The sequence below is a fragment of the Lactuca saligna genome, chromosome 5 (assembly GCF_052625555.1).
Source record: "Lactuca saligna cultivar CGN05327 chromosome 5, ASM5262555v1, whole genome shotgun sequence".
Classification (NCBI taxonomy): Eukaryota; Viridiplantae; Streptophyta; class Magnoliopsida; order Asterales; family Asteraceae; genus Lactuca; species Lactuca saligna.
This window is the reverse complement of record NC_136421.1, coordinates 266,315,361-266,387,449: the sequence shown is the minus strand read 5'-3', so window position 1 is coordinate 266,387,449 and position 72,089 is coordinate 266,315,361. Positions and strand designations below refer to the sequence as shown.

Sequence of the window (72,089 nt, the reverse complement as noted above, 5' to 3'; positions counted from 1 at the left end):
AATTTATATTAAATACTTCATATCTATGTGTAAGATGAAAGTAACTATGCACTCACATAGCACGTAATTTGTATTAAATACTTCATATCTATGTGTAAGATGAAAGTAACTATGCACTCACTTGTTAAAGTGATGATTCCAAATTCGGGCAGCGCTTCACTTCTAATGATTCTATTTTCCTTTGACGAAACCTAGAATTATTATCACTAAGTTTTAGTCTAATATTTATTGTGACTAAATATTAATCTGTATTCACCATTAAATCAAAGTCTACTTTCATGATCTATCAAGTAATGAACAACCAGGTAGGATCATATCGGAGGTAGGGTCTGTTTGGTATATGAAGTAGACTGTTTAGAAATCCCACTTTAAACACCTCATTAAATCACAGCCTAAAAATCATCCGCGTATGTAGATCAGTCAGTATAATGACTTGGAATAACTGACAAATCTTGTTTATAGGTTCAAAATAACGATAATGAACTTAAACATAAATTATACTTAAAGTACGGTAAGCATACCTCAACTTACAGAGGGTTTAACGAGGAACCAGGCTCTACGGGGAAGAACTTCTGAGCCGAAAAGACTTTTTTCTCAGAGCCTTTAGGCGCTCCAGGGTTTTCCTTTAGCACCTTGATGTTACTAGGGCTTTGGGAGGCTTTTGGGAGACTTTGAGAGAAGTTAGAGAGAGAATGGGTTGTTGGTGTGAGAAATGAAGGCACTCTCGCATGCTATTTATAGGCTGAATTTTGGACCTACTCATAGAGTTTTGGCCTCCAACTCGTCGAGTTGGCACCACATGTCACCCTCTGGTGGCAAGGCTTGGGGAGAAAGCAATGGTTCGGATTAAGCCACGTCACCCCCTTCGCACAACACCCTTCCGTCTTCTAAATTCCATAACTTCAGCATACGAGCTTCGTTTTCAACGTTCTTTATATCCACACGTAGGTATTGACAAGATCTACAACTCTCCTTTTGTCTCAATTGGCTAGTTCCTGACCAATTTTAAATTTATTGGTAAGCGAAGATTACACTGTTTAAAGCCTGTGTAAAATTCTCAACTTCAACTTACAGACTCCGTTTTTGACTGTCTTTTTATCATTGATCTCCTACTAATAATATCTTCAATTCTCATTTAGGTTTTTTCGGCTAAAAGTCGCTCAATCTGAAATTCAAATTTCAGGTTTTATACTACTATGAGAAATCTTAGAAAAATTATAAGTCAGATTTTCACGTTCTTTTTATGTACGCTCTCGGTTTAAAGTATACCACAAATTTCATTTAGATATCTAAGGCTAAAGAGTTGTTTATCATAAATTCACTTTTTACGATTCCTGGTGTCGTGTCGGTTTTGCCGTAAAACTTCGACAACTCATAACTTCTTCGTTAGAACTCGGATGTCGGTATTCTTTATATGTACGGAACCCTTGTGACATATACTATAACTTGGTTAATATTATTTATTCTAAATAATATTCTATCAGAAAGTCATTTATGACGCTTATTATCTATAAATTGATTGGCTCGAATCTGCAGGCGTTACAATTATACCCCCCCCCCCTTAGGATGATTACGCCCGTTAATCATCAACGAAACAAGGCGTGTATAATGACTCCATACGTTATATCTTTATCCTATGTAATAATCATAACTTCTATGTTCCTTCGAATGAGTGTCTAACTCTTGGACTTCTTGACTACAGGCGGTGGTCAATCTTGCACATACTCTTTATTCTATGTTGGACTTTCAACCGTAACCTTCAAGTTACAAAATCGATCCTTATTGGAGACTCCTACTTCTTCTTAAACATACTTAACTTAAGAGAAGTTATTTAATTTGATTGTCGTGACAGACCGATGGGTCATGTTTTAATGACCTCCCATCGTATGATGCAACGTTTAGACTCAGGTCTCTTGTAGTCACATTCCCGAATGGAATATACCTTCCTTCATGTTCTAATGTGATATAATCACATTCTAGCATGTAGCAGTTCTAGGTATAAGCTTCTTACTTTAACAATGATCGCAATACTTATATTGACCGCTTCGATTATCTTTCACTTCAATCGTCTAGATTAAGTCGTATGTTACATCGATCTTGGTTCTCTGAACCATGTAACACACTCATCTTAGTAGGAATCAATTTGATATGACCACTAGGGTTAGAATAACAATCATCTTGTTAGTCATTTCCGAAACGATGGTAACAACATACTTGAACAAAACATTATCAATTACTAGCTTCTCGGTAACCTTGTGACTTTCCCTGATCCAAGTGTGAGTCTTGTGCTTTTGGTAGTATAGGCCTCTACGACCTTTCACACCTACTCATACTCGTCCCAAGTATTGTCTTCCGGTTCCTAAGTTCTTATTTCCAAAAATCACAAATGGTAGTATAGGCCTCTACTACCTTTCACACTTACTCATACTCGTCAAAAGTATTGTCTTGCAGTACCCAAGTTCTTATTTCCAAAAATCACAAAACAATTTAACACATACGAATGTGTCCAAATAATCATAAAAAATTTCCTAGACTCTACTAGGACTTCTTCCATGCGTATCTTCAATCATCAATTCTGCTTCAACTCGGTTGGTGGTGGAATTTCCAGATGATGGGATAACTTCATGGATTATACCAAAAGTTCTTTCTTTTTGCTAATCAAAAGTGTACTTCCCCCGTACTAGATATATTATTTATTAGATATTTTATAAAGGAAAGATATTGTTCTTATGATATCTTCCGATACGTATCACTCACTATCGTAAGCCTTCTCATTTCCTCCATTTTCTTAGTCTGCTATGAGTGCTTATCATGACATTCTATACACCAAAGTAGACGTTTGGTGTATCGAGACGAGAATACATATAGAGAAGGTTTAGACGTGTAATCCTCCTAATTACTACAAAAATTTATATTCCAGTTCTAATACCATAATTAAACATTTAGAAATATGAACACATAGACTTTCAAGATCCAGTTGGCAACAGACCATAGATCCGATCAAACGATAACATAAACCATCACAAATCATTTAGCACATAAAAGCATTTTAGGCATCTTCCCTAATGAAGTTAGTTCTTGTGTCTATTCAGGTGTACTTCCTAAAATATATTAGACATACTTGTCATGATCATCGCTTAGCATTCTAAGTTTAAGTCCAGGAATAAACCCTTATTACTAGTTCGCTTAAACTAGTGCTCTAACACCAACTGTGACATCCCCAAATTCACGGTTATTATAAAAATTTAATTTATGCTTATTTGAAAATTAGAGTATTCATTTTAAAGAATAATATTGTGGAATTTGTTCCCAGAAAAACATGATAAATATATTATCAGAACATTTTCGAAGAAATGTGTTTTTGTTTATATTAAAATTTTGGGATGTCATCGTTAATACAGAAACATAAGCATAAATAAACCTTATATTTACTTACACTAGTAATCTACATCTCCTTTAATCTCTCAGTGTAATGTAGCTTCGTATTGACACCTGTCATACAAATAAACTGAGTGGGTCAGGTTGGGAAACCTGGTGAGTACATAGGGTTTTCAACCCACAATAATAAAGTTATTATGTTTTATCATCAAGTTATCTTCTTTATTTCTTAAGGATCTACCATAAGAATCATCTAGCATTCATGCACTCATTCCTAAGGATTGTCCTAAGGAATATGGATGAAGTCCATCGTTGCCAATGGCACAGCTGTCAATGTTATCTATTAGGAACAACTGTCAATATTATCATTTACATGCATTTTCCAGGATTATGATGTTCTCTATTAGGCGCAGCTGCCGATATTATCCTTTAGGCGCAACTGCATGCATTATGATGTTCTCTATTTGGTGCAGCTGTCGATATTAACCTTTTGGCGCAATTACCAAGATTATGATATTCTCTATTAGGCACGGTTGTCGATATTATAGGTTGTGGTGCAGCTGCCAATGCTCAACTATAGGACACTAAGTCCATAGCTACCAATGTTCAACTCTATCAACTTTTATCCCTCATCATTCCTCCACACATAACACATAATTTATATTAAATACTTCATATCTATGTGTAAGATGAAAGTAACTATGCACTTACATAACATGTAATTTTTATTAAATACTTCATATCTATGTGTAAGATGAAAGTAACTATGCACTCACTTGTTAAAGTGATGATTCCAAACTCGGGTAGTGCTTCGCTTCTAACGATTCTATTTTCCTTCGACGAAACCTAGCATTATTATCGCCAAGTTTTAGTCTAATATTTATTGCGACTAGTTATTAATATGGATTCATCATTAAATCAAAGTCTACTTTCATGATCTATCAAGTAATGAACAACCAGGTAGGATCATATCAGAGGTAGGGTCCGCTTGTATACGAAGTAGACTGTTTGGAAATCCCACTTTAAACACCTCACTAAATCACAACCTAGACATCGTCCCATAAGTCGATCAATTAGTATAATGACTTGGAATCTCTGATAAATCTTGTTTGTAGGCTCATAATAACGATAATGAACTTAAACATAAGTTATACGTAAAGTACGGTAAGCATAAATCAACTTACAGGGAGTTTAGCGAGGAACCGGGCTTTGCGGGGCAGAACTTCTAAGCCGAAAAGCTCTTTTCTCGGAGCCTTCGGGCGCTCCGGTGCTTTCTTTTAGCACCTTGAGGTTACTAGGGCTTTGGGAGGGTTTTGGGAGGCTTTGAGAGAAGTTAGAGAGAGAGAAAGAGAGAGAGAGAGAGTGAGTGAGTTTTTGGTGTAAGAAATGAAGGCACTCTATCATGCTATTTATAGGCTGAATTTTGGACCTACTCGTCAAGTTTTGGCCTCCAACTAGTCGAGTTGGTGCCACATGTCACCCTCTGGTGGCAAGGCTTGGGGTGAAAGCAATGGTCCAAATTAAGCCACATCATCCCCTTCACATAACTTTCGCATACAAGCTCTATTTTTGACATTCTTTATATCCACACGTAGGTATTGACAAGATCTACAACTCTCCTTTTGACTCCATCGGCTAATTGTCGAACGATTCTTAATTTAACAGTATGGGAATATTACATTGTTTAACGACCTTGTAAAACTCATAACTTCTACATACGGACTCCGTTTTTTACTGTATTTTTATTGTTGAGCTCCTATTAATGACATATTCGATTCTAATTTAGGTTGTGTCGGCTAAAAATCGCTCGATCTGAATTTTGAATTTCGATTGTACACTGCTATGCGAATTCTTAGAAAAATTATAACTTCCTCATACGAAGTCAGATTTTGACGTTCTTTTTATGCACGATCTCAGTTTAATGTATACTACAAATTTCATTTAGATCTCTAAGGCTAAAAAGTAGTTTATCAAAAATTCACTCTTTATGAATCTCGGTGTCGTGTTGGTTTTGCCGTAAAACTTCGACAGGTCATAACTTCTTCGTTATAACCAGGATTTCGGCGTTCTTTATATGTACAGAACCCTTGTAACATATAATATAACTTGGTTGATATTATTTTTTCTAAATAATCTTCTATCATGAACTAATTTTTGACGTTTATTGTCTCTAAATTGATTAGCCCGAATCTACGGGCTTTACAAATATGAAATACACTATTACCTAAGCTATCAACAAAAGTCACAGTTTCATACACACCATTACAAGGTAAAGCTTCAAATATAAAACACCATTTTTATTAACTAAAATTGATCCATTCTAGTCATTAAAAAAGTAGCTAGCGAAAAGCTTGTCTAAATAATGCATGAAATGAAATAATGTTTTGTTTCATTTTTGACAAGTAGCAACAATCAATTAAACTAATCCTAACATCACTACTAAGAACGAGCTAATAAGTCCCAGTCTTGATAACATGAGAAGATCGCCTATTTCCCATGATCAGATTCATCGTTCCATGCTCTACCTCCTCACTTTCTTTTAGCCATGCAAATCAGAATAAATGTGAAATCCACATCCTGTATCAAGGACCCAAGAATAAGTAGATGACGATTTGTTATTTTGATAGTGTATGTACCTACTGACGATGGCTTCACCTTGCCATCCTTGATGTCTTGCAAGTATTTTTGACAACTCCTCTTCTAATGGACCTTGCCATTGCAATAGTAACAAATAGCCTCTTTGGGGTCACTAACAACTGGAATTTATGAGTTGGGCTTCACCTTTGGCTCATTGCATGATGACCGTGCATGGCTGTAACACCCCAAAAATACGATCCAAAAATTTCATTTTTGAAAACATATATTTGGCAGAACATTCGAATTAAAGCGTTTACTGATCATAACATTTTATAAATATAACGCATGTCTGGAAAACATTTCATAAAACATAATAATGTCAGAGTACAAATCACCAGGAAGATCTCATGATGCGGAATACGGAGCATGTGTGTGATGGGCCGCTACCGCGCCAACTCTATCCCCTTCGAAGAAGAGGTACCTAAAACCAAAACTGAAAACTGTAAGCACGAAGCTTAGTGAGTTCCCCCATCATACCGCATACCATACAATCACATATCATACATATTGCCAGGCATTTCTGGGGTGCCCGACCTACCCAGTACAGCCAATCTGGGGTGCCGACCTACCCGTGTCAAGCCATTCTGGGGTACTGACCACCCATGTCAAGCCATTTTGGGGTGCTGACTACCCATCGGTCCTGACGACCGAACCTTAGGGACTATTTCACCCCCTACTGCTACTATCATATATATTATAACATAACATATTATCAGACATACCTGGCGTGCCTGAACTACCCTTCAGTCCTAGCAACCGAACTCGGGGACTAGTCCCCTCCTACTACCTCTATCGCATATAACGTAAAAAGCCATCATGCAAACATATCATCATATACTGTCAGACGTATCTGGGGTGTCTGACTACCCTTCGGTCCTAACAACCGAACTCTACTACTATCACATACAACATATCATGCTAGCATATAACATATCGGTAGTAGCAAACCTAGATGATATCACAAAGACTGAAACAACCGAAAAATCCAACCAATTTAAATTTTTCAAAAACAACCCGATTTCATTAAATTATTACAAAAAGGTTTTCAATACAAATCATTTAGAGTATTCCCAGAATCACATTACTACAAATCATGAGGAGCAGTACGATCACGCCTTTACCTTGCTACGGTCTCCTGAAGAACCTGAAAAACATTAAACCACAACTGTAAGCCCGAAAGCTTAGTAAGATACCCCCAAAATACCAACCACTTATACCATACACATATCATGCTATCTCATAACGAATCACAGAACAACCATGCATATCGGGTCTACAGTGGGACTGGTCCGCCTTGTCGGGCCTTCAGTCCACCTGGTCCACCCTCCGTGTCCAATCATGTCCCTCAAGTCTGCAGTGTGGTTGGTCCCCCTGCACTAGGCCTTCAACTCACCTGGTCCACTCTCTGAGTCTACAGTATGACTGGTTCGCCCGCATCGGGCCTTAAGTTAGCTTGGTCCACTCTCCGAGCCTCGGCACGTCTGGTCCGCCCTCGTGGGGCCTACAACCTATCCGGACCGCTCGTTGGGCCTTCGGAATAACCGGTCCGCCCTAGGTATCTTGGCCTACAGCACGAAGCAGGACCCGCCTCAACCCAACTCCAGTCCAAACAACCATGTGCACATAAACATAAAATCATATAACAATTCATAATCAATCAAACCGATCTAGCAGATCACATAGCATAACATACTCTAAGTAGGATACCGACCTAACCGGTCACTAGCATATCATCATCCTATCTACCAGGATACCGACCTTAACCAGGTCTCTATCGAATACCATCCTTAACTACTCGGATGCAACATATCAAGCAATAACATAACAACAGATACCCGGATCTCAATCCGATAAAGGGTCGGCCTTGGTGCCTTAGACCTTGTTGATATAGTGAGGATAACTCACCTCGTAACTGCCAACTGAAAGGATAAGATCCAGCTGCTCCAAACTCCGACACGAACTCCTCCACTGAACACCAAAACACTCAACTCAATAAATACCCTTAATTACCAAAATACCCCTGGAAGACAACTGGTCAACCCTTGGTCAAAGTCAAAGTCAAAGTCTGCCCCTGACTGACTCTACTCGCCGAGTCAACCCAATGACTCGCCGAGTCCTCATACACAAAACCTCCTTCACTTCGCGACCCAACTCGCCGAGTCACCCCGAGACTCGCCGAGTCCAACAACTATGAGTCCACTCGCACCCAACTCACCGAGTCATCCCTTGACTCACCGATTCTCGACTCAACCAGAAAATATTGGGACTCTTCGACAAGACTCGCCGAGTCCAAGAACAGACTCGACGAGTCTAAGGCTATCTTCAACCTACTCGCCGAGTTGTTTATCCAACTCGTCGAGTTCCAACTCATCTTCAAGCAACTCGTCGAGTCCACCCATGTGACTCGCCGAGTACCACCGGGTCTGAATCCATACAGAAGCTTTCCAAGCCATGCAGATGATCCAAACCATAGGTCTACTTCTCCTAAGGCCATCCATCACGTAAAGTGGCAATCTTTACGTGAATCCAAGAAGATCTAGGCATTTTTACTCTAGGGTTTGGGGTTTGGGACAAGATAGCTCCATCAACAACACAAGAACATGGACTTTAATGCTCTTAAGACCTTCTCCACTCCAGATATGAGGTAGCAACCTCAGATCTATCCTTCAAACTCAAGATGACACAAATCTAAGCTTCCCACACAACCCCAAAATGAAGAATCTAGAAGAACACAGCCCAAGAACGAGATATTACCTCAAAATGAAGCCTCCAACAGCAAGAGATCCGAATCTAAACAAAGCCCTTTGATCCAAGCCTCTTCTCCTTCAAGATTTCTTCAACCAACACCTCCCCAAGCTCCAAATGCACTCCAATCTTCCACAATCACGCTTTCTAGGGTTTCTGGACTTCAAGGGGGATCAAAGAGGCTGGGGAGAGGGTATAATGTTCTTTAAATAGGGCTCATTCCTTGGATTTAGGGTTTTCTCCACTCAGCACCTACTCGCCGAGTCCATCTTTGGACTCGCTGAGTATGCCACTTGACACGCGACCAAAGTCGCGACCCTACTCGCCGAGTCCATCCATGGACTTGCCGAGTTACCCTTCAAGATTTACACTTTTAGCCCTTTAACTCTACTCTTGCTATTCCGGGATGTTACAAAGACAATCATCTATCATACATCTCCTACTGGTGGGCCGGCATTGTGGCCTTAGACCCACCGCTACTGGAAGGTAACTCACCTCGTAGTAGTTGTTGATCTGTGCGGGAATGGTCTGTCTGCTGCTGCTGTTCCGGAAATCCTCCGGCTGTAATTCCCACCAAACACTTAGTCAAATACTGCTAACCGCCCTCAGGGTAAATTGTCCATTTACCCTTAATAAGTCATGAGTCAAGTCACAATCAACTACCAGTTGACCAGACTCGCCGAGTTGGCTTGCCAACTCGCCGAGTCCCTTTCTCTATACCAAGTCCAATAGTCCTTCATCCTACTCACCGAGTTGTATGAACAACTCGCCGAGTTCACCTTCATCCGAAGAACACTCTAAGCTGTGACTCGCTGAGTTGTATGAACAACTCATCGAGTTGTTCTTGAGACAAGAAGATTGCCATGAACTCGCCGAGTCATGGCACTGACTCGCCGAGTGACTTCATGAGTGAGTCTGGCTTCCAACCCACTGAGTCATACCCTATGACTCACTACTCCAACTCGCAAACACAAAAGGGAACAACCCTGGGACTCGCGACCCGACTCGCCGAGTCAGATGAACGACTCGCCGAGTCTGCCTCATACAAAAACTATACACGCGATTTTTCTTGAATCCAGTCCATGTCATTCATAGATCTGGGTTCCTAGGGCCTGGTTTACATGTAAAGTGTCCAACTTTACATGTAGATAATCACCAATGAAGGTTTTAGGGCTCAAAGTGTACCAAAAGGGGTAGATCTAGGACTTTCATGCAATATGACTCCATAAAGGCAGTAGATCCAAGCTCCAGGGACTAAATCATGCCTAGATCTAAAGGCTAACAACTTATTACGACCCACAAAGCACAAACAAGCTTGGAGAATGGCTCAAGAAGGACTTTCATGAGGCTATTAGGGACGACAAGCTTGAAACAGAGGGGAAACGAGCTATACCTCAAGGAAAACGTTGAGATGTCACAAAAATGCTTGGCCTCCTTCTCATCTTCTTGATCTACTCTTCTTTCTCCTCAAAAACTTCAAGAACACACCCAAAACACTTCAATCTCACAAGGAAAAGGGCAAAAACGATGTTGGGGGCTCTGAGGGTGAATGGGGGCGAGCTTGGGACGGAAATGAGGGTTTAAATAGGGTGCAAACCCTTGAAATTTAGGGTTTCATCAAACAACGGTGACTCGCCGAGTACAGAATATGGACTCGCAGAGTCGCCAACTTAAACGTGCCCCCGGACCGCGTCCCTACTCGGCGAGTCGGACCTACAACTCGCCGAGTCCAAGGCTAAAAATGTCAAATACTTAGATAAATTTTACGTACCAGGAACCAGGTGCTACAATGGCTCTTGTTCTTCCAGTTAGCTTTGGGAGCAACCTTCATTTTCTTCCTTTTGCCTTTTTCAATGGCGATAATGGGAGCACTAGAATGAGGGGTTGAATTCTTCCCCTTTAATCCCGACTAAACAGTCTGTAGCAAGTTGTGGAGTTGGGCCACTGTGGCTTCTGTGTTGTTCAAATGTTAAGCTAGTATGAACTGATCATAACAACTTGGAAAGGAGTTAGGACCATGTCAATGGCCAGCTTATCATCAAAGTGCACATTGAGCTTGACCAGACACTCTACGTATCTTGCATTCACTACACGTGATTGCATATAGACTCTCATTCTTTCGTTTTTCAAGCCATGAGGGACTTGACCACTTCAAACTTCTCTTGAAGAGCTCCCTTGTGGTGCTTTTCCACAAGGTCATTGTTCATCTCAAAAGGCCAGTGGTCCTTGTAGAAACCTATGTAACTTAGGAGTCATTATGGCGACCATGATGCAAGCAATTTTTGTTTCATCGTCGTAGTGTTTTTTGTAGGAGGCTAGTTGTTTAGGAGTAGCAGTAGCTTCATCGACTTCAACAGGTTTCTCTTCAAGGACATATTCTTTTCCCTCGAAGCGAAGAGTCATTATGATGTTGTGATCCAATCATTCTAGTTAGAGCCATCAAAAGTCACTTTAGAGACGATAGAGAGTAGGGAGAAACCTAAGTGGTGGGTAGAAGATGATGGAGCAGAAGCATCAACACGAGTAGACATCTATAGAGAAAAGAAGAACAATTTTAGTTAGATGACAATTATCCTTAACATTTTAACCCATAATCAATGATTAAGGATAGGATACAAAATAACAATTCACAATTAAGAAGAGAGATGTCGTACTCTTATTACAAATTTATGAAGGTAGGTAAAAGCAATTCACCAATTTCGAACTATGAAATTCCTAGATCTTTAGAAATTCATTGGATCTATCAATGTCATGTTTAATCTTAGATTCTGCTCTTCTATTTGTGACTGGGACACCGCGGATCACAAACAAGATGTGAATAACCATAAAAATTAGCTTGACACTCTAGATGTCAGTTATCATCCCATTTTAATGTGTCGGTTAACCACACACGCTCCATTAATCAACGATAATTTTTGAGATGCCCATTATTACACTTTATAGTAATTATTAGTGTTCCGTTTAACCACACGCGCTCCACTAACTACTATAAAGTATAATGTGCAAGTTTATGTATTAACATAGTTTTCATATTTTCCTAAAGTAACTAAGAGTGAGATTTTATAAAAGAGTTTAGTTACTTTTTATGTCATTACACTTATCAATGAGGTTATGTCATATCAAATCCGTTCGACTAACGACCCTCCACCATACAAGAGAGGGTGGGTAAGAATGGATACCCGATGACGGTTATTTTATAAGCTGTTTCCTTAAACTCTCTTTATTGCATGACTTCGTGAATGAGGCGTACTAGCGATTTGACTGACTCAATCTTATAAATATAGTAATTAACTTTTATTATATTATATAATGTGTATTTTAAAACTTTTCAAAAATACAAGTCTTAAATAAAATTTGGAAATTAAGGAATTAATTTGATTTAAAATAAACCAATTATGTTTTTGATCTTTTATCTTTTGATTAATCAAATAATTAAATATAATAAAAAGGATAATTCACAAATTCAAGATAATGATATATGATTACTAAGATAATTACTCAGTTTTATATATAATTAAAAAAATTATCTAAGATAATTATCCTAATCAATTTATGAATTAAGAAAAACCGATTTTAGCTGATCTGATCGGCCACCACGTCGTGGTAAATAAGAAAAAAACATATACGAATATCACAACATCGTGGCAGAAGAACACCACGTCTTGGTGTCGAAAGAAAAAGATGTTTCTGTTTATCTTATTGTTTAAGTTGAAACAATGTACATTCAATTGTTAGATAACCATATGTACTGATATCACTGATGGGTTTTACATATATTAACGTCATCTTATTATTAATAATTTTTGACATCTAACTAAATTATATATTCGATGATTAATTTATTACAATAATTATTTATACATTTAACTAATTGTTAATCATCGGTCATCTAAAATGTTCATCAACCCCATGTAAATTTAATCAGTCGATTTTAAGCATAAGTCATATTTTAATACAGAAGTTTAAATGCAACTATATCGCGTCTTTATTTATATATCGCGTCTTTATTTAGGGCCTTTCACATTTCTCAAAAGGAGTTATGGCTTTCATTGGATTTTTTTCATCATAATGCTTAGCATTAGACTCACTTGTACCATCTTTATTTATATATCGTGTCTTTATTTAGGGCCTTTCAAATTTCTCAAAAGGAGTTATGGCTTTCATTGGATTTGTTTCATCATAATGCTTAGCATTGGACTCACTTGTACCATTTTTTCTTAAAACAAAATACTTTAACATGTTAGTTTCTAAGTGTAGGTCGAGGTCCAACTTCTTAGTATAGGACCTAATTTCTATTTTTGTCTTTATAATCCAATCTAATTTAGGTGAGGGACAATCTTATATCTCTTAAATGACTACTTGAACATGTGTTATCCCATGCATAATATAAATTTTGATATCCTTATGCTCGGCAGAATATCTAGATAGTGTAATGACATCTTGGTTATTACTTATTACCAAGGTCAACGAGTTCATGAATTTGCTTCACTAATAGGCTCACGATTCAATTATGATAGTTAGACTAGTACCAAGGCCGACTCCTATAAAAGCATACCTTATTTTAATAGTGGGAACAGTAATAATAAAAATCACCTCTTCCTTAGTGCAATATGATGTGTTTATTTATATTAGTATCTATAACGAAAAATGGTAATAAATTTTTTATATTGAAATATTTTAACTCCAATAACAAGAAATATATACATAAACGTAGCGGGTAAACGAGCAACAAGCTGTGCCGTAATCATTTTTTGGATGACAAAACTAATTCTTTTAAAAACAACATTTGTAGATCTTGGAGTCATAACATTACAATGCATGACCCGTTGGACTCTATTGAGTAGCTCCACAGCTTCTGGTGCAAGGAAACCGAAAGTATCAAATGCAAAGGGTATAAACATGTGTTTATTTTCCATGCATGCTTTCTCATGTTTTGCCACTTTGCTTGATGCAGCTTGCCCCACCGTGAAAACTTCACTTCCAAGCCCACAAGAAGGGAAACCCCTGTTAGATCCACGCATACATGTTTTCCTCCAGCCCATCCAAATACTAAAACATCAGCTGGTCTAAGTGTTAATATTCCTTCCAATGGGCTAGTCAAAAAGTTCACAGGTATCTCTTTCTTGGCAGAAACCCCAGCACGTCTAAATATATCAAAAAGAACATCCCTAACCAGATCGTGTCGGTACTTGAAACCCGGGAGCTCTTTACAATGAACTGCATGCTCCCCAAACGAGTCCAAACACGCCTTACGACAAACAGGGCAAGTCTCGTCAGCCGGAAATAAAGGGATCGTAAGGCAATACTTGTGGATGGCACGATACTCCACTGACGACATATGTTGGCCAAGACTGTCAATAGGAATAGTCATAAGAAAATCTTGAGCATGTGGGGCTCTTAAACACTCAAAAATAGCTTTCTGCCTAATCTTCATGTTGAAGTGAACTTCCATGTCTTGGACAATTTTACTAAAAAGGGCACTGGCCAATGAATGTCGGGCTTTTGGAGGGGCGGTGTCCTTATTAGTGAAACCGCTGAAGTCAAAGCCCAGAATCATATCATGAAGACATGCCAAAACACAAATAAAACTCGCATCTCTACTACTAGCTCCCCCAAGAAGCTTCACCCCCCTGACGGTCGGCCAATCTCCGTAGGGACTAAACCTGAACGAAGCTTCCCACCATCGCATGAAAGCCAAAATAACTCAGTTTTCTTGATATTCAGCTCAAGCCCCAATCCTGGGCCTGCCACCCTAATGATGTCCAATACTCTAGCCACCTCCTATGAATCTCCAATGATTGTCCCATCATCAAGGTACCAAGCATGAAAAAGAAGATTACAATTATCTATAATTTGATGTATAAGTGGGTGCAGTACAAGAGCAAAAAGAAGTGGTCCCAAAGGGTCACCTTGTTGGACCCAGTAGTGGACCAAATATGCTTATCTCCCAAATACAACCTTGTTGCATGGCCATATAAGAATTCGACCCATAAGGAAATGGAAGGGCACCTCATCCTGACCTCGTGAAGTAAGGCATATCTATCCACTAAATTGAAGGCATTTGGGAAATCCACAGTAAGCATTTCAAGAGATCCGTCATCATGTCGTGAACTCAACACCTTATTAACATTATGAAGTACAGCTTCAGCACCACCCGCCACACCTACTCCAAATTGAAAGTCATTAAGGTATTGCATCATTTCTTTACCAACTCCTTTCATAGAAACCTTTGAGACCAAATGTTTCCATATAGTGCCCACGACAACAGGACAGATTCCATTGTCAGGTTTTAGGAGTGGAGTATAAGGTGCAGACACCACAAATTCTGCCAGACATGACGGACATCTTCCCCCTAGCCACAGGTTAACCACTGCGATGATGGCATGTAGGAGATCTGTGGCTATAGCATACCCTTCCCCACATAGCGCATCCAAAATATGTTGAGCTCTCAAGCCGTCTCTCCCACAAGAAGTTCCTTTAGGAAACAATTTAATACAACCAAGGACATTATCAAGATCTACTATAAGGGGAGGCTCAGAAAAAATGGTGCTCGGCATGGATGAGGGTGGCTTGGATGGATGCTTAGCCTCAAATGCTTTGATAGTGTCCTTGTCATGTGAAGAAATACCCAAGGAGCACAACACTTTCACTGCTGCTGTAAAATGCCCATCAGCAACCTTACGGAGACATTGTCGAACGTTGGTGTTTCCCTTCGTTCTGCCATCCCGAAAGTGATCCACGCTTTGGCCCGATGAGGCAAGACTTGCATTTTCGAACATATTTTCAATTAATGTGACAGTACTACCATCTTTCCCCCATGTAGCTAAAGAATTCAATATACAACGATTTTGGGATGATTTCCTGTTCCCAGACCTACGTTCTTGTCTGTTCGTAGGCCTAAACACCTGCAAAGTACATCGGGGGAGCAAAAATAGCCTAACCCATGATTCAACAAATTCGGGATGAGCGACCACCTTGTTAAGAGCTATTTGCAACGCTTGGGAGAAATCCATATGACAACTATGAGAGATACTTTTGATGATCGTGATAGGTGCTTTGAAAACACGATCAAGCAACGCAGCATCCAAAGCCATCCCTTCAAGTACTACGATTTCATGCCCTATGGAAGTTGGCTTTGAAATGCCAATAATGTGTCCACTCATGCCGTCGACCTCACCGGTAAATTGTATTCGACCATTAGGGTGGTGGAAATAGCGACACAATGCATGAATATTCATACAATTAACAAACATCCATTGACCAAATGCCATTAAAGTTTCTTCTACATCAGTATACAATCCATCGTCCCCATAGATAGCCTCTCGCAACACATTTTTACATTCATTAGAAGCAAGGTGTAACCTCTTAATATGAGATATCAAATGAGAAAAACCCTTATACCCCACTTGGCCATCTGGACAACAATTAAACCCCCGAAAAAGGACATCGCCAAGTGCCAATCGAAGAAGTAGAAGAAGCAGCCATGGAAAGAAAAGGTAAACAAATTAAGCCTCGAGCTCAACCCTGAAGAAAACGCCGAAACCCTATGATGGAAACACCGCAAACAAAATTTGGCGTGCACCAAATGAAGAATTCACCAGGAAGAAACGTTACATATCCTTGAAAGCAAGCGTGATGGGTTCAGAGTCAATCTTGATTCCAAATCGGGGGAGAAATAGCCTTAAGGAACTTTGTATAATAAAAGTCATAGTTTTTTGTGAGACGTAAAATAAAACAACTTGAATAGAGTTAAATATATGGTTGTAGTATTTGAAAATTTCACTTTGACATTTTATTGAACATGTGGTGGGCAGTGAAGTTGGCATTTGATTTCAACTTGTAGGATGCTTACTTGAAAGCTATCATTTGATCGAACACATGCTCCATTTACTGTTTCTAATACAGGGGAGTGTGGTTCAGAGCTCTGTTATATTAAATTTCTATTTTGGGGGTGAAGGGGATATTTTCTAAGCACATTAGAAACTAGTTTCGTGAATATGCGTTATAACATTAAGTTCGTGCACAAAAATTCATCAATGTCAACATAAACAATGTAGTTCACCTTGTTGGATCATGATACATATTATATTTAATCAAAACATAAGCAACCAAAACATAAACACAAAAGCATCATGATTGAACCATGGATTGTTGTTCAACAATTAATATCAACTATCATATGTTGTTTGGGAGTAGGGGTGTGTATGGGATGGTTTGATTCGGTTATTGGTCAAACCCAAACCATAAACATTACAAATGTTTAATGTATTTCAATAACCACTAGGTAACGGTTAATATTGTTTTGGTTAATGGTTTTAGTCGGTTAATGGTTATGATTAATGGTTAATATCGATTAACCAAAATGGTCAAAAATGAAAAAAAAATACTTTTCTATAAAAATTGAAAAACACAAAGTTTATCGCTATAAAAATTGAATGATTGTGTATATATAATTGTATTAATAGAATATTACTTATCCTATCTAACTCCAAATAATTACCATTTAAAATTTCAATTCCCAATAAAATTACATACCATATATTTAATATTATAATATATTAAAAGCCTTATTAATATTATCGGTTCGATTCGGTTTATAATGGTTCGATTTTTTATGAAAATGATAACCGAACCATATATATTTGGTTAATCAAAATTAGAAACCAAATCATATCTTTTAGTAATGGTTTGGTTATATTAGTTAATTTGGTTATGGTTCGGTTTTTCGGAATATGCTCACCCCTATCTTGGAGACCTTATTTGTTGGTAAAAGGTTTATGACATTTGCAACGCCTACTAGAGAATATCCTTGAAAGTGAATGGCATAATCGTAATACGACGACCGCACAATGTCAACTAATGTCTGGTTTCCCCTTTCATTTACAACATTACGTTGGGGTGCCCCTGACAAAGTTAACTGTGAAATAGTCCCACAAAATCATATATGATTGTTAAATTCCTAACTTAGATACTCACTACCCATATCGGATATGAGCATCTTAATCATTTTAATTAGTTGATTCACTAATTCATTTTGGAAAGTCATAAACATCTTAATGGTTTCAAACTTATGTTTAATTAGATAAACATTAACGTCCCGAAAATCACACCATAAAAAAATTGATTTTAGATTAATAAATCGTTATTTCAAATCCTTACCGTAAAACCAAGGTAACCAAGATTTAACAAAACATCATCAAATCAGAGTAATCCACAGAATACGTAAACATGCGGTGTCTGCTCTGCAATCATCTCGAGCTCTTCCAATATAAAACCGGAGTACCTGAAACATAAACTAAAAATCGTAAGCACAAAGCTTAGTGAGTTCCCCAAAATACCATACAACATACAACCATAGATCATCATGCAACATACATTTAGTTGACATGGGCTCCCCCATGGTCTTTATCTGTCATGCATGGGCTCCCCCATGGTCATTACCTGGAATGTCATAGGCTCCCCCCCCCCCCCCCCGATGTCTTCCACGCAAGTATCACAGAGACAACTAGCATACCACATGACACGTAATAGGCCGGTATTGGTGCCTTCGACCCATGGATATAATGAGAGGACTCACCTCGGATAACTGAATCCCACGGATACTTTCTGGCTGTAGATCCACTAAAATCTCGCGCTATCAAACAAATAACACCCAATTAACAATTGGGGTCCACACCTAATCCAATAATCCATTCATGGGGTAAAAAGACCATTTTACCCCTCACTTAGTTTAGTCTAAGACTAAGGCCCCAAACTTCTTAACATAAAGGCCCATCAACCAAATAATTGACTAAAGCCCATTTATCCCCCAATTTTCCAAATTGGACCCAAAACCTTACTTGGGCCTTACTCTAAAGCCCACTACTTATCCTTAATCCAAAACACACATTCTCAAATGGCCCAACAAATCCCCAAGCAACCAGGCCCAAAAATGTAACCCAAATACACAAACCCACTCAGATCGAGTACGCGGGGAATACAAGCATGTACGCACAACGAACTTGCTTGGAGGCTTGTACGCCCAGCGTACTCACTTAATCAGTCCCAACTTGATTATCCTAGTTAATCCATTAAGACAAAGCCCACAACACATATATGATCTTCTTGAGTAGGGCTAACACATAAAGTTGCCAACTTTATGCCCATAAATGGCTAAATGAAGCTCTTAAGCTAAAAAGGGACTTAATGGTTGAATTAATGCATACATGACACCATAAAGCACATAAAGCTTGCACCTTTATGCCCAAGGATACCAAAATGAACTTAGACAAACAGACATACCCATAAGCAAACTGACTCATCCATAAACCCAAAAAGAAGACCAAAACCACAATAAACTAGCCATGAAGAGATCTAATCACACATAGGTCAAGATGCAGACTTGTTACCTCAAAAAGATTCCCCAAAAGGTGATGATTCTGGATCCAATGTCTTTCTACCAATCCAAACAACTTTAAGTTTCTCTTTTTTCCTTCCCAAGGGTAAAATATACACCAAAAACTTCTAAGATCTAGATAACACCATCAAGAGGCTACAAGATCGATTGAGGGTCTTAAGAGGGTGGAGGATGACCTAGAAATTGTAACGATTGGTTCATGGTACGCATTTAAATAATAATTCTTTCATTTTTATAAAGCAACTTGACGAGTTTGTAGCTCCAAACTCGTTGAGTAGGTACTGGAAAGGGACGCGAGTTTTAAGCAATCTACTCGACGAGTTGAGAGCCCTCAACTCAGCGAGTAGGTCTGCCATAATGAAACCTTAATTTTGGGGTTTTGCACCCTATTTAAGCTTCTTAATCCCTACTTGTTGGCCTTATTTCCAGCCTCTAAGTCCCAAACCCTAATCCACGAAACCCTAGTGCCTTGTATGAGCCTGTGAGTTGTTTTTGAGTGCATATTGTGTGTTTTGAAGCTTGTTGAAGAAGGAGGAGCTTGAGGATTCAAAAGAAAGCTAGTAGATCCAGAAACAACATCTCATCCTTTTCATTTTCTGGTAAGCAAGTCTCAAACTTGCTTAGTAGCTTGTTATATCTCCTTGTTATCATTTTATGGGGTTTTTGGTCCAAGAAACATAATCTTTGGGACATGGACATCCCAAGTGGGTGTACCTTCAGATCTATGACCTTGAGAGGCTCACATGGCATATAGGTGCAAACTTTATGGCTATGGAATCCCCATTCAGGCTATAAGTTGTCATTTAGCCTTTTAAAGCTCCAAAGGACCATGCATAGGAGGAAAGTTAGGAACTTTACATGTTCATGGAGTGCTTAGAGTCTAGGTCTCAGTGAATATACCTTAGTTTGGAGTATGGATGGCTTATGGACAAAGATCTAGGTCCTAAAGTGGTAGGGTTTGAGCTAAACCCATGAAGTATAGGTATTAATGGGTAAAGTTGGAAACTTTACCCTTAAAAGGACGTTTGTAGTGTGCATGAGAGGTTAGAAGCTTAGATCTGAAGAGTAGGGGCTTAATCCATTAAGAAAGCCCAAACAAACTGAGGAACTCATCAAGTCCATAAAGGAACTCGACGAGTTGAGTCGTTTTGTCCTTATTCTGTATCAGGTAGAACTTGACGAGTTGAATCACTTTATTGCAACTTTAAGTAACAAGGGAACTTGACGAGTCAGGGGGATGACTCGGCGAGTTGGATTGTGATTTCAAGATTTCTAATTTATAGAACTTGGTGAGTTGATGGGTCCACTCAGCGAGTTGAGTCAACCCATAATCTTGACTTTGACTAGAATGTTGACTTTTACCAGGGGTAAAGTAGTAATTTACCCTAGGAAAGATTTTGGATATCGATTAAGTATTATTCTAATGATGTTAGCTGGGGAGTCGCAGAAGCAGCCGATAGAGATTCCTTACCAAGAGATTCAATAGCCAACTTTGTGAGGTGAGTTTTCCTCCATTAGGAACGGATCGGAGGTACCAATGTCGGACCGTTTATGTATGTTAGCATATGTTGGACTTAAGTTTGATGTCGTGGTTAACCCGATGTAGATTATATGATTCCGAACTTCGGTCCAATGTCGGGGCAAGCCCGAGGAATGTTCGTATGCTTGATGTCTTTGTGATTCTTGCATATGTATGTTTATGTGTTCCGAGCTTCGGTCCGATGTCAGGGCAAGATCGAGGAATGTTTAGCTTATATGTTTTGTGTTATGTGTTCCGGGCTTCGTTCCGATGTCGGGGCAAGCCCGAGGAATGTTTATATGTTTATGTTATGTGTTTATTTCATATGCTTTCTGGTATGTTATATGTATACCAGACTCGGTCCGATGCCGGGTGGGGCCCGATGTAGTGGGCAAGGTCCAATGTATATTATTATGAGATTCCGTATATGTTATACGGTAGCTTGGGGAGACTCACTTCGCTTCACTCTTACAATTTTCAGTTTTGGTTTCAAGTACGTCCGCTAGTAAGGGGAAGAGCTTGGGATGACTGCATTGCACACACCACAACGTTTAGTCTGGGATGATTTACTCTCATATTTGGACATGTGATTTTGAAAAAGTGTTTTGAGATATTATCACGTATGTTTCTTATGAGATGATTTGGATTACTATGGTTTTATTCATAAATTAAAACAAAATTTTTGGACTGTACTTTTGGGATGTTTCAGAAATATGGGAAAAGGGCTAACATTATGCTTATATAGGGTACAACCCTAAAGTTAAGGTTTTCAACCTGACCCTCGTACACGTAATGTACCTCCTCATACACCCAGCATACAAGGTCTTGCACCCGACCCACTTCGCACATACGCTACGCATCTCCAGCTACGCCTCGCGTAACCTCCCTCGCCTCGGTACGCCCTGCATACCACCTTGGTACACCCCGCATACTAGGGTTTTCTCCTAACCCTAAATCATCCGAAGACCATAACTTTATCGATACGACTCCAATTTCGACCATCCTTATATCCTTGAAAAGGTATCGAGACTCTCTACACTATTATCAACTCATACTTGCCATCAGATATCCCAAACGAACCTCCACTTTCCATAAAAGACCGATTTGATAAATTACCTAAATGCCTTTTGATTCCAAAACACAAACCAAATACCCGAAACATCTGAATTACATTATTTGAGTCCAGTTGGGCCCAAAACTCAATTCCTCAAGGATCCGAAGCCTGTTAATATCCAATCCCTAATCACCATCCCTAACATGGGGGCAATTCGAAACAAGGCATTACAAACATATCCATACCTATGAAAGTCATTAGTGAAGGTTACGAAGTGCATTCGACCATGTTTGGTGGCTGGTTTAAATGGTCGACATACATCAATGTGTATAGTTTTCACCAAATCTTTTCCTCTTTCATAGTTTTATGTGAATAGTGCCATTGAAATATTTCTACATAGACAAGATTCACATTCATCATAAGATTCTAGTCAGATGATTCCAAAATATATCATCTACTTGGAGTTTGGTGATGTCTTTCTTGTTTACAGGCCAAGATGATAATGCTACACATATATTTTTTCCAAAACATCTTTGAATGAATCAATGTTAAATATTGAATTATTGTTTATCTTAATGCTTCTAACAGTCTACTAGATGTCATGAAAAGGATTTGCTTTAAAAAAGATGATATCATTTTGTAAAGCAAAATTGAACCATCATCAAAATCAAAAGCCTAACTATCTTTATATAACACATAAAAGGAAATAATACTTCATTCCATATTAGGACAACAGCAAAAGTTATATAAAACCATTATTAACCCACTAGAAAGTTGTAATTCACAATTCACAATCACACGAACAATTGATTTTCTCATGATCATGTCCAGTTCTCCGTGTCTCAAGTTTTTATTCCATTTTATTCCACACATATAAGTATAAATATGAGTACATCATGTCTCCAACACCTACAAGTTAGAAGAAAAAGTGATATGGAGTTCAATGATATAAGTATTTGAGCTGCCATACCCCTTGGCTTTTAATGAAATTAAGTAAAAATCCTAGTGAATGGCTCTAGTTGTTTAAACTTTACACACATGTTTCTTATTGTGAATTCAATCCAAACCCACAAACCACCCACATAATGAATTTAAGATGATAAAATGAATCTCACCCATAATACATGTCGAGTATCAATTTTGGGTAGTTTTTTTTTCAATTACAAATATTTTTCTTCGTAATCTCATATCTTTTTTTAATCTTACATATTTATGGATCCCACTAACCACCTTCACATATGTTACATGTCCACGATTTACTTTATTAATCTTCACGTTTCTATCATATTGTATGATTATTTTTTCTAGTCTCGCTCCTCTCAAATCGTGCTACTAATGCAAATAAGTGATAGTTCCCCAACCATACTTCACTGATACTTTTAGGCTTTTAGCTATCACAAACTTGTCATGAACTTTCAAGAATTTCGCAAATGGAAAATATTTCCTTATACGGGATAACTCTCTAGCTATGTAGACATCGAAATTAATTCTGAACTTACTAAACAACTTTTTCAAGCCATGGAATTCCATAGTAGATGAAAAATTAATGATGTAAAAAAAACGTGATATGATTCACTAAGTTTCCCTCTTTTTTCCATGTCGCATGACCATTCCTTGCAAGACAACTACTTTATTGCCTCTGTCAACGTTAACTTTCTTTTACATAACAAACTTCCATTCCCACCCCAATTGATTGTGATTACATAGTGTCACACCCTCAGTCGGCGGCGGAATCGTCAGTCTCTGCAATGTTCAATGTTGGATCACTGATATTGAACATACATTGAACAATACAAAAACCATATAATGTAAATATTAATATCTTATTACTGAAAAATAGATTACATCAATATTCGATGTTACAATAATCGATTACTTCAAAAAGTAGACTACTAGCTAATACGACATCACTGATCCATGACCTGACTTCAGGGAATGCAAACTTCCATCTCTTGGTTCCATAAGACTATATGTGGTTTTGAAAACGTCAACATAATGTTAGTGAACCCACAGTTTTGAAATGTTATAACTTGAAAATACTTTTTATATATAATTATGTTTAGCGATACCTTAAATTTATAAGTAATATTATACTATTTATAGGTGCTTAAAGCATTCACACTTCTTTAACATCTGTTTTGTTTTGCTTTAAGGTACAAAAGAATTTCCATATTGTATTGTGTAATTATAATTAATTATAAATATAGTTAAACTAGCTATCTTAGCAAAACCAAACGAGGAGAGTTACGACGTATTATATGATAACAATCCTTTGAAATGCACGTGAATAATGACATAATATATAGATAGTATCCAATTGAAACGGGTAAAATAACGACATAATATATAGATATTATCCATTTGAAATGACATAATAACATAATATATAGATATTATACAATTAAAACGGACATATGTGACAACCCGACACCTTTACGTTGTGAAATTGATCCATATATCCATAATCCACGTGAAATTAGCATATTTTAATAATAAATTGGGTCCGCGCTAGTGTTTTAGGCATGGGGGCTTAGAGGGAGGGCAAAGTGGGCAGCTGCACAGGGTCCAATTTTTTTCATTATATATTTTTATTTAGAAATATAAAATTATAATAAAGATAAGGGCCCTTTTTTTCTTGTTCGTCCTGGGCCTTTAAGAATATTTCATTTTTCAGGACCGGCCTTGGTTTTAGGCTTAATATATCATAGATATGGACTTTAAGAAGGATTAGGAAGGGTGTTGCATTACAAAATCCAGCCAAAAACACCAAGAGAGGTGTGTGCGGCCGCACACTAGTGTGTGTGCAGCCAAGCCAGCCGCAAACCCCTCCAGCCTCACACTCCACCCTATATAAAGTGGAGGACCCTCTTCCATTCACTTTTGGTTGCATCCTTTCTCTCTCTATACTTTCTTTCTCTAGAAAACCACCCAAGAACACCTAGAAGGCCTCCAAAACGTGAAAAACACCATCAATTAGCCTATCATAGAGGTAAAACACTTGAATCCAAGCCTCAAACTCATAATGTTCTTCATGTTCTTCATCCTATGAAGGAGTGCGGCCGCACACCTTCATCAGGTGGCCGCACACACTCATAATACCCTCCAAAGTGAGAGTAAGGCCATACACTCAACATCTGGGACTCAAGCAAGGAGTGTACGGCCGCACACACATTGTACGGCCGCACACTCTAGTGTGCAGCCTCACTCACAAGTCTGGCCGCGTACCCAGCCGCAAACTCACCCTTATGGCCATACACACACCCTAATACCTATATTTGGCCTTAAACTTGCATATATCATTGAGTATATAATACGGGACACTTAGCCCTAGTGATTCCAAGCCTTTAGGAGAGATTTCCCATTACGTTTAGTCACGAAACACCTTAACTCTAACTTATATATGTGTCACCATATAATTAATAGGGACTACTCGCATTCAAAGCATTTGTTGACAATTGACACTCATACGGATCGCATACTCAAACCCTACCTTCAACAGTGGGTTCATACCCCTTAATTAACCTTTCAAATGTTTTTAACTACTTTTAGGGGGGGGGGGGGGAATACAAGTTGAATTCGATACATTGCAGTATCAATCATACGTGATTAAAACTTGCTATCAAAAGGAATTTCTACAGTATCTTGTCAGTGATGTTATTTCAAATGTTTATTAACCTCATTTTCAAAAATCAATTGTCTCAAAACTGATTTTCATTGTTTTCAAACCTTAAATTATTTCCAAATCATGTCTAATCCAATATATTTATATAAGTAAGTATTGAAGGACTTAGGACAGATAACTGGCCTTATTTCTTGTTCTTGTTTGATTGTGGACTTAGGGTGTTAGGTTATCTGTCCGTCTGTCATTTAATACTTTGTTATATATCTTGTATATTTGTGTTAGACATAAAAGTTTTCACTTTAGTTCGATGCTTCTACCTAACGAAGACACTCAGTCAAGTACTCAATTTAACTATAATGGCTATAGTTGAGAACTACCACTTATTTCTGATATTACTATGATACACACTGTGATCAGTACAATTACAAGACTATATGTACAATAAACAATATGAAGAGAACACCATACACTATACTAAGGAAACACTAATCATTACAAGAAGAAATACTATAAACTACAACAAGAGAACAGTACAAAGTATACGAATAGAATACTATATACTATACGAAAGAAAATACTACAACAGAATGTGATGCACTATTTCTCTATACGACCTATCGCCATGCGATCGTCGGATAACTATCGCCTCCTGGAGGGAGAGCGACCACTACGTGTATAGATCTATACGGGACGGATATTTTCCCCCATCCCGACTGCTAGCTACAGTCCGAGCCTCTTAGGCCCAAGGATAACAAACACTACTACACTATTGGTGACCTGGAGGGTCAGCCACTACACTACTATCACTCGGTATGGTTACATACAAGCTCACATTCAATTAAACACACATCCCGAGGTGTGTACACAATTAACACTATCCGGAGTTTACATTCACTAATACACTTATCCGACAGGGATGCTGCTGGGGTGAAACTATGTTAGTATAAAACTGTATTTTTTTTCATTTCTGATACGTTCATAAGAAAACTAATTATATTTTCAACGAAACGAATTTACAAATAACTAAGTCTTGGTGGAAGACTAATTTTGCTGGAAAATACGGGATTTTATAGGGATTAAATCATCTTCAAATTTTGTTAATAAATGACATAGTATGCGATTTGCATACATTTTATACAAACAATGACACCAAATACTTATGAACTCACCAACTTTATGCTGATATTCGTTTTCAAAATAACTTGTATTCTCAGGTCAGAAATAAACAGGTACGGGTGCGGTTTTTGAGAAGATGGAGCACATATAAGACTCATCTTTATCTTGTTTATACTTTTGGTGTCTACGAAAATGTACAAAACACACATGTATTGAAATTTACATATTAATGTGATGAATGTTGTTGCTTGTTTTTACTATTATGCATTGTTATGATATTGAACATGAAGTCCTCCACCTCAGAATGTATTCCGCCGTTCTCGGTTTTGGGGTGTGACAACATAATATATGAATATTATCCAATTCAAACGGACAGAGTAACATCATAATATATAAATATTATCCAACTGAAACGGGAAAATAACGGCATAATATATATATATATATATATATATATATATATATATATATATATATATATATATATATATATATATATATATATATATATTATCTAATTGAAATGGTAACTACATTATATATAAATATTATCCAATTAAAATAGACAGAACGACATAATATATAAATATTATCTAATTAAAAAAATAGAACAACGACATAATGTATGAATATTATCTAATTAAAACAGACAGAACAACGACATAATATATAGATATTATCCAATTGAAACAGACGGAATAACAACATTATATATATATATATATATATATATATATATATATATATATATATATATATATATATATATATATAGAGAGAGAGAGAGAGAGAGAGAGAGAGAGAGAGAGATGTTCATATACTGGTGGATAACTATTGTGTGGTTGTAGGAACTAATTATATTTTAAAAATAAAATAAAAAATTAATTAATCAAATAAGGTAGTTTGGTAAATAACTTATAAATCATATAATAGAATTTAAATCAAAGCCTATAATCTTGGTAAATTGTTTTAGATTGATGTTATATTTATGCTAACTTTTTGTTCATCGTCTCCATCTCTTCTAAATCACTTGTCGATTTTTTGGAAAAATCATCATGACATCTCTTTGTGATTCATTCTTCGTTTACGTATCTTGAATCGTGATTTACAAGTGTTCCATCAACCATCATCATCTTGCCACTCTCACAGTGCTGAAATCAGAAAAATAAAACTCAATGATCAAACAATTCTTCGCCCTTCTTTGATCTTGAACGAACCACACCATGATGTTATAATTGTCAAACAAGTTTGTGTTTCAAAATTGGCCTTCTATTTTCATAATTTCTAAATTTACTCATTAAATCATATATGTAGATTGCTAGATTTAGTCATTAAAAATTCTCATTTTTGACTATTGTATACCCCTTTCTAGTTTCTCATTAACTTTGACCAACAAAGTCAATGGGATTAGTCGACTATTTACATTGTGAAGTAGTTTTGTTTAGTTTTTTGATTTAAAAAGTGGGAAACATCAATCGGTGCATAAATTTATTCATGGTAGAGACAATTTTTTGTTTTAAAACTTTTCAAAGTAGTTTTGTTTACTTTTGGATTTAATATATAGTTTTGTTTATTATTGTTTAACTGTTCAATGTGTAGTTGATTCCGATGAGAATGTAAGTTTCAGTCGTGGGCTACGGATGCTATTTATTGGAGATTATTCCGGCTGAATATGAAATTTCTCTAGTGATACCTTAGCTGGAGGGTGAGTCTTCGGCTACTTGACAGAATCAGTACAAAAAATGAAATCCCTAATTTTACAGATAATAACTAGCCACAAAAGATATGTAAACATGAGTTGCCTCGATTTATTAATTGTCTTTTAAGCCATATGCATGACACAAATCATTGTGCTTATTATTGGAATAAATGGGCTATAATCTAAAGGAAATGCATGGGCTCTAAGTTTGACACAAAAGCAAAATAATTAAGTGATAGATTAGTCGTTTTGTTGATTAGTTTAAACGAAACAATTTTATATTCTTAAATAAGGATTCAATTTATATTTTTGGATAAATTAATGTTATTAGAAATGTTTAGTTTCACATACATAAAGAAATTTTATATATTCTGTCAGAATTGAATTTAGTTCTGTCGGAATGAAATCACAAATTTCAATTCTGTCGGAATGGAATCAATGTATTTCATTACTAATTTGTGTATTTTCTACAATTCTTGGTTATGGATTTTGGTGCAATTCACAGGTATTCCGATTTGTACAAAAGATTTTAGTTTTTTTTTTTTTTTCATTTGCTAATGTATTATAGGATTCTAAACTACAATTGAATTTGGTTTCACAGATGCTTGAAAAATAGAACGCAAAATTGAAAGTGATTCTTAGCAAAAATATTCTTTTATAATGTATTGGTGTCGTTTGTTAGATTTTGATGTTTTTTTTTTCAATTTTTAACGGCTCTTAGTTTTATTCTTTAACAATAAATGTAATTCTTAACAATTGTTACCAATATTGTTTAAGAATTAGTGTAATTTTTGTGTTTATTCTTCAATTGATGGTTCAAGAATTTATTATTCATCAAGAAGTACATTCGGTCAAAGTATGTATTCTGTCAGAATATTTATTCTTTTATAGTTCAAGATACTCATAAACATATTCTGTTATAATGACCCGAAATAAAAGAATTATTATCTATTAAAATCATATTTTTAAAATTAAGTGAATTAATTACCCATAAAATCCGAAATTTCCTTTTTTAAATGTAGTTTAATTAATTAAAATATCATTATACTAAAATTTATGTGATTATCTAGTACATGATATCTCATAGTAATATCATAGACCCTCAACTCATGACCATTTATTCTATTCATCTAATGGTCCAGAATTATTCTTACGACCACACAATAGATGTCATCCATATTATAACCTAACTATATATATATATATATATATATATATATATATATATATATATATATATATATATATATATATATATATATATATATAAAATCCAAATTTAAACGAGCAAAGTAACAACATAATATATAGATATTATCCAATTGAAATGAGCATAATAACAACTTTATATATAGGTATTTTCCAATTGAAACGGACAGAGTAACGACTTAATATATAGATATTTTCCATTTGAAACGGATAAAATATAACAACATAATATATATATATATATATATATATATATATATATATATATATATATATATATATATATATATATATATATATATATATATATATATATATATATATATTTGACAAAAATTGGGCAAAGTAACGGTAAGATATAAATATATTTTTGTAAAAATAACAATATTTATAACGATAAATTAATAATAAATTAACATGTATTCATCACTAATTTGTGTATTTTCTACAATTCTTGGTTATGCAATCAATGTATTTCATCACTAATTTGTGTATTTTCTACAATTCTTGGTTATGGATTTTGGTGCAATTCACAGGTATTCCGATTTGTACAAAAGACTTAAGTTTTTTTTTTTTTTTTTTTTTTTTTTTTTTTTTTTCATTTGCTAATGTATTATAGGGTTCTAAACTACAATTGAATTTGGTTTCACAGATGCTTGAAGAATGGAGCGCAAAATTGAAAGTGATTATTAGCAAAAATATTCTTTTATAATGTATTGGTGTCGTTTGTTAGATTTTGATGTTTTTTTTTTTTCAATTTTTAACCGCTTTTAGTTTTATTCTTTAACAATAAATGTAATTCTTAACAATTGTTACAAATATTGTTTAAGAATTAGTGTAATTTTTGTGTTTATTCTTCAATTGATGGTTTAAGAATTTATTATTCTTCAAGAAGTACATTCCGTCAAAGTATGTATTTTGTTAGAATATTTATTCTTTTATAGTTCAAGATACTCATAAACATATTCTGTTATAATCAGAGGCGAGTCTACATGCACATAAAAGGTGTCCATGGACACCCTTAAGTTTGAAATTTTATTTACTAAATATATCATAAATTTTATAGGACACCCTTTGACAAACCAAAGTGGACACCTTTGGAGAAAAGGAAAGATAACAAACAATTTTGATCTTCTATATTTGTTAAACATAAACTATTTTTAATCTCTAGACCTTATAAAAAAACGTCAGAGCAAAATCTAAAAGTTCGTCATTCGTTAAGTAACAAATATTTTTCAAAAATATAATAATAGCAAAAAGACCCCTAAAGATAATTACGGTTTTTATAGATCGGACGCTACCAAACTGCCTTCGTCTACTCAACTTCGAATTGCCACCGCCCGCATATGATTCTTTAGTGTCGTTGACGATCATAGTTTTGGTTGTCTCCGTTTTTCGTCAGTCGCAACCTATCTTAAACAATTCTTGGTGTCAAAGTTCTTGATTTATGGTCGTCACCCAAGTCCCAAATCCTTACCTCCTTGCCTCCACTTGCATCGATACCATCTACGCCACCAGCCCGTCATCTAACCGGACCGAAGAACACCAGCCATCGGTGCTACAACGTGTGTTGCTTCTCGTGCATTCCATATACTTTTGGGTAAAACTTTTTCTCTCTTTTATGTCTTGTTTAACTGGTTATGTGTGTAAAGCTATAAAATGGGTGTAGGACTATATCCTACTGTAAATCATTGTATATATAAACTTAAAAAGTCATAGTCTATATACTCTATGTGTTTGCTATAATAAACAATTAGAACAATAGACCTACCAGTTGAAATGATTTCATATGCATATACATTTGTTTATATACCGATGCATTTATAACATTAGATGTGGTTGTTTTCATCAATTATTTAGATTGGTAATTGTTTATTGTATTATTCTAGACAATATGTTAATGGTAACTCACAATGAAATAATCATGATAACTCACAATGAAATAATGAAATAATGAAGTTGAAAAAAACGATTTCCTTAATAATATGAGTGATTACTAATAAACCGACCCGATAATCAAATTTTTTTGACCCGTTAATTTTATTATTTCATTTATATGGGACACACGTGAGTTTGAATCCTAGATTCGCCACCGGTTATAATGACCCGAAATAAAAGAATTATTATCTATTAAAATCATATTTTTAAAATTAAGTGAATTAATTACCCATAAAATCCGAAATTTCCTTTTTTAAATGTAGTTTAATTGATTAAAATATCATTATACTAAAATTTATGTGATTATCTAGTACATGATATCTCATAGTAATATCATAGATCCTCAACTCATGACCATTTATTCTATTCATCTATTGGTTCAGAATTATCCTTACGACTACACAATAGATGTCATCCATATTATAACCTAACCATATATATATAAAATCCAAATTTAAACGAGCAAAGTAACAACATAATATATAGATATTATCCAATTGAAATGAGCATAATAACGACTTTATATATAGGTATTTTCCAATTGAAACAGACAGAGTAACGACTTAATATATAGATATTATCCATTTGAAACGGATAAAATAACGACATAATATATAGATATTTTTGACAAAAATTGGGCAAAGTAACAGTAAGATATAAATATATTTTTGTAAAAATAACAATATTTATAACGATAAATTATTAATAAATTAACATGTATTCACTCCCCCCCCCCCCCCCATCCCTAAAATTGAGAAAAACCTTTGAAAAAAGGGATCGTAAACTCACCCCTAAAACGTTCTTTATACCCCGATAGCTCCCACCTATATACCCGAGACTTGCTTGGCTTAAAAGGGGTAAAAATCGCACAAACTCAAGAGGAAGTGAAAGAGGTTTTGTGTTGAATTATGGTTAAGTTCGAAAACAATTTATAAGCGTGCCGCGCCATCGTGTGATGGCTCCAGAAAAAGCACTGCCATGTGTTCGTTATTTGGTGGTCCGCATTTATACCTTCTAGAACATTATGTGCGCCCCCCTTTCCCATGCGTGATGTGTGCGGAAAATGCAGATTTTGTAAAATTCGTATATCTCACATACGAACTCCGTTTTCGACGTTCTTTATATATAGATATAACTATCGACGAGTACAACAACTTTCTTTTAGGTTGCACAGACTAATTTGACTTTATGTTTAATCCATATGTTTATGATGAGGGTATCCTAAATGATTTTATAAAAAAAAAACATAACTTCCTCATACGGACTTTGTTTGTGGTGTTCCATATGTCCATTGTCTTATATGTCTTATATCGAGGAATACTGAGATTCTCTTTTTGGTGTTTTGGCTAAAACTCAACCAATCTATTTTTTGCTAATTATGACGTTTCTCTCGTCATTGGGCTGAATTAAACTTTATATTGCATATTAGTTATCATCATACAGTGAGTGAGATGACTGAATTAATAACTTAGAAAAATCATATCTCCTCCATATGAAGTCATATTTTTATGAAATTTATATTTTTGGAATCGGGGAGACGTACTTTCGGAAAATGTTATTATTTATGGAAAACATAACAACTTTTTGCTCACTTATTGTTATAGTATTCGAGCGATTCGACTGATTTTTATTCTACAGTGGAATACAAACTCTTGTATTTTCATCATAGATTGATAAATATTATATATTTAATCTATTTTCTTTGATGTTCGTTACGCTTTTGGCTAATGATTGGTGGCAATTTTTGCGGTTGTCACACATAGGTCATCATTGACCATGGTTTTACTGTTAATCCTTAACCCACCCCTATTGATAATGAAACACTAATAAGTAATAAATTTTTTGTCACTGACGATAGTCGTTCAAGAGCGTTGGCTACTAGGGTAGACACAATGTCTATAGATGCAGGAGGGCGATTTACTTAGAACCCATTACACATAAATATCCTGTGAGACTAAGGGGTATTAGGGCATTTTCAATAGTAAGAATCCTATGTAGAAAAGATATTCACTAGTGAACACCACCCCAAAGCATAATAATTGTGTTTTGGAGTGATGCTCTTTACGGATGTTCATAGAGGTGTTTGGGAGTTGATTTTGTCTATTTCTCTCTCCTTATTTATCTTTCCCTTTCTCTTTCTTTCTTTCTCTCTCTCTCTCTCTCTCTCACTACATGTTGACTAGCGAACACCGCCTCCAAGGCTAACTACCTTGATGATGTGTCATGCTCTTCACTAGTGAGGATGTTTTCATGATATCCCTTAGCCTGAGTCGTAGGAAGATGGATGAATTGGAGGAAGAGGAACACGAATGTTTTGCATTCTCACGAACGTTATTGTTTCGAAGTTTGTTAAAGTGCACATGAATGTATTGCCAAGAGACGACGATTTACCAAAGGGTTTCAAACCAAATGGTATCAGTGTTGTCATCCCTCATTGAGGTTGAGGGTTCAAGTCTCGTATGAGACATAGATGGTAATAGAAGTAGTTTGATTTGTTGTTTTAAAAAAAAAAAGATGATTTAATATGGGCCTTTGCTAGCCCATGGATTTAACCCGGATCTAACTAAATATTTTAGACAATCATTTTTTGTATATATGAATGTGAAAAATTCAAAAAAATATTCGTTCTTCCATCGAAAAAGTGCTACATCCACAAAAAATATTATGTACATGAAATTTTAGTCATAAAAATGTTTTTGTGTTGGAAAAAGTAAGCCCGCAAATGACAAGGTTTTTTTTTTTTTTTTTTCTTCACGAGAAAGATGATTATTTCATGATTAAAAAAATAAAAGATGGTCTATATATAACCTCCATCAATACTTAATTGTAGGGATGAGAATTTGACCCATAAATCCGAACCAAATAAGATCCGAATAAGCAATTCGATTCGGGTTGCAGGTATCTATATTATGCTTATTCGATTCTTGGGTTATTCAGTCCGGGTTACCCAAACAAGAGCTTACTCGGTTCAAAATACCCGACCCGAATGAGCATTTCTTGTTCTCTTTCTCTGTTTAACAAAAATCGAAATCACGATTCACACTTTTATCATCGTCGTTCATAATAGAAAAAACCCTACATGTGTTGTCATCATTTCAAGATCGACTAATCTTCTCAACTGTTTCCAAACTCGAAATCACTTTTGTCGATCTTGCCTCTTGTTTCAGACTTTCAAAAACCGACCATTCCTATTGTCTCTAAGGATTTGCGAACTCCTACTTTGTCTAGTCAGGAAGAATTGAACTCCAACTCAAGAAACTCAAGTAAGAAATTAATTCTCATATGTTAATTTACTATGTAAATGTTATTCTTTCAATATGTTATTGTGTTATGTTAGTCTTTAAATGTTTTATGTTGATGTATAAAAATATTGTTATTGTATTATTTGGGTTATAAAATCCTAATACGGTTTATTTGGTTCTTTTCGGTTATATTAGGTTCTTAATCATCTTGTAAATGTTATTTGAGTTATTCAGGTAGTAATCGAACCGAATCGATTAATACCCGAATCGAACCGATTAATAGCCGAACCGAATCGAATATATATGGGTTAATCAGTCCGGTTTTTAGTTCATCCAATTACCTTATTTGATTTTTGGCTTATTGGTTCAGGTCGGTTCAATCCGGTTCTGACCCGAATAACATCTCTAGTCAATTGTTACTTTTTTGTTTTTTTTTTAATGATATCATACGACTATTTAAGTTTCAAGACACGGCATATGCAAGACAAAGCTGTTAATAACTTAAATAATGCAACAACTAGCAGGCATGAAGTACAACTTTAACTACTTAGACCTAACAGAAACATTAAAACTCAAATTTAGAAGCAACTACAAATTTCCATGCCACTAACTTTTTTTTTTTTTTTTCAAATAACTTTTAACCTATTTGGTAAATTTACATTACCTTTTTTACGTTTACCATTTTACCTCTTTACACAGCATCATTCCGTTGACCGTTTTTCCAAACTTAAATCCCAAAAAAGCAAAATGAAATCCAGTGAATGATTGCATTTAGTATTGAAACCCAAGTTATTACTAAGTGTGAGTAAAAGACATAGTAACAATCAATGATTCCCACTTTCCCAGACCTTAGGCCTTGGTGTTACCTCTTTTTTACTTCTGATGTCACATGGTAACACTTTTGTGGACCTTTTTCTTGCATGGGTAATAAAGTTCACAAATGCGTTTTTTTTTTTTTAATATACACTTTTGCGGACATTTTTTTATAGTATTTTCTTAGAAAACAAACTAGAAGAAAATAGCGAAAAAACGAGAGACGATAAATTACAAGGGATATTCGTGATTGAGTTTCCTAACCGCGATCATTTTTTTAATGTTAAAAATTATGATATAAAAGTACATTTTTATTATAAATAAAGTAAACGTTAATTTACCAACCATTACAAACCCATAAATGGTCTTGATGTTAAGTTTCTTCATTTGCGTTTTTATGGTTTATTTTGCAATATTTGTTATTAATTACATCGTAAACTTATCATTGATTCGATGCATCATCACCAATTTTACAAAGAAAACGTTACATGTTAATAGGATGTAAATTTTGTGGTTTTTAAAAATGTTGTTTTATCAACTGTCACGTGTGTTTACAGCTTATTTGTTAAAATATTTAAAGGGTTAAATACTTGTTTGTGTAATACGTTCTTATATTTATTAATGGATGTATTAAAGTGGTTTTCTAAATATGCAATATTATAGTAACATTTTTTTTTTTACTTCATGACGTGTATAAGTCAAAACCTCATCTTATCATCTATATAACAACTCTCTATTGTCTTTTACTAATATGCGCCATTATTTTATATTGGATATTTTAGTAATTTTTGAATGACATGAATATTAGATAAGCTTATATTTTGTCTAAAAAGTAAAAGAATAATGATTTAGGAGACTCTTGAAGTAAAAGAATATATATTTAAAAAAACACCAACAAAGTACATATCATCTTCAAAAACCTTCATCTCTATATGTTTTGGGTTAACTTACATGTATAATCCGTAACTTTTTTTCTTAACTCGCACGGTCCTTAATATTTATATTTATTTTGCCTTTAGACCGTGATCGAGTTAAAAGACTAATATACCCTTATTAATTTCATTTAACATTTATTTTTATTTCTTGTTAATTATTTCTACAATTGATATATTTATAATAAATAATATCATAAATTGTATAAGTAATTAATAAATTAATCTTTTAACTCGATTAAGGTTCAAAGTCGAACCAAATTTAAACTAAAGGGATCGTCCGAGTTACGAAAGAAAAGTTAGAGATTAAATATGTAAGTTACCCCAAACCATAGAAATGATGTTTTTTGAACAGAACATGTACTTTGTTGGTGTTTTTTAAATATATGTTTTAGTTTGATAATATTTTTTGAACATACAATACTCGAATGGTTTTTTTTAACAAATTTGAAACTTCCCTAATCTTTTTAAGTCATTTTACCATAAGTAAAATACTTGGTTACGAAAAATAATAAAAATAATAAAGAAGTATTTAACCCTTTTCCAAATACTCTAAAAATAATATTATGGAAAATGACAACTCTGCTTTTAAACTTGATTATTCGAACGTTAAAAGAGACAACGCATGGCATCTTTCATCCCGAACTCTCCTTCTCTCTCACATATGCACCACTTTTCCTTCTCTGCCCTTGGCATCTTTTGTTGAATGTTAAAAGGGTTAAAAAAAAAGGTATTCAATATCATTTTAAATTATTCCGTAAGCAATTTTTAAATACATATAAAAATTTGACACCTTATACTAAAAACGTTCCTTTTACGGAATTGATAATCATTTATATAATTTTTTTTAATATGATTACTTATTAAATGTACCATATCATTTTTATTTTTGTTTAGGATAATTTTTTTTTTGTAATCAATTTTATTTAACAAAACTAATTTTTTAATTTTTTTTTTTTTTTTTTGAAGTTTTGGTAGAAATTTTGTTTACCGATGGCCCCATCCTTCTTCATATGCTCCGTCCGGTTCCGACCCTTCCTTTCCAGTTCTAGCCGACGAAGCACACCCCCACTCTATTTCTCTCTCTTCGACAGAAGCTCTCTCTCACACACACTCACACACTACACTCTGCTATTCGCCCAGCTGCTTCGACTTTCTCTCTCTACCTAGCGTTCTATCTACAGGCCACACTTCCATTACTGTAGGAATATGGCTTTTCGATTTTGACTGGTATTATGATGTGAAACCCTAGCTTTGGCAAGCTACGGTTAGGGTTTGCATATTTGAAGTTCTAGCTCGATTTTGTTTAAGAATCTCTGGATTTAGATGGGGAATTGTTGCAGATCTCCAGCGGCTGTTGCCAGGGAAGATGTGAAGTCTTCAAACTACTCTGGTCATGACCATAACAACAGGAAGGACAAGGCTAACGCCGGGAACGGTAAGAAGGCGTCGATCGCTGTCCTCACTGATGTGTCGAAGGAAAATATTGAAGAGAAGTATATGTTGGATAGGGAACTTGGACGCGGAGAATTTGGAGTGACTTACTTGTGTATAGATCGAAGCTCGAGGGAATTGTTGGCCTGTAAGTCGATTTCGAAGCGGAAGCTACGGACGGCTGTGGATGTTGATGATGTGAGGAGAGAAGTGGCGATCATGAAACATTTGCCGGAGAACTCGAGTATTGTGACATTGAGAGAAGCTTGTGAGGACGAGAATGCGGTGCATTTGGTGATGGAGCTGTGTGAGGGAGGCGAGCTTTTTGATCGGATTGTTGCGCGTGGACATTACACGGAGCGTGCAGCTGCGGCAGTGACTAGGACGATTGTGGAAGTTGTGCAGCTGTGTCATAAGCATGGAGTCATTCATCGAGACTTGAAACCAGAAAATTTCTTGTTTGCAAACAAGAAGGAGAATTCGCCCCTCAAAGCTATTGATTTTGGCCTGTCTATCTTCTTCAAGCCAGGTGAATGATTTTCAGAAATGCCTGAACTAATATAACTTATCGCAGCCAAATGTGAAGACCAATACATTGTATAATTGGTTTTATGGATTTAGAACACGATTCATCTTTTTCCACTTAAGAATGTTAATATAAACTCTCTCATAAATCAAGTTATGGAAACTCAGCCAAACATGGTATTGTATGGTTAATATGTTCCCTCTATTTAAATAATGAATGTACGAGATAACAAGAACAATAACAACTTCTATCAGAAACTAATCTGGATATACTGAAAATGATATTATATTATCTTTTGCCTAATTTTAACATTTTATAGCTTTCTGCACCTTTGCCATTCTGATTTTGGGTATTTATTTTTTCTGTTTGCAACTTGAAATAACTCATCAAGGTCTCCTTCACTTACCTCACCATTTCCTATAAACGACTTGTCAAAACTCAAGATTCAAAATAATCTCTTAACTGATCTATTATCACATCATCTTTGTCTAATGTATATCTTCACATGTCTTACATTTAGCTTTTCTTAGAGCCTTCTTAGCTTCACTTTTGGCTAGTTTATTACTTCCAGATGTTCTTTACTCAATACTTTGGCAATGTGTAATCTCAATCATTTTATGGTAGGTTATGGCAAATCCTTATATGATTCCTTTAGACATCTCATAAGAAAAAACTGATGGTCATTACTATTAGCCCTTAGGAAATATGAGTGAAAATGACATTTGGTGCTCCTGGAAAGAGTTTGGTATTTAGTACAATAGTCAAAAACCACATCAATCCAACAGTAATTTATATAATATATATATACAGGTGAGAGGTTCTCTGAAATTGTTGGAAGCCCTTATTACATGGCTCCTGAGGTGCTTAAGCGTAACTATGGACCAGAGATTGATATATGGAGTGCAGGTGTCATTCTTTACATATTACTATGTGGTGTACCTCCATTTTGGGCAGGTAATTTCTTTTCCTTCCCTATAGTAGCATTGCAACTTTTAAAAGACACGAATGCCCTTCTCAATTCTCATCCTCATCATAAAGAAATTGTAAATCTGTTACATTGCTATCAATCTTTTTATCATTCAAGTTAATTTTTTATTTTTTATTTTTTTGTGTTAATGTAGAGTCAGAACAAGGGGTTGCACAGGCGATTCTTCGTGGGGTAATAGATTTCAAACGTGAACCATGGCCAAGTGTTTCTGAAGGTGCCAAGAGTCTTGTAAAGCAAATGTTAGAGCCTGATCCAAAATTACGCCTTACAGCTAAACAAGTGCTTGGTATGCTTCTTCTTATTCTTATATAATTGTGTGTGTGTGTGTGTGTGTGTGTGTTATTTTAAACTAACACCAAATTAAATTAAAAAAGTAAAAGAAATTAAACATTGGTTTGTGTTATTGATAGAACATCCTTGGCTGACAAATGCTAAAAAGGCTCCAAATGTTCCCCTTGGTGATGTTGTCAAGGCAAGATTAAAGCAGTTCTCATTAATGAATCGCTTCAAGAGAAAGGCTCTTCGTGTTAGTTTCCTATTTTCTCCTTCTCTCTTTCTCTTTTTTCCTTAATGCAAGAAATAAAAACATACTTTCATTATTATCCTACTTTCATATCTTCAAATACGAAGCAACCATTAACCTGTATTTGTATTTGTATGTGTGATAATTGATATAGGTTATAGCTGATTTCTTATCCAATGAAGAAGTGGAAGACATCAAAGAAATGTTCAAAAAAATCGACACGGATGATGATGGTATCGTTACAATCCAAGAACTAAAAACCGGACTACAAAAATACAACACACAGCTCGCAGAGTCTGAAGTCCAGCTTCTTATCGAAGCTGTAAGTCTTTGATGCCTTAAAAGATTCCAACTCCCAGATGTTGATTTCAGTCCATAAATTGTTTATTGTTCTCAGGTAGACACAAATGGAAAAGGGACATTGGATTATGGTGAATTTGTTGCCATTTCACTCCACCTCAAAAAAATGGCAAACGATGAACATCTACACAAGGCCTTTTCTTATTTTGATAAAGATGGAAACGGTTTCATAGAGCCTCAAGAGCTTCACGATGCTTTGATGGAAGACGGTGATGCCGATGGTGCAAATGTCGCAAATGATATCTTCCAAGAAGTCGACACAGATAAGGTACAGTCAGTGCCAGTCAAACACAGTACAGTCTGTTCTGTTATTGGTTATTGATGTGCTGACATTTTGATTTAATTTAATTTAATTTATGATATGTAGGATGGGAAAATTAGTTATGAGGAATTTGCTGCGATGATGAAAACGGGAACCGATTGGAGAAAGGCTTCGCGGCATTACTCGAGAGGGAGATTTAACAGTTTGAGTGTCAAGTTGATGAAAGATGGTTCTATTAACTTGGGGAATGAATAATGAGTAAAAACAAAACATTTGAGTTGATGATTCTATATTGTAATTATGGGTTTGTGTTTGGTTAGATGTGCTCGATTGTTGCCAATTACAAGGATGTTTGGGTAGTAGGGTGTGTATGATTCTGGCTCGTGTTTTCGGGGACTTTTGCTATAAAAGATTTGTTAGGCGCTTTTTATGTCTTTTTTCACATTCGGCTTTTGCATTCATGTTTGTTTATAATTAGAAAACATAAATCTATCTCAAAACTTTGTTAAATAACTGGAAATTGAAAACCTGTAAAACACCATTTTGTGTTTTTGTGTTTAACATGAAACAACATGAAAAGTCAGGAAAACCTGATTTTTTTGTAACTTTTCTGAAAGGATTTTTGGTTATTCAAAAGTTAAGCCAAACACTCCCTAAGATTGTAAAAGTTAGCACCTTAATGATCTGAGTATAAATGCTAATATGTTAGTTTTAAAAATTATGCTCTAAATATTAAATAATCCAATACTAAAACGTATTAGCTTTTATTAACAACTTAATGATTGAGTATAAAAAAAAGTTAGAAATTTGCTGACAAAAAGGATTACAATGAAATGCCGATAAGATGATGTTTTTTTTTAATTAATCCACCCACGACACTTTAATATTCCTATTACTATTAATAAACCATACATAAGAATGATCAACTATCAAATAAATTAAAAACTCTTTTGATCACTAAAAACATTATTGTTTCTTGAATCTCAACTGAAAATGTGAAAATATTTCAACACTTTAGTAAGAGGCATATGCAAGGTTAGCTTATCGGTCAACGCAAGTTGCAAAGCTATCCATATGAACCAATCCTGAAATCAGTTTAGAATAGTTTAGACTGTACGTAAGAACAGGACAACCTACTAAGCAACCCAAGCTTCTCACTACCTTTAACTACACTCTCTTACAAATAATGTCCACAGCAATGTCGAATATTAATAAAAATGTAAAATCCATATCTTGTATGCTTCTTTTAAAATCTTCCATTTTCTTTATAAAACATAACATACCTTATAATAGTACTTTCAAAATGTTAATTGCATATTCAGATATAATACTTTCAAAATGTTAATTCCATATTAAGATATAATACTTTTAATTGTAATGATTTCTTGCCTATTTTCTAGATATTACAATTACTTCCCCTTATAACGGTTATGTCGTTAAAATCATCGATTTCTCAATAAGATGATGATTCCTTTATACCGGGTTCCATTTTTTATGAACAAAATCAATCATTTTGTTACAACAACTTCGTTTTAATTTGAAATTTATTTAGTTTCTCTGACTCAAAATTTGTCCTTATCTACCTTTATTTCATTGAGCGGCGTAGTATTGTAATTATGGATTTACATTCTTTAGTTTTCCCTATTTGTCATAGCTCCGTCGAAGCTATTCATCATATTTTTGTTTCTTGTCCGACAAAGTCGATGATTTAGAAACTTATTAGAATTTGGTGGGGTGGTCTTTGTCATATCAATTACTTTATCGATTATATGCTATGTTGGATGGATAATTTCAACTTGAATGCAGGGTGAAGAAAACAATTTGATGTGATGATAATTATAACGTTTTAGATGATTTGGATCTTTGGTAACAACATTTTTTATGGAACGGTCAAGCCTAAAAAAACAGACATCTTTGATAATATCTTCTCGAGCCTTTTTTTTTTTTTTTTTGGATTTGTAATCATGTAACACTCAGCCAAATCAGGTAATTTCCTTCATGAATCAAAATGTAATCTGTTGCAAAAATGGTCCCTATGTCGAGCGTACTTGGGGCGTAGATCATTAAAAGGTGACACTGGTGCCTTTGAGTATGCAGGGCGTACATAAGGAGTACGCATGACGTACTCAGTTGATGAGAAAACTCTAATATTAAGGGTTTGAACCCTATTTAAACAATATTAACTCCCACAAACCCTTCCAACTTCAGCATCCATCCTCCCAAACGACCACTTGTAAATCCTAATATTAATTTGAGAGTTTTGATTGACTTTGAGGGACGACATGTGGTAGTTCGAATCCCAAGTGGGAAGAACTGACTATTTATGGCGAATGCACCAGTTTTTTTTTTTTTTTTTTTTTTTTTTTTTTTTTTTTTTTTTTTTGCTGTCAGGGCTTAACAGTATCTTCAGCATGGATGTATGAGTTACCTCGCTTATGTTCTAGACACTCGAGGAGTTTCGGTTTCAGATGTGCCCGTAGTAAGAGAGTTTCCAGATGTATTCCTAGAGGATTTACCCGACGTTCCTCCTGCGAGGCAAGTGGAGTTCAGGATCGATCTAATACTAGTGCAACACCGATTTCCAAGTCGTCGTATCGTCTCGTACCACCAGAGATGCAGGAGTTTTCCTCTCAGCTTCAGGAACTGTTAGACAAGCAGTTTATCAGACCAATCAGTTCACCCTAAGGAGCACTGATCTTGTTTGTGAAGAAGAATGATGGGTATCATCTCATGTGTTTAGATTATCATGAGATGAACAAGTTAACGATGAAGAACTGTTACCCACTTCCACGAATTGATGATATTTTTGATCAGCTGCAGGGTGCATCTTGGTTCACCAAGATCGATTTGAGGTCAGGGTATCATCGGATGAGGGTTAGAGAGGAGGACGTGGAAAAGACAACATTCCAAACTTGTTATGGTCATTACGAGTTCGTGGTGATGCCGTTTGGGCTCACCAACACATCGACGACATTTATGGATTTGATGAATCAGGTATGCAGGCCAATGCTTGATCGTTACATCATTGTTTTTATTGATAATATCCTGGTCTATTCCAAGACCACGGAGCAACTTGAGGAGCACCTTTGAGAGCTACTAAGATTATTGAGGAGGGAGAGCCATTATGCCAAGTTCTCGAAGTGTGAGTTTTGGTTACGGGAGGTCCAATTCTTGGGACACCTCGTTAACCAGGACATGATTCTAGTCGATCCGGCGAAGATAGAGACATTTACGTAGTCGAAGGTCCCGAAGTCCCCTTCAGAGATCAGGAGTTTTCTGGGTTTGGCCAATTATTATCAGAGGTTTATTCAGGATTTCTCTAAGATTGTTATACCTCTCACTCATTTGACGAGGAAGGGCTTGGATTTTCGTTGGGGCCCCAAGCAGCAGGCTGCATTCGAGACATCGAGACAAATTATGTGAGTCCCCGGTATTCACCCTTTCGAAGGGCGTGGAGGATTTTGTTGGGTATTGTGATGCTTCTATAACTGGTTTGAGGGCGGTACTCATGCAGTGAGTGAGGGTTATTGCGTATGCTTCTAGACAACTAAAGCCACATGAGGTTTGGTATCCGACAGATGATTTGGAGTTGGGGGCGGTGGTGTTTGCCCTCGATATTTGGTGACATTATCTATATTGGATCCGTTGTACCATCTACTCGGATCACAAGAGTGTAACATGTTATACCCAAACCACGATGACGAAAATGTCTGGGGGTGGATGACTTCATGAATCGTATCACAACGATATGTATAATAGTCATCAAAGAAAAACACAACCATCATATTTATAATTGAAAGAGTAACATTGTTGTAAGAGTTGTATGTTTCAAAACCAATTAAAATATGATGATGAAAATATTTGTTTGAGGCCTTAGCGTCCCATCCTTAAAAGCTTGTAGTTACATTCTTTAATGATTTCTTAAGAATACAAGTAGTTTTGAAAAGTGTCAACAATTAAGTTGGTGAGTTCATAAGAGTTTGTATGAAGAATTGTAAGCATTTCCTTGTAAAATGATAGTGTTCATTTCCATAAAATCCAATATATTCCTTGAAAATGAGTTGTAGTCTTAGAAACCCTAAGACCGAAATGAATAAGTATTTCTATACTTAAAAGTATTATGTAGTTTTAATCTATATAAAACCATTTGAATGTATGTTTCCTCGTAAACTAAACGTATCGTTGATTCCCCATGTGAGTTATTGTAACCGTGCTAAAACATAGATGACATGTTACAACGTTCTTTAGGTGTCAAAATGTTAGACATTTGTCACCCAAAACCTGTCGGACTACCTGTAGCAAGCAGTTTAGGTGCAAGATTGTCAGTACTATATATATATATATATATATATATACACACACACACACACACACACACACACACAAGTATCACACTCTTTTACAGGAGATTCTGGTTATAATACAAGACTTTTGTAAGTACTCTGGTAGGTACGATGACGACTTTGTCTCACAAAAATTGATTCAACGCGTTTACGTTTTCATGTAATGAAAACATTTGTATGTATACTTATCACTTTTCCATGATAATAAAATAATATAAATTAATTATATACATCTTTATATAATTATTCGTCTTGTTCGAAAATGTTACAATAGCGTTAATATCCCATAAACTATACCTATTATAGTTTATTATAATATTTCATTTGTACATATATATATACACACATATATATAGAGGCTAACATGCTTAGATATTCATAAATATCAATTATTTTACATCTAACACCAATAAGTGAATCTTTAGTATGAAAATGTCAAATTTTCTAGTTTTGACTTTTTACGTCACAAAATGGTAAATAGTGGAATATAAACTATGTGAAACTTATTTTTATTTTTTTGTGATATTTAAATCAAGTTAACTTTATATGTTTAAAACAACATATTTTTGTTCAAAACACACAAAAATGGTACCATGACCTAGTTATGACCATTTTGTGGTTAGAAAACTCTCTTTTACATAAAATGATAGATTTTTAAGTTTTCTTTTTATAAAACTAAATCTTTGGTATTTTTAACTAGTTTCAATACACATGTTCCAAATAACATAAATTGGTTTATAACCCACAAAAATGGTGTTATAACTTGGTTATAACCAGTTTTACTAGAAAAGTCATATAATATTCATAAAAACCCTATTTTTATAGTTTTGTGTTTATAATTTTTTCTAGAAAAACATATAGAATGTTTATACTTGTTTTTCATAGTTTTGTATTTTAAATAAAATTTTACATCTAAATATTCATAATGCTAGGTAATAATATTATTTCATGTATATAACACTTCTACACAACATATAAGTAAACATGCATTACAACTTGTACACTTATACAAGTTTACTTGTATTCTCCCCCTTAAAACTTGGTTAAAATGAAAATGAGGGGTATGAAATCACCTTATGTGTGTTTTCTTGGTGGAAAAAGGTTGTAGATGGAAAGATTCAAGTTAAAAACTCATGAGGATTTGAAGATCCTATGGAATATAACACATGATAATGTGTCTAAATGGATTGAAACTAGTTTATAAGTGTAAAGAATCACTAGATTATGAAAGAAATACTTACCAAAAATTCAAGAACCAAGTTGGAAGAATTTAGCTATGGAAGATGACAACTTTTTATTGGATAAGAAGATGAAAATGAAAAAAATGATGACGATGAAGGGCCTTTCAGCCGAGATTAAAATAGAGAGGGGGAAAAGGGTGGGGTGGGTAGGGGGTATGGGGAGATAAGGATCAGAATAATTGTTTGTTACCCTAAGGTTAGTGCAGATGTTTATTTATGATGGAGGTACATCCTTGTAAGTAGTGATTTTTATATTAAAAAAAAAAGTAAAACTTTTATAACACTTGGCATCTTTTATAAAAATGATGGTGTATTTATAAAAAAATGGTATAAAGGATGTATAAATATTTAATTTGAATTATAAAAATTAAAATTATTATAACAAACATTATTATCAAAATAATAATACATTACCATAAAGTTAGGTTGAATTTCTAAGTTCGTTTCATTAAAAATTGGGTGTTTAGCCGGGTATAGAATTTGTCGCATTTGGTGATGAATTCACCAAAAAGTTGTGTTTGTAGCCTTTGCTATGTAGTATAAGATTTATGCATTCCACTACACTGAGTAATGAATAATATTTATACTCAAATATTATGTGATTAAATTATCGAATTGTTGTTTTACCAACCTAATTTAGGGTTTATTCAATAATTACCAATAAGAGAGGTATTTTGTTTTATAAATTGTCAATAGAATACTAGAAGTATTAGGAAATGACTCATTTATCCTAAAATTCTAATACGAGTTAAGTTGATCGGGTTGAATTTTATTGACTCTGTTTGACCAAACTTGAAGGTTGTCTCTTAACATCCTAGAACTCAGGGCAAAAATTTCTACTTTTAAATCAAGTAAAATATTTTTTTTTTTCAGATATCATCCGAATCAAAACCATTCAATTACAAAACATTGTTCTAAAAAATAGAAACCATCTATCAGAGTGTCCCCAAATCAGTATCATCAAAACCAAACGGATGTGCATGATCACGTATTCGCCTTGTCCCGACCATCTGAAGTACCTAAAACATAAAACTAGAACTGTAAGCATGAAGCCTAGTGAGTTCCCCTAAGGTGCCATCATATAAACAGATAAAATATACGATCATACATGTGGGGTCAACAACCTCCCAGTTGGATTGCCATGGCCCACAACCTCTCGGTTGGATTGCCCTAAATATCACATTTTGGGTCCAAAACCTCCCGAAAGGATTACCCTGGCCCATAACCTCCCGGTGCAATTGCCATACATATCGCATACTGGGTCTACAACCTCCCGATTGGCTTACCTTATCCCAAAACCTACCGGTTGGATTGCCATATATATATATATATATATATCATACTAGGTCCACCACCTCTCGGTTGGATTACCCTGATCCATAACCTCCCAGTTGGATTGCCCCGAGTTTTTCGAATGGCAGCACACTCTCAACCCAACCAAACTATGTCCACATAAGTATCAAATAAGCATATGACCAGTCAACAGACAAACAGGCAGATCTACAGATCATTACAGCACAACACCATCCTATATACTAGGATATCAATCTAACATATCACTACAACATAACAACATCCTATATATCAAGATACATAACCAAGTGGTCAAACATTGGTGCCTTCGACCCACAGTATAGTGAGTAAGACTCACCTCTCAGTTAGAAAACATCATTGAACATGACACTACTCCGAATATCAGCTCTACTGGTCACCTATTCATGGGAACATGACCAAACTTAACTTATAATCAAAATACCCAAACACCCCTAAGTCAACTCGGTCAAAAACAGGTCAATGTCGAAAAGTAAAAAAGTTAATCGAGTCAACTCAGTTGAGTACGCCCAGTGTACTCAACTTGTACGCTTAACCTACACAAGACTTGACTAGAAGCGAGGTGTTGACCTCGTAATCCATGCCTACCATAGCTTACGAGTAACTTATGTGCAACAATCATTCCCTTCTATTAAGAGCTTAATCCCTTAAACTCTTTCATCCAAACTCCATATCTAGTCCTTAAATGATTTCCTTAACCATAAAGTTTCCAACTTTATGGTCTTGCATGGCCATTAAATGCTCAATACTAAAAACCCTAACTTCTTAACTCGTTAAGACATCCTAGCTCATTCATGGAAGGAAACTAAGGTCTAAGATTACATTTTTATGGTTCCTAATAACCCCATAATGGATAAAGTTTCCCACTTTATCCATTAGAGTGGTCCAACCATCCAAGATCTAGTCTTTAAGTCACAAAGGGACCAAAATTTCATCTTTACCCTTCGGCCCAAAACACAATCAACTTCCAGACCATGGCAGGAAACAGGACTAAACTTTGCCTCTTTAAGGCCTAAAGCCTTACACAATCGACTTCCAGACCATGGCAGGAAACAGGATGTTAGAATTCTACCCCACTTAAATTAGATTTCATCATTGAAATTAACTATCGTTTCTACTTCATGATGCAAACCCTCACATGAACCAATCTAAATGAAAACCCACAAATTTGATCGGCTCTAAACCTCCTCGGCCAATCATCATCATGCTCATCTTGCACATAAGTGCACCATCACGGAGAGAACCAATTAACCACATACAAAACTAGGCCACACTCCTACTCGGCTCCAACAACCTTGCTTAGCTATCTACTGACAACACTCAGGCTTACCCTGATCCACTAACCGAAAACAACACTCGGGCTTACCCCCGATCCACTAACTGATAACAGGACAATCCTTGATACCCATACCAACTTGCACTCTATTAATTGATCGCAACCACTGATAACCAGACACCCAGGAAGCTCTAGTTCTACACAACATCCACAAACTCCATCACACATGCAATTGAGAGCATAGATAATTACTCCATTCATAATGTAGAATCAGATAGAAAATAACTAAATATGACAATTCCATTCAAATGATCATCCAAGATTACAACAAACTTTGAAACATAAGTCACTTTACTGATCCCACGAGCATAACGATGGTCCATCCAAGAATTTCACATTGCATCCAAATCTCGTATAAGCTCAGACATGCCTCCACTTGACAAACCACTCAAGACCTTCAGAATGAACTGATGGGTTATGGGCCTAACATCATTCCTATGGTGTTCATGCAACCCTAATTGCTTTGATTTAGGTTTTTCTAAGTAAACATACAACATTGAATACCAAAGCAATAAACCCTAATTGACTAACATACAAATCTGAAATTGACATATGAATTAGGGTTTAGATCTTACCTTGATTGTTATGTAGCAATAATAATCACAAATATTCTTGATCTTGACTCTTGAAAGCTTAGTTCCTCAAATGTTGCACCTCTAATGGAGTCACAAACACCACTAGCAACAAGATGACTTAGGAAAGAGATGAGGAGGCAACAAAAACGTCTAGGGTTCTGTAACGCCCGCGTTTCCAGGCTAGGCATTTCATTGATGTAATAGTCTAGGTTAACCCTTGTAACTCTTTTGGAGTATTAATGATGAAATATTTGAGTATTATGTGAATTATGTGTTTATTTTCTTAATTATTATATTTAATGAATTAAGAATAAAATAAGCGTCAAAATTAAAGTATGAGATAAGCCCGATATCTTTGCATAAAGATGTGGTGATCGAAACAAGGATTCCGAAGATATAAAGAATGCCAAAACCCGAGTTATAACGAAGAAGTTATGACCTGTCGAAGTTTTGCAACAGAACTAGCAACACTGAATGACGTAAAAAGTGAAATTTACGTTAGAGCGATATTTAGCCTTAGTGATCTAAACGAAAGTCGTAGAGTTTGTTAAAACGAGAGCGTGCATAAAAAGAACGCCAAAATCTGACTTCGTATGAGGAATTTATGATTTATTGAAGTTTCGACTTAGCGGTATGCAGCCCGAAATACTCGATTTGAGATCGAGCGGTTTTTAGCCGAAGCAATCTAAACGAGAATCGAAGATCTCGTTGTTGGTATCGAAGCGATGAAAAGTTAGGCGAGAATGGACGTCAAACGAAGAAGTTATGAATTTATAACGAAGTTTTCCTGTCCGGACCTACTAAAAATACATAATAAAAATAAAGTCAAAATTAGCCGACGAAGTCTAAACGAAAGTTGTAGAGCGTAGTCTCACCTACGCGTGGATATAAAGAACATCGAAAACGGCGTTCGTATGAAGAAGATATGAACTTCCGAAGTTTATTAAATAATTAATATTTAAATTTAATCTTTAATTCGGATGTATATCCGAAGGAGTCACCAATCTGATCCGAAGTACGCCCAGCGTACCGTGAAGCATGACGCACCTCACACTCGAGTTCTTCGGATGACGCATGCAGTGACGCATTCGGAGGCCTACGCCCCGCGTAAGGCAGTACGCCCAGCATACTGCGAGGCCTAAGCTTCCTATAAATAGGATGCGAGGGTTCCGGGTATATTTGCTCATTTCTTCTCCTTTTTGTGCCGAAGCTCTGCACGTAAACCCCCGAAGCCATCCCGACACCTCAGATCTCATATCCAAATTAAGAAGGAAGTTTCACACTCCCGGGATCCCGAGAAGTGCGATTCCCGAGCCGAAGCTCTGCCCGCGAGAAGTTCGATTTTTGTAGAGATCTTCCAGATCTGCTGAGGATTACTACTTCTGCAAGCCTTCTACTTTCAGCTACATGCCAACTTTGAACATAATGAACAATTATGTACGAACCGGACCAGTCAACAAATTTAACAAAAATTCCTTATATAGTTCAGATTGGGATATGACACATACCTCAATATATAGTTTTAACAATTATATATTATTAATTACTTAAGACCTATATTGTATTCAAAAAAATAAGTGTTAATGTGATAGCCATATAGAAGATAATTATAGAGTTCACACTATACAAATAAAACAAAATTATTATTAGTTGATTACAGTCACTTTATAATGCATGTAAAAGAATTTCATGTAGCATGTGTTGTTTACCTAAATCCACAATTTTGCACGACACGTGTATATACCAATTAAAAATATCCAATTTGTCTAAGCCTATGAAGTTCCTCTCCAACAATATACGCTACTCCAAGTCTTTAACACTATTAATTACATCTCTCTTTTTAACATCCACCAACTGATGAGATTGAGAAATCAAAATTCATCACGATGTATACTTTTGAATAACAATACGATTAGCTAGCTAGTGTATAAGATCATTATAAAATGTTCTTTATTATCGATGACTTTTCTACTTACATGTGGACCACCATAACCTACTATGGTTGCCATTTGCCAAACCCTACGTTCAATCTTCCTATATATACCCTCTTCACTGCACCACTCTACACACCCATCTCTGTTTTTCTACTAAAACATATTTTAGAAAGACGATGAACGTATTGCAGAGATGGCCAGAACCAGTGGTGAGAGTGCAGTCGTTATCGGAAAGTGGCATAGAAGCCATCCCGGACTGCTACGTGAAACCCATCATGGACAGGCCATCGGTGGACGTGGAGGAGTCGAATGAGGTCAATATCCCAGTCATTGATCTCTCAGGCATCAACTCAGATGATGCAGCGTTGCGTAAGGCCACTTTGGAGCTAATATCCGATGCTTGTCGTGAGTGGGGGTTCTTCCAGGTGGTGAATCATGGTGTCAGCCACCAGCTCATGGCGGAGACACAGAAGGTGTGGCGAGAGTTCTTCCATCTTACGGTGGAGGAGAAGCAGAAGTACGCTAACTCACCGGAGACTTATGAGGGCTACGGAAGTCGTGTTGGGGTGGTGAAAGGTGCCAGATTGGATTGGAGTGATTACTTCTTCCTTAACTATCTGCCTGTTTCTTCAAGAGACGAAAATAAGTGGCCATCTCAGCCGTCAACTTGCAGGTATTTGTTTTTTTTTTTTTTTTAAATAATTATTACATGTTTGTTTACATTCGATCATTTTCATTTTCTATCAGTTGTAGGAATTACCAAATTAAGTTTTTTTTTTTTGACGTAATATGATATTATGACTAAAATAAACAATATTTTACTTTGAAATTGTTTTATAGGTACTCAATTGTATAGTTTGTGTAAAACTGATATAATAATAATAATAATAATAATAATAATAATAATAATAATAATAATAATAATAATAATAATAATAATAATACATAAATCGATAAGTAGGTAAAAGATTGTGTATAAATGATAAAAATGTATGTTGTTAATGCATAAATATTAAAAAAGAAACAGTGAACTGGTGACAAGGAACCCACTGTTACAATATTACATATTTTATTGACAAAATGAAATGAAACGTGATTCTATATATATTCGTCTAAAATTATTTTCATACATACTAAAAGCAAATAAATAAATTACACCATAGTTGGCATAATATATAATTATTTATTAGCTTCTAAAGATACATATATTCGATCTATTTTTCAGTTAAAACATTTGATTAGACATTGACTTATCTAATTATCCGTTAATGTAGCTAAAATTTTATAAGCTGAGGTCGTTTTTTTTCTAATAAGATTAAGGTTTTGCTTAGTAGGATTTAGGCTTTGTTTTTTAAACTAACTTATTTTCTAGTTTATTGCAACTTGGTGTTTTGTAATATCACAAAGTTAGCTTATTATAAGTTATAAACTACAAACAATGATATTGATAATATATTTGAGGTACCTTATTGATAAATATAAATATTCTTTCTGTTCCAAAATTATAATCCATTTTTCCTTTTTAGTTTGCCCCAAAATAATAGTTCACTTCTAAAAATAAATAACATTTTTACCAAAATACTTTCTCATTATTATTTAACCAACTAACCATTTAATTGAACATTAAATGCAAAGTAAGGACAAAACTATCATTTTATTATATAAAGTTAATGGTAATTAATTTTTTCTTAATCGATATGTTTTTTGTCCGTGAACAATAATATTGGGACGAAGAGAGTAGTTTTTAAGCTAACATTAAGGCCAATGACGAGTCTAGAATGTAATATGGTTTACTATTTAAATTAAACCAATAAAAAATCAAAGATAAGTTCTAAAAATCTTTATTTATGCATATTTGTTTTTACCAAAAACATTAAGATTGTTTATTTGAAATATTCAAAATAGTTTAGGATTTATATTTTTATATAATCCTTTATAAAAAAAATGTGCATGGACTAACCCACCTTTGATGTGTATAGCCTCCATTGACGCTAATATTTTAGAAATTAAAACTTCTATTTATTCATAGATAAAATATGGGTTAAATAATTAATCATAGAATCAATATACATGCTAACTAATGGATTTTACCCAAATATATATAATTTAATATAATCTAGATTGATATCCATCATTTAATATAATCGTATCTTTCCAAAAGATTTGTGGTTATAGGTTTGTTGTCAATGTTGAAATTTGGTTTTTTGCTAAACAAAACGTGCTATTTAATTAAGGACCAAGGAGATGTTGATTCGTTAACGAGTCATTGGTCAATAATCTATTATTTTGTATTATGGATATCATTTGAATATAGTATTTTTAAGTTATTTTAACAAATATTTAAAGGATAAAATTATAAAACAGTAACATTAGCTTTACATTATTTTAAGATATGACGCGACGAACAATTAGTCGTATAAACTAATTTATTTTACGAGTTTTTGTTTTAGAAATTCAATTTGAAAAACCAAAAAATAATTTATTTTGTACATTTTAAAAAAGCTAGCTAAACTAACTTTTCAACCAACTTAAATTGTTTTTACGTGTTACTTGATCATTGATTCAGGTATATGTTGCTCTAATTATTTATTTTCTATTGAAACTACTTTCATATATATATATATATATATATATATATATATATATATATATATATATATATATATATATATATATATATATATATATATATATATATATATATATATATATATATATATATATATATAATAAAACTGATTTTTGTATAGTTTTATGTTAGTTTACATTTTCCATGTAACTCAGCCAATTAATTTCTTAAACATCATTTTTGTAAACTATTAACTAATTTTCCATTTATTAATTAGTTTTTTAGATAGGTAGTGTTTTAAGGGGGTGTTTGGCTTAGCTTTTCACAGCCAAAAATCCTTTTTATAAAAGAAAAAAAATAAAAAGATGTTTGGCAAACCAGTAACTTTTGGAGTTTTAATACAAGGAAAAACAATTTTTTGGAAAAATCAGGAAATTCTAACTTTTTGCAACTTTTTGGAAAAAGATTTTTTGAGCTTTTAAAAACTAAGTCAAACACCCCCTAACTACCAGCTAAACTAGCTTGACATACATATGACCCATCATGTAGAATTTTTTTTTATTAACACCCTTATCTTAAATAAACCCTATATATGCATGCGTGTAAGTGTATCTTTGGCTTTCACACATATATCGTGTTTTTTTTTTTTTTTTTTTTTTTTTTTTTTTTTTTTTTTTGTAAAAACCTTATTTTGGTTCAATATAATAATATTAAATTACTTAATAGTTAAAAGTTAACAAAAATATTATGCCTACAACATAGATTTCTTTAAATAAAAAATCGATATATATATATATATATATATATATATATATATATATATATATATATATATATATATATATATATATATATATATATATATATATAATAGCTTTAAACTTTACACTTCTAATTTGATTTAGTTTCAAAATTTACAAAATTTCGTTATTATTTTTTTATTAAATCATATATTTCTGTTGAACACTTACCAAACTATATATATTATACTTGCCAATTAAAGTTTTATAAGCAGAAGATAATAATAAAATTTTTAAAAATCTTAAAAGTAATCAAGTTTGGAGGTGAATCTTAAAAATTTTCTACGATTACAATGCATATATAATACAAAATTTCATAATATGGTGAGTTTGAGGATTTAATTTTTTATATCTGATAATATATATTCACTTTTCCCCCATATATATATATATATATATATATATATATATATATATATATATATATATATATATATATATATATATATATATATATATAAGACTTCATTTGAGATGGATATATTTTTGTGAGACCACATGATCAATTTTTTCTAAATATTCTAATATTTAGTCATCTTACAAATATAAAAATTATAGTATTCTGACATTATATGTTTTTAAAATATTTTAATGTAAAATATGATAAAAATATTGTTTTAGAATATCAGAACATATGTTTTTTTTGAATAACAGAGTATTAGAATATTTCACTAAAAAAAAGTAGTATCATGGTTTCAAAAAATTAGATCCGTCTCAAATGAATCTAATTCTCTCTCTTTCTCTCTCTCTCTCTTTCTCTCTCTCTCTCTCTATATATATATATATATATATATATATATATATATATATATATATATATATATATATATATATATATATATAATGGATTAGTTTTGTATTAAATTAAAATACTAACATAATGGTTTAAAATAATCAAATTGTTTTCTTTTTAAAAAATGACGTAGGTAGGAGATCTTTTTGTAGTATAATGCTCATCATTTACCAACAAAAGAAAAAGAACAAACATATATATATATATATATATATATATATATATATATATATATATATATATATATATATATATATATATATATATATATATATATATATATATATATATAGGGTTATGTTCATGTAAGACGGCCTAATTTTGTGAGACCGTGAGATGCATTTTTTTATTTTTTTTATTTTTTTTTTATTTTTTTTAGTTAATTTAAGTTCCGAAAATAATATTTAAAAAAAGAATTTTAGGATTTTTCCATTTATTTTTTGTTTCAAAATTATTTTTTTAGAATATGTACAATGTAATATTCTATCAGAATATTTCACGTATTTTAAAAAAAAAACGGGATTTTTTTTAGTTAATTCAAGTTCCAAAAATAATATTTAAAAAAATAATTTTTAGATTTTACCATTTATTTTGCATTTTAAAATTATTTTTTAGAATATGTCAGTGTAATATTCTATTAGAATATTTCACGTATTTTTCCAAAAAAAAAAAAAAGATTATTTTTATTTTTATTTTAATTTTTTTTAGTTAATTCAAGTTCCGAAGATAATATTTAAAAAAAGAATTTTTGGATTTTTCCATCTATTTTACATTTTAAAATTATTTTTAGATTTGGTCTCACGGTCTCACAAAATTAGAATGGTATCAAATGAACCTGAACATATATATATATATATATATATATATATATATATATATATATATATATATATATATATATATATATATATATATATATATATATATATATATATATATATATATATATGAGAGAGAAATTGATAAATGAATAAGTTTTCCATATTTTATCCAAGTTTCCAAAAACAATCATATGATTATTTTTGATGTTACATTCTCTCAAATTAATTGTCCATTAGCTTTTGTTTAACACGGACCCTTTAAAATACAGCCTCTAAAATATATGAGATACCGTATATAATCTATCTATAAGTTGCCTAATTATATTTTATTAAGTACTCTATTCGTCCGAAAAGGCAAAAAGTATAAAGTTTGACTTAGTATAGGTTTTAAGAAAGTTTTCGACAAGTAATTACAACATCTTCAGTAAAATAAAATAAATAAATTTTATATATGATGCATTTAATTTTAATGTAATTTAATTATAATGTGCTTGTTAGAAAGTGGGTTTTTTTAGATAACTTTAAGTAAAACGAATTAGGAGAAAAAAATATATTTTATAAATTTAAATGCTAATAAATTTTATGAATAAATAAAACGTGCTCAATAAATAGAGGCTTTTCGTTTGTTTGGGTCAAATAATATTTTATATATTTGGCATGTGTCTATTATTAGATAGAAAGTGTATTCCTGTCTGTCACTCTCATACGTATACTATCTTAAAACACTTTTTATATATGAAAAGAAATAAATTTATTGACTGAGATGGACAAATTTGAATGAGTTAAGTTTGAAATTGATCATTCAGTTAATATTTTTATAGTTTCAATGTCATTTCACGTTCAAAGTTGTATCTATCACACAACATGACTCCTATATCAAACTTTCATTGGGTAATTCTTACAAATTTGTTCCAAGTATTGATTTTCATTGTCAAATTTATTCCAACTTTCTTCACAAAGTTGTCTGTTTTTATATTTATTCGAATTTTTTTACAAAAAAAATAATAAAAAAATAATTCTTTTAACTTCATATTCACATGATTTTTATGTCTGTTTTATATGTATATTAATATAAACAGTGTAAAAATGAAATTGTAAGAACGTATAAAAACGAACATGTTTTTATATTGTTTTTATTTTTTATTTTATGAGGTTTTTTTATTTAATTTTTTATATGTTTTTGTATTGTTTATTTCATAAATATGTTAAATAAAAACCTAAAAAACATCTAAAAAAATAAATGACAATATAAAAACATAAGAGCATCATGAAACGATATAAAAATGTATAAAAGCAATGTAGCAAGTGTAAAGAATAAGTTAAATGAATTTAAAAAAATTAACTAAATTTTTAATAAAAAAATAACCAACAATAAACAAATTAAAAAAATAAAGGAGTGTAATTTAGTTTTTTTTTTTATGTAACGGACTAAAGCTGGCAATATGTTGACTTGAGTTGGATTCGGGTTCAATCCATTTATTATTTGGGTTGAAAATTTTAACTCAACCCAACATGTTTATTTAAATGGGTTGATATTTTCAACCCAACCCAATGTTTCAGAGTTGTAACTGGGTTGATTCGTTTATGTAGTTTCAACCCAACCTATTAAATAATTTTGTTAAATTTTGGTTGACCAATTTAAAATAAAAATAAATAAATAAATTGACTAAAGATTACACAATTTAAATAAATTATAGATTTAAATAAAATTTCAAAGTATGACAAAAGCACAATCCTAATTCACATATAGAAATAAATTGCTCAAATAACATTAAAGATATATAATTTCTAGGTTATTTTTTAAAGTGACTAGTATTGTCGATGCCAAGAAAAAAGGTAGAAATTAAGATTCCATTTTTTAAAAACATAAATAATAATATAAAAATTATAATTTATAAACTAATATTTAGATTAAAATATGATAATATTTAAATAATTATTAAATTAAAGTTAAATGAGTTGGTGGGTTGAAAAATGGTTGATAATTTTTACCCAATCCAACCAATTTAATTATGGGTTAAAAACAGGTTGATCAATTTAACTTAAATAGGTTGAAAATTTCAACCCAGTCTGCTAATTTTGGGTTGGGTTCGGGTTCGATTGATGGGTTAGATCGATTTTTATCAGCTATACAACACACAACAAAAATATATCATAAAAACCATCCGAGTTAAAAAAATAATAATAATAATTAGAGTCCAAACACATAATTTACACCAAACCAAATCCAACGGATTATTTGTGTATCCTATGGAACCTTGCTATAACAATCAAATTGAATGAGATTTGACTTCAAAAAAAATAGTTCGATCGATTTAATTGGTTATAGATTTGTCCGGTTCGGGATAATGGATTTTTGTACTTCAAAACTAATCGAAATCAAATCCAACGAGATTTGTTTAATTGGTTTATAGTTGAATGCTTATAACATATTGGTTTGATAAACTTCCATTTTCTTGAATACATTGGAAACCAAAATTAATCATATGAAATAGATATATTTTGTAACAAATTGAAAACCTTAGCCCATTTTAAAACCTTTTTTTTTTACTATCCAAGAAACACAAACATTTATCAAATAGCAATTAGCATCTATTGTTGAAGCAAAACCATTAAAATGAGATGAAAGCTTAGAACGAGAAATGCTTATTAAATTGCAATTAGCATTATCAAAACCATAATCTATCAAATAGCATACATATATATGGATGCTAAAAATTTTAATTTTAAAATTTGTAAAATCATATTTGGTTATTTCGGTTAAACCAAATGGCGAAAATAAAACCAAAATAAATAAGTTTATGATAATGGGTTAAACTAAACATTTAAGATTTAACCAAAAACAAATTAAGGTCAATCAAATAAACTGAACCTTATACTATTTATTTGATTTTTGTGTTTTCTCAACACCCATAGCTAATTGTGTAAAAGATACAACTTTGAAAGTTAAATGACATTAGATCACAAAAAAATACTAAGACGACTAAATGAATATAAAAATAATAATTGGAAGACTAACTTCAACTTTAACACAATTTTAATCTAAAACCTGTAATTTTTTTTTTTTTTTTTTATCATTGATATGTAGGGAATTGGTAGCAAAATACAACGAAGAAGTGTTGAAACTTTGTGGCAAACTAATGAAAGTTTTGTCCATTAATCTTGGATTACAAGAAGATTATCTTGAAAATGCGGTTGGAGGGGACCAAATTGGAGCTTCCTTAAGGGTTAATTTTTACCCAACGTGTCCTCAACCCGACCTTGCTTTAGGCCTCTCACCTCATTCTGATCCTGGTACTCTCACCATCCTATTTCCAGATGATCATGTCTTTGGCCTCCAAGTTCGTAAAAATGATGGTTGGGTCACGATTAAGCCAATCCATAATGCTTTCATTGTTAACCTAGGTGACCAACTTGAGGTACATATATAATTTAATCTCGATTATAATATATAACTTGTTACTTTTGTTTCATTTTGTTAAATATATAAAGTGGTTATATGTAGGTGTTAAGTAATGGAAATTACAAGAGTATCGAGCACCGTGTGCTTGTTAATTCGTTAAAAGAGCGAGTATCCTTGGCCTTTTTCTACAACCCACGTGGCGACATGGTCATTGAACCTGCCGATCAACTAATAATGAAGGATGACCCCACACAATATCAACCAATGACGTTTGATGAATATCGTATTTTTATTAGGACAAAAGGTCTTCATGGAAAATCACAAGTTGAGTCTTTAAAATCATTTGGATAGTTTCGCATTCGTTTGTAGATGTATGTCATTAACATTGTGAAAAGTTGATGTTAGATATGTATTTGAATTTTCGAGTTTATGGATGAGTTGGTCCCTTTTGACATATATTTAACTAGTTAAGCATCACATTATACCAAAGAAAAGGAATTTGTTCCACATTACAAAGATCATGATACCGTAGTTCATGTTTCTACAAGTATCTTTCTGATTCACTTCTGATTATTTTTTGGATAGCTTTAGTTTAGGCCACAAGGAGTGGCTCACTTCAATATGGTTGCTAAGTATGTTATACACCTCCCTTGGCTCTCACTAGGAAGGACTCTTTACACCTACAATGAGAAGAGAGAAAAAGAGAGAATGTGGGTGTAACACCTCAAATTTAAACCAAAAGTTTCTATTTTTAATTTACCAAAATAAAGTTTCACAACCCAAGTCATCAAAAGCATAAGTGTCTAAAACAAACATCATCATCAAATATAAGAGTATCTCAAACTATCCCAGTAACAAATCTGCCAGCGAGAGTGTACAATAAGACCTTCGCCTTCCCGCGGCCCTCATAAGTACCTGAAATACATAAATCAACAACCGTAAACATAGAGCTTATTGAGTTCCCCAAGATACCACATACAACACAACATAAATAAACCGCTATAGGTTATCAACAACCCTAGGGACTATCAACAGTCCTAGTGGGCAACAATATGCCATATAGGTTATCATCAACCCTAGAGATTAATTGCAGTCTCAGTCACACATAAACAACATAATACAAAATAACATTAGACAAAGTTGGTCATCACAAATACAACTATTCTACCACATAAGTAAGAATAAATGAGGATACTCAACTAATACTGATGACAGATAAATCTCACACCCGAACTGCAGGAACTAGACTTAACCTAATAACATAATAATTAACCCTAATTAAAAATTAAGGTCCATAACTCAACTCGCGAGTCCAAACCCACAACTAAGTCCCCAAAGGGGAAAAAAAACATTTTTCCCTTCCCATGGTCTAAAACCCTAATCTTGACCAATATTTAAAATTCAACTGCCCTGCGCATACGCTAGGCGTACTCTTTGTTACGCGGGGCATACTACTCGATCATCGACCAATCGGTATGCAACTGGCTATGTGGGCGTAGCCAGGAGTACACTCGAGGTACTCCACCTGATCCAACTTTACCAACTTTTCTGTCTTAATCTGTTAAGACACCCATCCCAACTTCAGATCTGACCCTCCTAGGGTGTCTTAATCCATAAATTCATCAATTTTAAGCCTTTGCATGGTTAGAAAGAGCCCAATGCAACAAATTTTAACTACCATCACACTCTAAGTCACTTTACTCATGCATGGTGTAACATCCCAAAATACGAAGGTAAAAATTTCATTTGTAAAAAATAATCGAAACACCCATTTATCATTTACTTAAACACTTAAAAGTATTTTATAAAAAAACAATTATCAGAGTACAATTCCAAAATCACACAGTTGCGGAAAAGTATGGGTGTATGTGCTGCGATCAAGCCTGACCCTTCCCTTTCGAACCGAAAGTACCTGAAACCATATATAACAACTTTCAGCACAAAGCTTAGTGAGTTCCCTAAATACCACATACCATACATAACATACGAGCCATACATAACATGCATATCCAACATTCAATAAGAGGTGTTATGTTCCAACCATATTCGTGACATTAGGCCATGAGCCATATCATGGTCATTCCTTGCCAGCCCGGGGGCCAAAACCCTGGGTCTTACAAACAAGTTTCAGGAGCTACCTCTTGGTCTTCTAAGCAAACATCACAAAGAAAACTGACATACAATCTACAACTACTTATATACTTAACTGCCAGAGTCCAAAATCTGGTCTTGCATACATATTTTCAATAAGTCACCTCCTGGTCTTTCATACAAATGTCAAGGGCCACCCCTGAGGCCAAGTCCCAACCCATATGTTTAAAATCCCAAAATCCAAAATAAGAATCTAAGGCCGAAATATGGCCTAATTTCCCAAATTAGGCCCAATTCCTTTCATTGGACTTCACCCAAGAAAGTCCAATAAAGTCAAAAAAGCCCAACCATAAACTCCAGATAGCCCAACATGGCCTACGACAACCAAACCCAAAGCTAAAGCCCAAAATAAAGGAGTCCAATCCTACTGAGTATGTGGAGCGTACTCATCTTGTACGCTCAACGTACTGGATAAAAGGCTTGTACGCACAGCGTATAAACTTGTACGCCCAACGTACACACCAGTCATGGCCAACTTTCCAAATCAGCTCTTAATCTATTAAGACTTTGATCCAAAATCAAATCTGACTTCCCTAAGGTGGTTAATCACATAAAGTTGCCAACTTTATGTGTATGCATGACTAAATGGGACTCTACAGCTCAAAGGAGCTTAATACTTAACTTAGTACATGCATGGGACCAAAACCACCATAAAGTTTCCACCTTTATGCCCAATAAACTCATAAAATATACATATCTACAAAGACAAGCTCCAAAACGACCTTAAGTCCCAATCACTAACCAAAAGGACAAAAATGACAAAAAATGTGCTAATAAGTAGATCCATGAAATGAAATGGCAAGGTTTGAACTTTATACCTTCCAAGCCACCAAAAGAAGATGCTAATGTTGGATCTCAAAGCCATCCTCCAAAGAACAAGTGTTCAAGCTTCTTCTTCTAGTTCTAGATCCATAAAACCCTCCACAAAACCTCACAAGATCTCAAGATCACCAAACATGGACTATGGAATGAATTAGGGTTTTTAGGATACGAAGGCTAACTAGGAAATGATCAAAAGAGGATAACATAAAGCTTATATAGGGTACAACATGAAAAATTAGGGTTTTCCACCTCCACCTCGTATGCCCACTAGTACGCTAAGCGTACACCAGAGGTACACCCCGCATACTAGCTTCTCAGCTAGTACGCCAAGCATAACTTGTTGTACCCCCACATACTACTTAAAAGGTCCATAATCCAATTATTTCAATTTCAAAGGTCAACTAGGGTGTCACACCCCAAAACCGGAACGACGGAAACGTTCTGGGGTGGATGACGTCATGTCAAGTATCACAACACATGCATTATATTAATCAAAGTACAACAAAACATTGCATTAATAGTAATAGTTATACATTGTTTACATTACAATATATCAAAGTAATACAAGTAAATATAATAAATACAGCATGGTACTAAGCTATCTTCATCAACAGCTCCGGGGATGTACCTATCTAATGCTGACCTGAGAATACAAGTTATTTGAAAAGCGATTATCAGCATTTTTACAAATGCTGGCGAGTTCATAAGTATTTAGTGTCATTTTAATCTAATAACTTTAATAAAATTGGTAGTTTTAGATTATCCTTTACCTTAGTGTCCTTTCCAGAAAATCCTATATTTTCTTTAATAAAAGCAGTGTTCTACCAAGAATGGGCGGAGTTAGGTGGTAAAAAGTAGTTTTCCCTTAATCGCTATCATTATTAAAATACAGAATTTGATTAATAAAGAAAGCAAGATAATCCAGGGAAATAACATATGCCTCAACAGTGATGACTGCTGACTAAGGCAAAAGGAATCATAGACTCCATGAGAGTATCGAACGAACGACACACTTGGCTTAGTCTAACAAAAGGAGATACAGACCCCAGACGGTACCAAATGAAAGGTACAACTAGTAAAGTCTAAAATAGAGAAATCAGACCGCTGACATTATCAAATGAAAGATACAGCTAGCAAGGTCTAGAAACAGTGTAACTCTGAAAATGGGTTCCCAACATACAGTGTAAACTGCTGGTATAATACTGTTACCTTAAGGCCATGAATTGTAAGGCAACCAGGGATACTCGTAACCATACTAACCGACACTAGAGTACCTGACGCCCTACAAGCGTCTATAAAATATGACATTTGTCACCCATTAGCTTGGTGGGCCGTGGACTGTAGCTAGCAGTCAGGGTGCGGGGGTGTCAATCCCGTATAGATCTATACACACAATGTCCGCTCTCTCTACAGGAGACTCTGGTTACCAACTAGACGACGGAGAAGGCTGTGTCCCGAAGATGCATCCCAAATAGTGGGTAGTGGGTTTCATATGTAAGTGTTGAACTAGGGGTAGAGACTCATAACTAGACTGACTAGAGTAAACCTATATGTCTATGCTCGCATACATAACATACAACTAATGAATCAAACGACCTTTAGACGACCATCCGATCCCACCAGACCACATCTCAACGAAGAAAAGGAAATAGGGCATACAAGACTTCCTAAGTCCTTCAATCATTATTTATATTCACCTATACAAGTACAGACATACATCTAACTATGACTGAGTGTGTAACAAGTGGAAACGCATCGTGATGTATAACTGAGTCGTGGTGTGTAAACGTACAGTGTGGAATAATCGAATCATAAAGTGTGAACGAATAGTGTGGAACAACTGAATCATAAAGTGTGAACGAATAGTGTGGAACAACCGAATCATAAAGTGTGAACGAATAGTGTGGAAAAACTGAATCATAAAGTGTGAACGAATAGTGTGGAATAACCAAATCGTAAAGTGTAAACAAACAGTGTGGGATAATCGAATCGTGAAGTATAAGAGTTACCAAATATAAGTGTATCACAAGTGGAAACGTTATCAAGTAGGAGTTTAAACTAAGTAAAAGCAAAGCAGGGGCTTCTAACAAGCAAGAGTATACGACATGAAAGAGAACTTTGATGAAAACCTTGGAAAAACCTTTATACTTAAGACAATGACCACTTGGTATTCTTTGGTAAAATAAGTTTGAAAAACTTTAGAAATTCTTTGGAAACCTTTCATAAACCAGTTTAAAATGAACTTTGATAAAACAGTATAACTAAGAGTTATGAACAAGAGAAAACATTTTAGAAAGCCATTTATAGTATCCTACTCGGTAAAATAGTTTACAGTCTGGTAAATTCTTGTGCATGCAGGTTATCAATCACATGTGCTTGATATGATAACTGGCATGTTTAACTTGTACTCCCCCCCCCATAAAACATGTAAAAACATTTAAAAGGTTCATTCAGGGGTATGAACTCACATGGTGTAAGTGGATCCAACGAAGGCGCTGGTTCGGTGTTCGGTGTCAAGTAAGGACTTGGACACACTTTGTGACCTATTTAACATATGATAACATATGTTCACATACAATTAGTATATTATATACTAATTAAACAAATATACGCACCCTAAAGAGCGGAAAACACTTTGGTTAAGTGTTTGGGGTGTCCCGGGTAACATTTAAGGGCTTGAATGGCTTAGGAATGGAGTTTACTCTCCAAGAGTAAACCCTCCATATGGTGTTTACGGCCCTGGGACAACTCCCCATGAGTTTACGACCGTAAACTCATGGTGAGAGTGTTCTAGGATGTTTAAAGGCTTAATATCGATCGTGGAATTTTGCTAGGTCCAAATCTAAATTGTATGAGTGGATTTAATGCATTTAAAGGGACCAAATGGGGGTTTACGACCCATGAACCACCCCTATTGGAGTTCACGGCCGTGAACTCCTATGCTCTTGGTTTTATGGAAGTTTAAGCCCTTGTTTCAATCCTAGTGATTTATAATGAAGGTATAAGGCCATTTGGGGGACAAACACTATCATTTGACATGGTTTGGGGGTGTTTACGGCCTAAGCACTTGCTTGTGCCGTAAACTCCTTTTTACCCCTCATATCTTAGTGTTTAATTTTTCAAAACCCGAAATATTAAGTCCCTAATTTATGTCTTAAGCCTAAGGGTGGTTTGGGAGTGTTTTTGGGGCATTTTTGCAAGGTTTAGAGGGGTTTACGGCCTAATCATGTGCTTGAGCCATAAACTCTCTTTTATGCCCTAAAATCTTGTGTTTTGATGTTTAAACACTCCTAGATAAATTCCCTAACTAGTATCCAGGCGCAAATAAGGAAGAATCGGGACTTTTGGGCACTTTTTGGGTGTTTACGGCCTAAGGAGGCTCTTAGGCCGTAAACTCCTTTTCAATAGCTTATAAGGTCAATTTTTGGGGTTAAACCACAATCCATGTTGTTTAGAACAAGCTAGGGTAAGGGGACTTACGATTTGGAAGCGTTTGGTTGCGGATTTGAGGCTAAATCGGGATTTATGCGAGAGAGTATAGAGAGAGGGTGATATGGGAGTGGGAAAAGAGTGGAATGAAGTCCACTCCCCCTTATATAGGGGTTCGACTTGGGGCTCATTGGAATTCTACCCGATACTGCCGTTATACGGGGCTTTTGGTCGCACCCGATTTAGTGGTTGTAATAGAATTTAACCTTTTTCAAGAATTAATATGGAAATGTATATTACGACTATAACGACATAAAAATATAAATAAATAAAACATTTATTTATTTTACGACCTCGAGTTAACAGAACTTTTATAAAATGGAACATTCTGTTAATGGTAACGGGGTAATGTAACGGAATAAACTTTGGGTTGTCACATCATCCCCCCGTTAGAGGGAATTTCGTCCCGAAACTCAAGTCTAGGCAAGGCACTAGGTATGGATGATAGAGGCAGGAGGTTATTTCCTATTCGGTTCATCCTCGCATTCCCCAGTGAATTATGGTATGTGCTTATCATTCCAACAGACCTTCACGTACGGGATGCAGATACCATCTCGTGTAGTTAGTAGGTTTCGACTGGTGTATTTACAAGGTTATGGTTCTCAATGGTTTCTATCAAGATGAGTGGGATACGAAAAGTGACGTCGGGTGAACACATATCAAGTCTAAGGAGTGGATCGATCGGGTGTGAAACTTGTGGAATATCCGAAAGTAGTAGTGGTCTGACGAGGGTTGGACCAAATCTCCATGAGGATTCTCAGATGGTCCTAAGCTCTCGGAAGGGTAGAGCTTTTCAGCACTTAGAACATAGTGTACTTCTATGGCAATATCATCACTGGCGTGATCGTCATTCTGAAGTTCCGAACGTTCTCTCTCATACTGGTAGTGTAGTTCATCCGGTTAGTTCTTAGGAAGCTCGGGTTGTCCTTGGTCTCTCGTTTCCTATCAATTTGCATTTAGAGACTTTCTAGATCGTCGAATGGGTTGCGTGTCTATGGTTATCTGTTTGCTGTAGAGTGTCTATCTTAAGCTCGTGCAAAATGAACCTATACTTCTGATGCTTGAGGTATTTCGAACGGACACCCTCAGGATTGGGGAGATAGGGTTTCACTAGACGAGTATTGGACTACCTCAGGAGGTGGTTCTACTATCTCTACGTGAGATGGCATTCGTGGAACACCTGATAGTCCAATGAATCTATAAGGCTTCGGTTTATTCTAGTGCGGAAAGTGCATGCTCCTGCATAACCCCTCGACTAACACCAAGGCTGGTGTCAAGTCTATAGTCTCTTCGGGATTTTTGTCATGAGGCTTAACGCCATTACTTTCTCACTTTAATCAAGTATTCTTGGCTGCGAAGGTTATCCTAGGGTTCTCGGTATCCTAGTGTTCACTTCGGAGAATGTAATCTATCGTCTACAAGGCGACGATGACTTCCTCCATGCGAGAGGGTGGAGGATCCTAGGCACCACTTGTTTATAACTGGGTGGACGAAGTACCTGAGTAGTGCGAACACTTTCTGCAACTACTCTTCCGAAGGTTCTGAGTTTTCTCGGTCTAGGTCAAGTCTAGTGAGTATAGGGTTCCATTACTCGGACTTTAACCTCTTTACTAACTGAGGGTGTTGGTTACTATGTGGGATTAACCGGTATGACCACAAATTTCGGATGTGTGGTCATTATAGTAGCTCAACCCGCAGTGGTTATCTTGACCCTAGCTCCTATTTTATGGAATAGGATGAAGGGCTTTGCTATGAGGTTCGTGGTAGAGCTCATACTCGGCTTAACCAATAATACTTGGTGTATGCAAGCCGTATATAATTGAGGTCGGTAGGATGTTCAGTTGTGCGACTCCACCCTAGACCCACAATCCAACGAGGAACAGGGAGTAGGGAGGAAACACACATCTTATATCTTTTTGATCCCAACTATATACCACCTTTACACATATACCTGGTTATGATGGTCAGTCCCTTGAGTCCTATCCTCTGGGTTCACGAACCTGACGTGCGAGGTGCTAAGGGTCTTTCTGGGGAATCTACAGAGCATGCTTCGGATGGTTATCGTCTTCTAGAGTATCTTGAAGTGTCTTTCGCTTCAGTTTCCATATGACTAAGAGGGGTCGGTCAACAGCGCGCGGTACCCTTCTCTTGGGTACTTTGGAAGGTTCGAGATAGGAAGGAAGACTGACGGATCGCATTAGCTTTCATTATTATTATTTTGTTTAGGTTCGGAAGAACCTTTATTTGCCAAAAGGGTTATGGAGAAAGTTCTGTTTACATAGCACTAAGGATTTACACATGGCTGAACGAAGTCAAACCATGATCGATACTAGTAGGCCCATAGATTTCATTGGGAACAAAATCACTGACCATATACTGCTACAGAACACTTATAATTGACAGAAGATAATCCTTCGAGTAGAAGATTCATCCCCGTAACGGTTAGACTTAGACGTTTGTTGCACAAAAGGTTCAAATTAATTACTCTTAGATTATTTAATCGAAACTACAAGTGACTTAGCATTTTCCTTGAATATCAAGCGACTCCACACACGAATACCAAATCACTAATATTGTCCGACTCATCATGTTAAACCCGTAGCTGCTTTCCAATAGCAGCGGAGACCTCCCCGGTCCAAAATTACCTGCCAACCCACCGATTCACCGGATTCCCACCCGGTTGTTGAGTCAAAAGACACACACAATCGCCCCATGCGACTTCCAAACGAAAGCCTCATTAGGAAATAATTGCCCAAGCTATCTCGCCACCTATGGCTACAATCGATCATATCAGCCCGACAAACTTGACGCCACCAAATCCAATGCTATGGGTGAATGCTACATGACCATCTATAGTCTTATATCACAACCAGCCTCCAACGATCTACCATTTCTTGGTTCTACGTATGTTGTGGCATTCCCATAGTTTTTCGAACAGACCCACCCTTGTGTAATTCATTTAAAGAAATCCATGACTAACCATGGATTTGCCACACCCTCACCACTACACATGGATCGGTGAATGCTACAGGCCACCCTATAGTTTTACAACACTCCCACACTAATTGCCAATCTAGTGAATGCTATGGACCACCTCGCAGTCTTACAACACTCATACACTATCTTCCAATCTAGTGAATGCTATGGGCCACCCTACAGTCTTACAACACTCTTACCTTGCCATGGCCACGACCCACGGTCTTACCGCTCATCCATCAATCCATCCATACTCATCCTATGTCGAACACACACCAGACTATGTGCCAAACTAGGGATCTGATACCATATGTAACATCCCCCCTCAGGCACGTATCACAATATTGTCTGCTTTGGGCTCCCGGTATGAAAACTCACGGAAATAAAGAGTGCAAGCTCCAATGATAGCCATAACTTCAGCATGGAACGCGCCCAAGCGCTCATCCAAGTTCTCCAAAATCCCCTCCTTAATTGTACCAAAGATCACATGAGTCTGCTCCAAAATACTGCAGGTAATCTCTGACGAGATGAACTCTCGCATCTGCTTGCTAATCGGTTCAGTATCTACACCTGATCCAGATCTGGAACCAGAACCAGAACCTCCTTCCTAAGTGCTCATCACCAAACTGAAATACAAAATGCAAATGATCAGAACATACCCAAGAATCTGATGGGTTTTGAGCATAACAACATTCCTATGTGTACATGCAACGCTAATTGCTTTGGATCTAAGTTTTTATCTAGTTATACAAGCAAATAGAAGCTCCAAAGCAATAACCCTAAACTAGCATACAATTTTTGAAATTAATACCAAAACTAGAGTTTGATTGTTACCTCGCTTGTTATCTCGTAATAACAAGTAATCCAATGATAATCTTGACTCTCAAAAGCTTGAGTGCCTCACGTTTTGCACCTCTAATGGAATCACAAACACCAAGAGCAAGGGATGAGTGAGATAGGGGCTGAAATCGGCTTGGGTTTCTCTTTTGTGAAGCAACTGTCAGTTTTAAGAGGTGTGGGGTTCTATATATACTTGTGGCTGCTAGGGTTTCCTGGTAAAACCCTAATTCCTTACTTAGCCTCCAAGCAGCCCATGAACCTTCCTTCTAGAAGGCCTTGGATGATTTCTATAGGGTCTCCTATAGATTCCGTCCAACCCTTACAAAGGGAGTCCCTCAACCCAGTACCGCAACTATCATTGATTTGCAATATTAGTCCCTATGCTTTTAATCAGTTCCTTTAATCCCAAAATTAATACCAAATTAATTTCTAATTAAATAATGCGATTTCCCATTAATATGTTATTCTTATAATAGATTAATAAATCATTAAATAACCTCTCTCTCCAAAGGTATCCTGTCAAGTTGCTATGGTGAAGGCAACCCAAAAGGACCATGCTACTATCAGATCAAGTACATACCAATTATAGTTATGGGCTTAGACACCTAGTCCAACAGTCTCCCACTTGGATAAGTCTAATAACTAAAATTGAAAGTATGAATTTAGAATCTGACTAGCAATCATAGCTTTCAAAAGCTGCTATCAAACTTTAACCTAATCAATGACGCATCCTTTAGATAAGGGATAATATAATCCTCCGTTCTGCAATATATCGTGTGGACAATGACATGGAACACAATCATTCTCAATGTACAACAGTTTGTTTCCCGATTTTTGATTTGTCTGACTTAGAAATTAATTGAACACGTGAATTAAGTCTTGACTGGGCCTAATACATAAGTCAACACACAATCATCGAGGGACCCAAGATATCGCTTTTGCCCCTTAGGATAAAAGGAACATATAAACTTTAACTTAAATGTTTTTTATAACACCAACTTACTGATGTGTTTACGCATTATCAATGCACAACCAATTCGTAAACAACAACTCACATATCTTAGTTTAAAGATTATACGATATTATCATCTCACAATTACTCGTGATAAATTCCATGAAGTGATTCAAATGAGCGTGTGTTTAATCCAATACTCAAATCCTATTTCAAGAGTACTCATGAACATTGCAGCAAATGTTTTCTATATCTAAGAACTTAGACAATCTACAAGCCAATCCATGCAGTCTTTATTCACTACTTACTTCCAAAGTATGACCGACTATAGATAATTTGAACAATTCAATTATTCAGGAAGTAAAACATGCAAAGCGAAACACAAGATAAACAACTGACAAAAGACAGTAAACTTTACTCATAAATAAATCTCACATTACTTAATCATTAAATGTCAATTACATTTAAATTGTTACATGTTTCTAACTATCTATCTAATCACTACAACAAATATAGTCCTTCAGACCAATGCTCCTTGCATGTTGAATGTGCTTAATCCTACTCGGACCCTTTGTGAGTGGATATTCAGGATTCTCGTTTGACGATACCCTTTGTGAGTGGATCTGTAGGATTCTCTTCTGTATCTACCATGATCCATTGGTTCCTTGGTTAAGGCAACCGCTCCTTCGTTATCACAGAAAATCTCCATAGGCTTCTTTATGGCCGGCACAAATCCAAGGTCTCCAATGAAGTTCTTCAACCATATTGCCTCTTTTAATGCTTCACTCGTAGCTATGTACTCTGATTCGCCTGTTGAATCAGCCACGATATCCTACTTGGAACTTTTCCAAGTCATAACTCCTCCATTCAGGGTAAACACCCATCTTACCTGAGAGCGGAAGTTATCTATGTCGGTTTGAAAATTGGTGTCACTATAACCTGTCACTCTCAAGTCTTCACTTCCACCAAGTACAAGGACCCAGTCCTTAGTCCTTCATAGATACTTAAGAATGTTCTTAACTGCTGTCCAGTGAGCTTTACCCGGATTCCCTTAATATTGACTTACCATGCTCAATGCAAAAGACACGTCAGGGCGAGTACATGCCATAACTTACATGATCGAGCTAACAGCGGAAGCATTTGGCACTCGATTCATTTCCGCTATATTGGCATCGGTACTCGGACTTTGAGTGTTACTCAACTTGGTATTGCTCTGGATCGGTAACTCCCCTTTCTTGGAATTCTCCATGCTAAAACGTTTTAACACCTTTTCCAAGTAAGTACTTTAACTAAGTCATATTACTCTTTTACTCCTATTT

The 72,089-nt window shown here is 34.8% G+C and overlaps 2 protein-coding genes across 2 annotated transcripts; both read left to right on the top strand.

Moving 5' to 3' along the window:
• The first annotated feature begins 37,322 nt into the window (after positions 1-37,322).
• Positions 37,323-40,835, top strand: LOC145047713 (calcium-dependent protein kinase 13). Its single transcript, XM_078996052.1, has 7 exons — positions 37,323-38,263; positions 39,071-39,214; positions 39,382-39,534; positions 39,659-39,774; positions 39,926-40,093; positions 40,169-40,399; positions 40,499-40,835. The coding sequence occupies exons 1-7, from the start codon at positions 37,627-37,629 to the stop codon at positions 40,646-40,648; spliced, it is 1,599 nt and encodes a 532-aa protein (XP_078852178.1). The 5' UTR covers positions 37,323-37,626; the 3' UTR covers positions 40,649-40,835.
• A 10,414-nt stretch (positions 40,836-51,249) lies between these two features.
• On the top strand, positions 51,250-60,029 carry LOC144997698 (jasmonate-induced oxygenase 2-like). The gene is made up of 3 exons (XM_078957571.1): positions 51,250-51,827; positions 59,226-59,556; positions 59,643-60,029. The coding sequence occupies exons 1-3, from the start codon at positions 51,331-51,333 to the stop codon at positions 59,889-59,891; spliced, it is 1,077 nt and encodes a 358-aa protein (XP_078813697.1). The 5' UTR covers positions 51,250-51,330; the 3' UTR covers positions 59,892-60,029.
• The last annotated feature ends 12,060 nt before the right edge of the window (positions 60,030-72,089 follow it).

Bases quoted from the DNA above. Each gene is read 5' to 3' on its own strand.
- LOC145047713 (XM_078996052.1), top strand. From the start codon at position 37,627: ATGGGGAATTGTTGCAGATCTCCAGCGGCTGTTGCCAGGGAAGATGTG. The intron at 39,775-39,925 runs GTTAGTTTCCTA...TAATTGATATAG, and splicing joins TCAAGAGAAAGGCTCTTCGT to GTTATAGCTGATTTCTTATC. The intron at 40,094-40,168 runs GTAAGTCTTTGA...TATTGTTCTCAG, and splicing joins TCCAGCTTCTTATCGAAGCT to GTAGACACAAATGGAAAAGG.
- LOC144997698 (XM_078957571.1), top strand. From the start codon at position 51,331: ATGAACGTATTGCAGAGATGGCCAGAACCAGTGGTGAGAGTGCAGTCG. The intron at 51,828-59,225 runs GTATTTGTTTTT...ATTGATATGTAG, and splicing joins TCTCAGCCGTCAACTTGCAG to GGAATTGGTAGCAAAATACA. The intron at 59,557-59,642 runs GTACATATATAA...GGTTATATGTAG, and splicing joins ACCTAGGTGACCAACTTGAG to GTGTTAAGTAATGGAAATTA.